This window comes from Vicia villosa, unplaced genomic scaffold (genome assembly GCF_029867415.1).
Source record: "Vicia villosa cultivar HV-30 ecotype Madison, WI unplaced genomic scaffold, Vvil1.0 ctg.000020F_1_1_3, whole genome shotgun sequence".
NCBI classification, from domain to species: Eukaryota; Viridiplantae; Streptophyta; class Magnoliopsida; order Fabales; family Fabaceae; genus Vicia; species Vicia villosa.
In genome coordinates, this window is record NW_026704951.1 from 295,879 (window position 1) to 367,967 (window position 72,089).

General features: G+C 37.4%; 1 long non-coding RNA gene and 1 other non-coding gene across 2 annotated transcripts; both read right to left on the reverse strand.

Moving 5' to 3' along the window:
* Window positions 1–42,585: 42,585 nt before the first annotated feature.
* On the reverse strand, window positions 42,586–42,692 carry LOC131621981 (small nucleolar RNA R71). The gene has a single exon (XR_009289723.1). It is a non-coding gene; the product is annotated as a small nucleolar RNA R71 (small nucleolar RNA).
* Window positions 42,693–47,909: 5,217 nt separating this feature from the next.
* On the reverse strand, window positions 47,910–49,366 carry LOC131621974 (uncharacterized). Its single transcript, XR_009289722.1, has 3 exons — window positions 48,982–49,366; window positions 48,211–48,270; window positions 47,910–47,974 (listed from the first exon to the last, which is right to left on the reverse strand). It is a non-coding gene; the product is annotated as an uncharacterized LOC131621974 (long non-coding RNA).
* Between the last annotated feature and the right edge of the window lie 22,723 nt (window positions 49,367–72,089).

Sequence of the window (72,089 nt, forward strand, 5' to 3'; positions counted from 1 at the left end):
TATATGTTAGATAGTAGATAGTAGATGAAATGTGCAGAATTTTATCTTAACTCCTATTAATCTTATGAATATATATTCTCAAAACTGTAGCCAAAGAACTCTATATCAACCATATACAGATTTGCTTCATATACATCTTTATATTTTTATTAATGTTTGTTTATAAAGCTGTGCATATAAAAAAATTATATGAATATCATTTTAATCAAGAAAGTAGCTTTCTATGTTGCAGCAATCATTTTTTGTCCGTTGAGAAAATGATTTTGACATCCGCACATCGGTTACTCCTGCCAAGCGTATGTCCCCTAGAACTGATGTTGAACTGCATTTGCATATCTGTTTTTCATTCACCTTGCATATGTTAATTTTGACAGTGAAAACACCTCCGAATGACTTAATTTAGCATTCTGAAATCACGTTCTGTTCCGGGGGAGTTATATAGTTTTGTCTATTGACTATTATAAGAATATTTATGGACCATTTCTTGCTATTTCTCATAGGTGGTTGTACACTTTATTTACGGAGTCCATTATTTGAAATCAGGAAGTGCTCCATCGTGGTCGACATTGTCATGCAATCAAATGAATACTCAACATTGAAATTCCAGGCTAGGATGACTAATAACCATAATTTACCATTTCCAATTCATTTCTGTCATGGAATTAATTTAATACCATATTTCATGCCAATCTTGGAAAAACTGTTCAATGAGCTTTAGTGTAAGGGTAATGCTAGGATGAATACTGTTATTATAGCGAAAGTTAGAGTGAAAGTTTGTGATATTGCCAATGATGTATCAGAGATTTGACATATTCCCCTATTACTTTAAAATCAAAATGCTTACAATTCCATCTTGCAACACTTTAACTTACCTAGGTGAGGGTTTGATTTGCCTTTATTTACATAACTTGCAAAAGCTATGCAGTATCACATGTATAAATTCTATAACTGGAAGAAGCTTTGGATGTTAGATGAAATCCCATGCAAACATTCTGTACCCCTCTAGACATATCGACTAAAAAAGGACATGCATAAGAGATCTAGATCACATTCATGGATTGTCTATCTATTGCAGTTTTACAGTGTGATATGATGTTGTAATCTAAGTTTGTTTTTTCAATTTGATTTCTTGTGCACGCTGTTATGCTAGGGTGGCTAAGTCATTTCAGCACCTCTTGATGTTGATCATCCTCTACAAATTTTGTTTTGAAAGCTTTACCTTATTACTCTATCATTATACTCCCACCTCTACATTTATCAAAATATTTCAGTTATAACCTTTTTATTTATTGCTATTTTTTTTTGAAATTGAAGAATCTTGTACCCCTACACTCGCATATCAGAAAACTTTACTTTAAAATTCTGGTAGGTAACTGGTAGGTAACGTATATTCATCAGATAACTTATAATCTAGTATTATAAATTTAGTGGATAATTTAGTTATAGATTATCCGATAATTTTCATATGAGAATTTCTTTCCTGACCCCTACCTTCTTGGTCACCCGTGGCGAAAACCCCAAAATGCTCCTAAACTTCGAAAATACATTTTCGAAGTCACCTTTTTATGAGAAAAAGTATGGTTTCGGAAATGCACTTCCGAAAACATTTTTTTTTGAAAAAAACTGATTTCGGAAATGTACATCCGAAATAAAGTTTTTTTCCAGAAAATAGGTGAATTCGGAAGTGCATCTCCGAATTCACCCCTTGGAAGAATTCGGAAATGTACTTCCGAAATAATGTCTGATACAGAAAAAAACAAACAACAACGATTCGATTTATTTAAAGCATGAAGATTACAAAGATCACATTACATAAAATTAAAGTTACATATTGTTAAACACGGGTAGGTGAGGATGAGTTAACATTTTGATAACGTCGGCTCCCAATCTTTGAAGTTTCGCATCTAACTCGATCGGACCCTTCAAAGAAAATCGGTTGAAAGTTGTCCACAAAACCGCTAAATCTTCGTCATTCTTGACTTCAAATGGGGTGAATTGAACGTCTCCCTCGTCGTTAAGCGATGGGGAGCGGTACTCAAGCTTGACAACCTTCCGATTTTCCGGATATTGCAATAGCGTGTTGAGCGACGTTATCAAATCCGCGAACAACGTATCGCGCGAGAAGCGGAATTGGAACGACATCGGGTAGTCACTTGTAAAGTAGACAAATGCTAGGTGGGGGTAGGTTTGTGTCATTGGTGTTTTGTGGTGTGATGATGATAAAAAAGATTGTGTTGTATTTATAGACTTATTGGAGTAATAATGGTCCAACAAACCTTATCTTGTATTCAATCGATGTTTCGGAAATGAACTTCCGAAATAAGTCCCGAAACAGCTATATTTCGGAAATGAACTTCTGAAATAAGCAGAAACAGAGGTGAAAAATCACATTTTGTGCATTGCATTCTGTTTTGAGATAACAATAACAAATACACATAATAAATCAAGATAGGCACAACATAAACAATGACAACTTTAAACATACTTATATTATATATGTATTGAATCGATTTGATTTTACATGCTAAACGATAATACATACAAAAAATGACACGCACCGGTCATTACAAACAAAAACGGTCCGGTAAAAACTAAAATTCGCCGAACCAATCAGTGGCGCTTAAATCTAAAATCGGTATGTTCTTCGATCGCTCTCTATGACATCCACTTCGAAACTGGGGCGATATCGCTTAGTGATGGAACAAGTGAATCATGAAGTTTATCAAAGGTTTCTTGATTTTCATAGAGTCGGGCGTAGATGTCCCTATGCAAAGTCAACTCCGAAATAAGTGCCCGTCGAATAAGAGTGTGGTTTTCTTCTCCTTTTTCGAGCAAACCCGCAACGACCCGATATCCACAATTGCCGTCGGTGCCAACATCAACTATGTTATCAATATATTTGTGCATAAAAAGCGGCATCTCATCAATGTAGATCATCAAAGATTTTTTGATCGGAGATGTGCGAGGCGGCTTCGAAATACGCGCTCCTTTTTTAGCACTACACTTGGACTTTGGTATTGGTGAATCCGGGATCAATGCATCAACATGTTCAAAGTAGGAAGGAGATCGTTTGGTTGATGTGTCTTCTTGGGTATTTTTCGTCTTTTTTGGCGCACCTTTGGTTTTAACCGGTTGAGATGGCGGTTTCAAATCGGCGGTCTCCGGAAATGCAATTTTTCGCAATTTTTCTTATATGTGCATTTTCATGGTGTCATCCGCTTTAGAAAATTTATCCATTATCACTTCCAACTCGTCGGAGATGGTGATTTTGGAATCATTTTCTTTCGACCACTCGAAATCATCAAAAACAGAGCTTTTTCCAATGGTCAATTACTTCATCCATGCGTATCGGTGAATTCAACTTCATCTTTTTAGAAAGTATACAAGCACATGGAAGCCCGTATGTTTTTCTAATTGTGCACCCGCATTTAGAGCTATCCGGACCCGTTGTCTCCGTCCGCTTCACCTCATGAAACATAAAATTCAATCCCGAATGGGATATGTTGTAAATCAATTGCGAGAATAGATTTTGGCCCTTAAACCGGTGTTCCATAACCGTCTTGCTCCGGCCGAAATATGTTTGAATTTCATTGTATTGATTTTCGAGCATTTGGTTCACGGTGTCCCATCCCCGACACAAATCCCCCTTGCTATCACACAACCATCTCTTCAACGCCGCATGTGCGGATTCAACTCGGTTAGTTGTAGTGCAACCAAGATGTCTTACTCGATCCGCCCAAGCACAAACAACTTTTTCCTTTACTTTGTCATGGATAGTGGATTGGACATAATGACAAAAAGTCTTAATAGAAACACATAAAGACCTAAAGTCTTAATAAAACAACTTTAAATATAAAAACAACACTCTTCTCTTAGGATTATGTTGATTGAATTGTATTCTAAATTATTATACATACAAATTGAATTATAATTGTAATATTCTTTCTATAACTTTCTAATACAAGTGTTCATTGGAAAAGCTTGAAATAAAAGAACAATTGTATGGCATGCATAGTTATTAAGTTCTCAATACGTTAGCTCACATGTTTTCTTTAGAAATAAATGTTGATTTTAAGAAAATGAAGGATTTGATTAGTGTATATATGTGACAAATTTAGGATTTAACTATTAAGAAATTGGTCAATATAAGAATCTATATGATGAAAACAGTGAGAAAGTCAGGTGTTGATATTTTATGCACTACTATTTTATGCATTGTGAAGTTTTATTGATCCGCTATCGCGCGTGGATCAAAACGAGTGAATTTAAAGAGTAGTATAGCGACAATGACTCGAGTATCGTATCACAACGATTCTTATTCTTATTAACTAATTATAGTAACGATTAATGGGGGGGGGCGTTTGATTTAGGATTCAAATAAGCTAAAACGCAATATTAAGTGATTAATAAAATAAGCTAAAACGAATCAACCTACTGTATCGACTTCCGACTCATCATTGATTCTTATAAATTTCCAATTCCCCAAACGAGTCTGATCCTATTTGATTACAAAAACTATCGACAAGCGCAATAGCATTTATACGAAGGAAGTTTCTGAAATCCGAATTAAGCAAACAAAATAAAAACCATTGCGAATCAAGCAAACACAATTTGATCGAACGTGATAACGCAAAAGCTACGGTAACACGAATATGATTCAGAAACAACAACAATCAAATTTAAGAATTATTTCCTATAGCAACAACCAAATTAAGCAAATAATTGAGATTATAAGAATAATTCAAAGGAAACAGATTAACATGGAATTTATAAAAGAACCTCAACGTGGAATTCGATTACGGCGGATTGATTCTTAGGAAATTAGTTCTCCATTGCAAAAACGTACAAATTCCAAAGTATTTTTGTGAATAGTCAAAAAATGCCAGTGAACAATGTACGACCGCCTAGGTATGCATGCACACAAGATAAATCGGGTCAAAACCCAACTGGTCCAAAAATGGGTTAAAAACACAAACAAAATCGGCCCAAAACTAAATTATAACTAATGTTGCAACTTAAACGACATTTTGGGAAAAATGCACTCTGAATTTGCCTTTGAATCCAACATGAAAGTTGTAGCTCTTTCTCTTAGCTTTCCGGAGATTTTAGAATGCGTCGATATGATTCCCAGAGCTCTGGTTATGATCGTTTTAGTGCAGATTGCTAATGCTGAAAATAAGGTGCGAAAATCAAATAAGTGCAAAAATAAACTAAATTAGAAAAACCCTATAAAACATAAAAGTAAACAAAGAAGATCAAAGAAATGTTTAAGAATAAACATAGGAGAATGTGCATTAAAATGCACTGATCACATGCATAGTTATTAAGTTCTCAATACGTTAACTCACATGTTTTCTATAGAAATAGATGTTGATTTTAAGAAAAGGAAGGATTTGATTAGTGTATACATGTGAAAAATTTAGGATTTAACTATTAAGAAATTGGTCAATATAAGAGTCTATATGATGTAAACAGTGAGAAAGCCAGATGTTGATATTTTATGCACTACTATTTTATGCATTGTGAAGTATTATGCAATGTAATTGTTATCACTGTTTGTATTGTGTAAATTCTTAATCGGGTTCTTTTAGTAATCGTTTTTAAATAGGATTAGGATGATATGTATTGTTTGTTTATTTATTTTGATACCTTTTTTATTGTGCTTGAGTTTATTTTGTTTATTTTGTTGTAATTGGTCTTTAAGACATGTTAAAGTTCTATTGTGCGTTGTTAAAAAAAATCTTTTATTGACCTCTTTGGTAATAATTAAGAAATTTATAAATTATGTAGTAAATCAAATTGTAAAATAACAAAAATAAAAATTAGCGGGCCGGCCCGTCAACACGCTAACTCGTTAGTAAACGGGGCAAATTTGACTTTTGAGCTCAGATACCTAAGTTGGCCCGCCCCGCCCGCTTTTGGACGGGCTTAAACGGGGCGGGCCGCCCACTTTGCCACCCCTTTTCCTAATACCTGAGGTTTCGTACCCTAACCATGTCCATCATTTTAGGCTTATTTAATTGTGTAATTCAATTTACAAAATCTTGAGTAAGGTCATGGTCAATAGACTTAACATGTGTATAGATATGACTGTGTCCCCTTATTAAACAAGATTTATCCCTGGAAGAAGAATACATGAAAACATTGTGGTAGTCCAAGAAATGCTTCATAGTATGTCAAGGTTTAAATGAAAGAGAGGAGTTTTTATACCAAAGTATATTTAGCTAAAGCTTATGATAAGGTCAGTTGTAATTTTGTTAGCAATATTTTGACAGAAGTTGGTATCCTTGAGAATATTAAGAATGTGATTATGACATCCATTCATCAAATAAAATGAGTGTCTTGCGGAATGGAGAAAAGGATGACTACTTTGTACCAAGAGACCCAATTTCCACTTACTTGTTTGTTTTGTGTATGAACAAAATTTCTCATATGATCTTGGAGGAAGTTGATAGAGGCACTTGGGAGAGTATAAAAGCAGGCAAAAATGGTTCAGTTATTTCTCATATTATGTTTGTCGCTGATCTACTTCTCTTTGAAAGAGCCATTGAGAATCATATTAATTATGTTATGGAAACTCTATATGGTTTTTGTTTTATGTCAGAGCAAAGCATAAGTATTAAGAAGACTCGTGTTTTGTTTTGAGAGAACACACCAACTCAAATACGAAGGCAGCTTCTTTAGTTTACAAGTTTTAAAGAGACCAAAGAGATGGGAAAGATACTTAGGGAAGCCTCTGACTGGTAGAAGAAGTCTTAAGGTGAATGATTTTCAGTATGTTATTGAATAAGTTAAGAGTAAGCTTACATGATGTAAGAAGAGGCAACTATCTTTTCCAGGGAGAGAAATCCTTGCAAAATCTATTATTGAAGCAACTCTTACATACCCCATAGTGAATTGTATTGTGCCTAAAACTTGCCTAAAGGAAATTCTAAGGATCCAGAGATGTATTGTGCCTAATTCTTGAATAAAGAAAGAAGTATAAGGGGTACTCCAACCCTTACAAGAAAAGGTCATAAACCCAAATCAACAAAATATTTAAGTACAAAGAGAAGGATTTTTTTTTTTTGGAATTTAAGAGAAGGGTTTTTAAACCACTCATAACAATTACACAAAATTATATCCTTGGATCCTATAGCAAGCCACCACCATGAAAACCACAGAATTTGGAAAAAAATTTCATTTGTGTCAAATTCAGCTCTATTAAAGACAATGTCATTTCTATGGTTCCATAAACACCAACACGCTGTCAACCACACCGCTCCAGATTTATTGCTTGGCATCTTACAATTTAGAATTTCAACACTATTAAGTAAATGGCTTCCATAATCACCAGCAGCAGGCAGCACCACATCCAACCACACTTGAATTTTCTGCCATAAGAACTTCAATTTAGTACAGTGCAGCAAACTATGGTCTATGTCTTCCAAAGACTGATGGCAGAAAACATATTTAGCATCTTCCAATTGGGTGATAATTCCTCTTCGAAATGATTGCTTCCTCGAGGGTAATTTATCCAACACAAGTCTCCATCCAAAAATATTAATTTTAACGGGAACCTGAGTTCCCCATATGATTTTGAGCCCCTATTTAATCCCGTCTTCCAAAGCATCCTCATCTTGAGCCTGCATAAATGTACAATAACAGGAATTTACTGTAAAAATTTTGGATTTCTCAAATGGCCAAATGACCACGTCCTCTTGGTCCGGTACAGGTTGTATTCCTAAGAGTAAGACATCCAATTCGTCAAGCTCGATTGATGCCTCCAAACCCAGCACATGTTCCCTTTGGATAATTTTCCAAGTCCACACTTCATGATGCCAAAAACCCATGTTGTTGATAGACTCCTGTTTGTTTGAAATTTCCAGATATAATGTTGGAAAATGCTTACCAAGAGTTCCAAATCCCAACCAGGATGACTTCCAAAACGGAACTGAACTACCAACTCCCAACTTCATAGAAATTTTCTTCAAAATTCCTAAATGACTATGACACAGTAATAACAAATCCCTCCACCACAAGGAATTTTTGGAAATTTATTTACCATCTTCATTCTGCCACAGACATTTTCGTAAAACTCCATACCTTTCGTGCAAAATACCTTCCCAAATAGCCCCCTCATCTCTAAAAAATCTCCAAATCCATTTTGACATGAGAGCTAAATTGAATTTGCCAATATCTTTCACCCCCAAACCTCCCTCAACTTTTGACTTATAGATGGTATCCCAACTTACCCAAGCTATTCCCTTCTTATCCACCACTCCATGCCAAATAAATTTTCTTTGATTGACTTTAATGTCCTGGATAATCTTAACATGAATTTTAAAAAATCAGAGATGATAAATAGGTGAATTTGACAACACCATATTTAATAGAGTAACTCTTCCTCCTATAGACAACAGTCTACCCTTCCAAGAAGAAAGCTTGGATTTCAAGGAGTTGATGACCGGATTCCAGAAACTCAAGTTCCTATGATTGCACTGTAGTAAATTTAATATCTCAGTTTATGTTAAAAAGAATAGGAATGTTCGACACTGATTTCAAACCTCATAATTTGGTGCTTTCTAATTACGAAGGCAAAATTGGCCACACTTTAGGGGTGGTGCAGGTGGATTTGACAGTGGGATCAATCACCAGACCAACTATGTTCATGGAATCCAATTATGTCCATGGTATTGGAGCAGTTACTTCTTCGATGTATCAACGAATATAAATATGGAGGGAAGACGGAATTGTCAAAAATATTGAAGCTGATCAAAGCTATTATATGGCAGAAGTTAACCATAAAGATAAAAGGAATTTCGATAGAAATTTGGCCAACACTGGGCCATGTAACCCTGTTGAGGGGACATATTCACCAAACAAGAATGCCCTCTACTTCCTTACTTTACACCCAAATGGATTCCAATGGGATATGGAGATTACGGGGGAAGAAAATGACATAGAGGGACTTCCAAGAGTACGACCAACTGACTGGTCTGACGAAGACTTAGATTATGTCTGAGTCCCTTTTTTCGAAAAGATTTCAGCTTATTTGGCCGAGAATAAAATGAAGACGACTTTAGAGGCCGAATTGAAATACATGGCTGTCGAAGCCATATATGAAGAATCACATACAAAAGGGCCTGAGGCACATTTCAAACCAAGGCCTCCTGACGAACAGGTGCCTGTCAAAGAAAAAGACGAGAGGCTATATGCTATTTACGATGATGAGCCTCTGGGATTCGAAACGGATCCAGTCATGTCAAATGCAAAGATGTTGGCGCAAGACCCTATCGTAGAAGTAGATCTTAGGGATAGAGGCATAAAGAGAATCACCTACATCAGCGTAAAACTTAGCCATGGAGTAAAAACAAAATTGATCGAATTGTTGAAAGAACACAAGAATTGTATTGCTTGGGATTATGATGAAATGCCTAGTTTGAAAAGGGACCTGGTCGAATTGAAGCTGCCCATTAAGGATGGCATTAAGCCTATCAAGCAGACTCCAAGAAGATTTGCTCTAGAGACCCTTTCCAAGATAAAAAAGGAAGTTGAAAGACTTTTTTGTTGCAAGTTCATGCGGACTACAAGGTATGTCGAATAGATTTCAAACATAGTCCCTGTTAATAAGAAAAATAGTTCTTTAAGAGTTTGTATAGATTTCCGTGACTTAAATGTTGCAACTCCTAAAGATGAATATTCAATGCATGTGGCAAAAATGCTAATTGATTCAGCTACAGGTTTTGAGTATCTAAGCATGCTTGATGGTTACTCTTGATATAACCAAATTTTCATTGCTGAAGAAGATGTGTCTAAAACAACATTTCGATGCTCTAGGGCCATAGGGGTACCTATGAATGGGTAGTCATGCCTTTTGGCCTAAAACAATGCTGAGGCAACTCACTAAAGAGCAATGAATTCTATATTCCATGACTTCATTGAAAATTTTTTGCAGGTTTACATTGATGATATTTTGATAAAATCTGTATAAGATGAGAGTCATTTGGATCACCTTCGCAAATCATTCGAAAGAATGAGGAATCATGGCTTGAAGATGAATCCTCTTAAGTGTGCTTTTTTGTCCAGGCTGGAGATTTCTTGGGCTTTGTGGTCCACAAGAAAGGGATAGAGATAAATCAAAATAAAATGAAGGCTATAATGGAAGCAAAAGCGCCATTAACTAAAAGAGAGTTACAGTCACTGTTGGGAAAGATAAACTTCTTAAGAAGGTTTATTTCTAATCTAAGTGGACGAACTCAAGCTTTCTCTCCCCTCTTGCGCTTAAAGCAAAGGAGATCCGAGTGGAACAAAGAACATCAAGAAGCATTCGATAAAATCAAACAATATCTGATGCATCCCCTATCTTGTCACCTCCTTGTGGGAACAAGCCAATGAGGTTGTACATATCTACGTCTGATGCAACAATAGGAAGCATGCTAGCACAAGAAGATGATAATGGCGTCGAAAGAGTCATCTATTATCTTAGTAGGGTATTAAATGATGCAGAAACTAGATATAGTACTATAGAAAAACTATGTCTTTGCTTGTACTTCTCCTGTACTAAATTAAAATATTATATAAAACCTATCGATGTCTATGTTTCTTCGCATTTTGATGTTATCAAGCACATGTTATCGAAGCCAATCTTGCATAGTAGAATTGGCAAATGGGCTTTATCCCTCACTGAGTATTCCCTATCCTTCTTGCCTTTAAAAGCAATGAAGGGTCAAGTGGTATCCGATTTCATTGTAGACCATGCAGTGGTCGAAAATCCTCAACTTTGTGTTGAATTGAAACCTTGGAGACCGTTCTTTGATGGTTCTACCCATAAAGAGGGAAGTGAGGTTGGGATTTTAATAATTTCTCCTGATGAAATTCCAACAAAACTCAAGTGTAAGATCGAAGGCCCTCTCTGTTCAAATAATGAGGCAGAGTATGAAGCATTAATATCCAGACTTGAAGCCTTGTTGGAATTGGGGGCAACTAGAGTCGAAATAAAATGAGACTCTGAATTAGTGATTAAGCAAATAACAAAAGAGTACAAGTGCATAAAGGAAAATTTTATCATGTACTTTGTTATTGCTAATAGATTACTTAGAATATCTGAATACCTGGATATTAAGCACATCCCCAAACTCAAAAATCAGGAGGCAAATGACTTAGCACAGATAGCCTCAAGATACAAGGTGTCAAAAGATAAATTGGAAGATCTTATTGAAGTTAAGGGAAACGTGATGGCTACTAGATTATCCCCTTTAAATTTAGAAAGTTCAAAGTTAGGATATGATAATGAAGAAGAATTTCAAGTGTTGGTTATTAATACTTTAAATGATATAGATTAGCGAAGCCCAATCATAAGCTACCTTAGAGATCCTTCGACAGATACATAAAGAAAAATCAAGTATCGTGCGTTGTCGTATATACTGATCGGGAATGAATTGTTTAAGAAGACCCCAGAGGGAGTGTTTCTTAAATGCTTAGGAGAAAGTGAGGCATATTTAGCATTATCTAGTGTACACAGCAGAGCATGTGGAGTGCATCAAGCAGGTACTAAAATGAAGTGGCTGCTATTTCGACATGGAATATACTGGCCCACTATGCTCAAAGATTGTATAGATTTTTCCATGGGTTTCCAAGAATGTCAAGTCCATACATGTATTCAACATGCCCTAGCAAGTGAAATCCTCTCAATTATAAAGCCATGACCCTTTAGAGGTTGGGCACTTGACTTGAATGTAGAAATTCGACCTGCTTCATCCAAAGGCCAGAAATACATTTTGGTAGGAATATATTATTTTACAAAGTGGGTCAAAGCTATAACTTTGGTAAATGTAGACCAAGAAACTGTCATTAAATTCATCCAAAGACAAATGATTTATAGGTTTGGAATTCCATAAAGTATCACAAATGACCAAGGATCAGTCTTTACTGGTCGAAGAACACAAGAATTTGCTAAAGAAATGGGTTTCAAACTATTAACCTCCACACCATACTATGCTCAAGAAAATGATCAAGTCGAAGCAGCCAATAAGGTGATTATTAGGTTAATAAAAAAGAATGTGGGAAGAAAGCCAAAGAATTGGCACAAGACCTTAGATTAAGCTCTTTGGGCATGTGAAATGTCCCTTAAAGAAGCAACTAATACCACACCCTTTCAACTCACATTTGGACATGATGCTGTCTTTCCAATTGAAATCCACTTGCAGTCAATAGGAATCAGATGCAAGATGAGATTCCTTCTGAACATTATTGGGAAATGATGATGAATGAGTTAGTGGATTTGGATGAAGAAAGGTTGCGAGCTTTGGAGATCCTAAGAAGGCAGAAAGAAAGAATATCCAGAGCATACAACAAGAGGGTTAAATGCAAGACTTTTGTAATTAATGATTTAGTTTGGAAAGTAATATTGCATATGGATCGAAAGAATAAGTCACTAGGAAAATGGTACCCACATTGGGAAGGACCTTTCCGAATCTTACAAACATTTTCAAAAACTGCTTATGAAATTGAGGAGTTGGCGGAGGATCAAAGGATCCTAAAGTAAATGGAAAATAATTGAAGAAGTATAAACCATGCCTTCAAGAAATTTAAATTATGACATAATAAATACATAGTTGATTCGAAGCCAAAATGGTACTGATAAAGTAAACATGCCAAAATGGCTTTGTCTTAGACTCTTACATCATTAAACAAAAAGAAAAAGACATGAAATAAATTCAATAATTCAACATTATACATAGACTAAAATGGCAAGTTAGCCATCATCCTGTCATATTTTATCTTTGCCAGACTCAACTTGTAGTTAACAACAGCTTGAGTGCCTTCAAGATTGGCAATCTCTTCGTTCATACCGGTGGATTTTTTAACATGTTCCACACTCTTCGTAGCAAGTTCATCAATCTTACCTCGATCCAACCCTTTGATGGAATACCGTTTTTCCTTAGCTTCAGAAATCTTCTCTTGCAACTCTTTAATATGGGCTTCCCAAAGTGAAATAGATTTGACATGCACATTGTAATCTGCTTGCGTTGCCTTGTGCGAAGTCTCCAATTTCTCAGCCTCCTGGGAGGTCTTGAGAGCGTTGTCAAATTCAGTGGCCTGAGCCTATTGTTTTGCTTGGATATTTGACGCAGCATCCCTCTCCCTATTGTACTCAGCGCTAACTTGATCAATCAGATTTTGAATATCAATTAAAGCTTCACCTACGTCAGTGGGGCAAGCAGTGACGTTAATTCGACTTAGGGGTGTACATGGGTTGGATCAACCAATAAAATCCAATTAAACCCACCCAAAAAAATCCACAAAAGTGGGTTGGATCTGGTAATTGGGTGAATATAGGTTTGAAAACTAAAAAACCCATTAAAAAATTTGGGTTTCGGGTAAAACCAGACCCAACCCACAAAAATCCACTGACCCACTAATCAAACATTTATTTCAACAATTTAAATAATTTTGATGAATAATAACTTAGTTGTTGCAATTTTATTCACTTGAATATTTACTATTTTAGTGAACTATAATTTTAACTAATTTTGCATATTTCACTCTTTGATTATTTTGATGTTAATATGATTTTATGTCTTGCAAGTTTAATTTGTTAATAGTATTTTGTGAAAATTTTTACTAGTTGATGTCATCATTTATTATTTTATGATGCTAAGAAATAGTAAAAATATGTTATCTAATTTTTTTAATAAGATAAAAAATGTTGAAATTTTTTTATGAAAAAAATATGATATTCTTCATTTAATCATTTAATATTAATAAAATAAAAAACATATTTGGGCAACCCACTATCCAACCCTACCCAAAAATTAGTGGGTATGCCCAAACCGGCCCATTGATGTAGCGCGTGGTTATTTTACCTCACCCAAACCGGAGTGTCCTATATGGATTAGGTATTGTGTTTAGTCAAACCCAACCCAAACCGGCCCATGTATACCCCTAATTCGACTGATCAATTTCTTCATTCGATAACAGGTTGTGGTGTCCTTCTTCAACTCATCAAACAAGTCAATTTCATAGATAGTTTGTTTCACTTGTGGGAGAAGTTCGTCATAGGAAGCTTCATTTGCACTTGCGCTAGAATTGGTCGAAACCCCATAATGACCTTTCTCAGAGGAAGATCCTCTTTTCGCCATCATCTTCCTGACGTATTCCAGAGGATTGTTCTTCTTCATAGCCTTTTTCTCCTTTTCAGTAAGTGGCGTTAGGACTCGAATTTGGGTTTGTTGATTTTGTGGGCGGATCAAGTCTGATGATTCATTTGCACCTTGAGTTGGCTTGCTTGTGTTCTTTGGTTCTTTTTCTGCCTCCTTCTCCACTTCATCTTCCTCATTGAAATAGTTTTCAATGTCCTATGAAAAATGATCTTCGTCATCAACAAAGTCTTCAGCGAATTTAGCTCTTTTTTGAGAAGAGTCACTAGGGCTATTATCAGGTTGACCTTTATCTTCACTCATCCTCTAGCTATTTTTCTGAAGGTCTATTAGAGCATCTTCATTTGGAGAGGAAGTTTCTTGTTCATTTTGAGCATCACCTACATCAAACTGATTGGCTGCATTTGAAGAGCCTTTTTTAAGAGCTGCACCACTTGATAGGGGTTGGTGCGAAGGAGTACCAGTGTTGGGCGGAATTTCACAGTTAGTAGAGGAATCAAGGGGAGTTGCTTGCTTCTCCTGCAAATAATGAAGACATCAGATCGAATAACAAAATATTTAAAGATAAAAAGAAGGAAAAACGTATAAACTATAATTATACCTTTAGATCATCATTGTTGAAAGCATTGCTTCCAATGTGCTCCAAGACAAAGTTACCAGATGGTTGGGGCTCAGATTTCTTCTTGGGCGGAGGCAGTATTTTGACTTCGACATTCTGGTTGGTTGGCTGATAAGAGGCATCATCATAAGTCTTAGTCTTCTTATTCTTCTTCTTCTTATTCTTAAAAGGAATAGGAGGAACATCCTCATTGTCAGTATCATCATCTTCGATGATCACTGGACTATTGTCAGTGGCTTTCCTTTTCTTAGGAGATTTGGATGGTAAGCCACTAGCCTGAAAGACGTCATAGTCAAAGGATAGTGCAATAAAAATAAATTAATGAGAGTTTTTGAAGTAATAACTTTGCACTCTTCGATTTCTTGTCATCTGGTGCAGGGTCTTTTTCAGAAGGAGTAAACTTGGTAGAAGTAGTAGCTTGTTTAAAGAGGTCGTCGAACTCGCCTTGGATGCAGGTTTTTCCTTTTTTACTACTTTTCTTTCAATAACTAGAAGAAGGTACATCATTGAGGTTAGTTAATGCATTAAAACAATAAAATCTAAAGGATAATCGAAAGGACCAAGGAATACTTTGGTTCCACACCTTCACACGTATGAGATACAATAGAGACAGTTGACAAGTCATAGTGAAGGAAACCTTTGAAACTGTCCAGAGTATGCTTAGTCGAAACCACCCTTTTAACAGGTTTTTGAGAATCATTTTTTAATTCATTGAAAATATTTCCACAAGTAAACCAATTTGGGTAAGGTGGATAAAATGCTAAACCAAAGTCAACATTGGGTAATTTTGGAAATTTTGGTGGTTGCAGTTGAAAAGCTAAACTATATGTATCCTCAAGCTTTATAGAAGAGGGACTTTTCAGTTTTGGGAGTTTTTTTAGTAAACTTCTCTTTTAAGGTTTTCGTTGCATTAGCAACAGTTTGACTAAGGTCATTTGGATCATAGACAGTTTCAAAGTATTTCTTGAACGCCTGGATTTCCTTGATGTGTGTGCTTACCTTTCTGAATATGTTCCTGCAAAGACAAAAAATCCTTTGTTAGATGTTTGCTAATTTGAGTAGTAGTGAACATGTTGTTCGTAGAAAAATCTATCCACTAGGAATGAAAGGCTTTCGTCATATAGAGAACTGGTTGGAAGGGAGTAAGTTTGAATTCAACAAAATTAGCATGATAGCTTTGATACTTTGCAATGTCTTGAAAGGTATAGTCCACTCTTGCAAAGCAAAGTTCACGTTTTTGATTGAAAAGGGGTTCTGGGATGAGTTGGCATAACCCAAACTGTTGAGACACAAATTTTGATTGATAGGCGAATAAGCAGACGTGACTCTTCACTAGCATGATCCTGGAGACTATGAGTCTAGGAAGAAGAAACGCATGCCAAATGTCTTCAACTTCTGTGTTTGCATCCTCTGAAGCACCATCAAGTAGCAAAGTGAACCAATCAGGTCCATGACTTCGATTGGATAAAGGGGCCATAGATGGGATAAAATTGTGACTTTTCGAAAACATCATAACATAGCTAGTGAATCAATTTTGAAGATTATCTACATCATCATTTGGAGTCAATTGAATTAGTCTGACCCCTTCAATGGTTCGATTCAGGACGTCAGGATCTTTCTCATTCACTGTTCCAGAAATGCGAAACAAGGGTTCAAAAGTGGGATTAAGCCATAGTTGTAGAAGCCAATATGGGCCGGCTAGAAGTAAGTTAGTGCCAACTTTATATCTTTTTAGTTTAGATTTGATAGATCCTAAGCTCTCATAAAGTCCAGCCAAAAGCAATTTACTCAAGAAATCTTTTCGACTAGAGTGCAGTTGGTTCGCCAAGGTCAAACATCTCCTAGCTACTTGTAGGGATTTACAGCAGAAGATGTACTTAGATAGCCACAGAGCAAGGAAAGCTATGTGTAACACGGTGGGAGAACTAACTTTTTAAATGTTGCAGATAGCAAGAGTCGCCACCGACTTTTATTTTACCCAATTGGAAAGGCAAAAAGAACAGGAAAGACCTTTAAAAAGACTTTGAGTTCGGGGGATAGGTTATACAAAGGGAAGGTGTAAGCACCCTTTGTATCCATGGTTATCCATGGGCTCTTAATTGCTTGGCTCACTTTTTGAATTGTTTGAAGTGTCGTGTGTGTTTAGAAAAACATTTGTAAAAGAACTTTTAGCCTTGTTAATAAAGCGTAGTTGTAACACCCTTCTAAACCCCCGCGGAAATATAATATAATCAGAGTAAATAAACAGCAAGGATGCTACAATTATTAAATAAATAAAAACATCAAGTCGATTGTCATGCTTTATTAACAAACAGGTGTTTAGCACAGCGGAACTTAATTCAACAGTATTAGGAAACATCTCCACACAAATATTCAATACATAAATCCATAGCCAAAATGGCAACAATGCATAACAAGTAACGCTAAGACTAGTCGATCCCAGTGTTACAATCAGAGCATGACTCGACACGAACTACGGACTAGCCTACAAGCTATCTTCACCCAATCAAAATGCCGCTACATCCTTAATCTGAAATCATCAAAGTAAGGGTGAGTTTCATTCGGATTAATAAGCATTATGCAGTCATAAGCAATAAAATATCATAGCAATCATCATCCACCCAACTATACATGTATTCGGCATTATTACAACAAGCAACATCAATTCAACAATATTGGCCATCGGCCCACAACTCATCGTTCCATCAATAATCAAGTTATATTAACAATAACTCCTCAATACATCAATCATATAAACACACCAAGGCATAACACTGAATTTCATCCAATCATGTTATAACCAATGCATATGATTAAACTGACACTATGCATGTGGTACCATACATGGGATAAACCCATCCACTGATCTTTTTCATCACCAATATACAGCTTAACCAGCACAAATTCCACACAATGGGAATTATGCCCACCATTTTGATCCACTTTCATCACCGGGATCCATCGCCAAAAATGTATGCCAATGAATGCAACTTATAACATGCTTACAACATCACCAATCCGATGTAACACATCGTCTCATTATCATCACCAATAAGCATGTATATATTCTTAGCATTCATACAAACATATCACACATACATTCACCACAGTTCACATGTTAATATTAACAGCATATTAACATTCATAAATCATCAATCATCACCACGTTCATACATCGTTACATCTATCATCATTGCACACAATGTAATAAATTATCAAAACAACCCACAACATAATCACAAAACATGTATCATTTACGACATGTTATAAACCAACATCACACAATGAATATCATAATCCCATCACCAGTACAAACACATGCATCAATAATCATATATATATAAGCACATATACATATACCATGTTTCAATTCATCAACAATTAATTCAAGTTTTTAAAGTAAAGTCGGCTACTGCCCATTTCATTACATTATCAAATAAAGCACCTAATTAGCTTCGCAACGCCCAAAACAGCACATAAATCGAATACTCGGATCAAAAGTTATGGTTTTGTAAAAATAAAACATTTTTAGAAAATATGCTGCAGAACCAGGGTTGTCCCTACGTGGGAACCGGTTCCTGGCTGCTTCCAAAATCACGCCTCTGATTTTTACTATGGGGAACCGGGTTGTCCCTATATGGGAACCGGTTCCCAGCTGCCCAGAATCCATACCTCTCTGTTTTTATAAGGGGGAACCGGTTCGTCCCACATGGGAACCGGTTCCTACGTACCTGCACAGCCAAATTCACCATTTTGACAGCATTTACCCTATCCCATTTCCCCAATTTCAGGTACATACGAACATAGCACACAAATACCATCAATTTTCACATCATCACATATTTCAGACAAATTTTATACAAGTATTAACAGCATATAACATGAGTATTAACAGAATCATGTAATTCATACAAGTTCATCAAAACCTAACAAATTCCCAAACCCGACACGTACGATTGAAATAGACAACAATCCTAATCAATCCTACTACCTACAATCGCATAAGGATTACTAACCCGAAGAATCCCCCCTTACCTCAGAGTCGAATCTTCGAAGGTCTTCTTCCCCTTTGGCTCTTCTCTCTTTCACGTGTTCTTCCCTTCTCAGAGTCTGTCTCCTTTTCTTCCCTTCCTCTTTTCCCAATTCCTTTTATTTTATGAAAAATAAAATAAAATATTATAATGGGCTTGCTTAGCGAACACCCCCTTACTGCTAACCACCACTCTAGGCCCAATGCCAAAATTTCATCATCTTCCAAATAATTCCCAAAAATTATTAATTCTAATAATTTAATTAAAAATAATAATTAAATTAATAAACAAGAATTAACGGGGTGTTACAACTCTCCCCCACTAAAAGAGTTTTCGTCCTCGAAAACATACTTCAAGTGAAAGGTCCCAGATAAGAGTACTTCATTTGACTCTCTCATTCCCCGTTAACACCTTCTTAGTCGAGTCTCAAAATTCATCTGACATAACCAACATAAGCATATCTCATGCATTCAATCTCAGTTCTTACGTTGCATTTGACTATCCCCAGGTGTACCACTCGCTATAACTCCAACGGTTAACAACAATGAAACCTCGAGGTGCGATCCATACAATACGTTCAATAACTGAATAATACAATTACACAATCCATGGTATGATCGCAACTGATTAACACTGTAGTAATGGATTCCATTTACCCACGTACCAACCTTAGGTACACTCTTCCAATTGAGCGATAAAGTAATACTTACACTTATTCAAAGCAAATTCCCGAGTTACTTCATCTATTAAAAACATTCCCACTATCGGAACAAGCACACATCAGTAGTTATAATTACATAGCTCATCATCCTCAATATACCATTGCTTACAAGATAGCTCAACTGAGTCCCGCTCTCCACTAAGAATCAAATTAACTTCGTCATTCGCAGAGTATAATCCCTCATATATTTAGAAATCTACATAACACCTTACGACATCACAAGATTATTATAGCATCGTGTAGTATCAACTCTTCGTCTTAACTTCTCCGAATACATACTCGTTAACTACGTACAACCATAACAACATATTCATCGTCTCGGCAATTATTCAAAAGGGTCCGAATCCTTTGGCACGACATCTTTACGTCCACGAGATTCTAAACCCAACATATAGATAAACACATATTCTCTATGTAGGATTCCGACATATTAATTCCTCACTGCTCACGAGTAGCACTCATAACACCACTCTACATCATACTTTCGTTGTACGACTACGACTACTCGTCTTAAGTCACCATCCAATACTTGCACTCCTTCATATTCACTTCCTCATAAGTTCCCACAATATGGTGAGTGGTTATTCTCACCTCTCAACCTTCATCACATCTTATACCATTAAGGTAACAAGCAATCTCATACTATCTATATGATTCTGCCTACTATCAACAAGAGATTAAGGGTGATCAAGTCCTCAATTTGTCAATAGATAGCCGACAATCATATTTAAGCATAAACCGTCGTTACTACATAATAGTGTCTTTTCCGAGTTTGCACCCAAACTCATTAACATTGTCATAGTCTAATAATTCTCTATGGTGTCCTTCTTCTAGAATATTCCTTCTCAACTCGGTAACATCTGGAACACAACTGCGACTTCTAGACCTCATTACACCATCTTCGTCAATTCTGAATTCACCGTCTTTACCTTGGTAATTCAAGGTCGACTTATCGATCAACCCAACATCAGTTTTCTGACTTTCTCTAATCTCGTCTAGAATACCATTAGTCAGTTTCAGTATACCCAATCTAGCATTATTAAAAGCACCTTCACATACCAAACTTAATTCTCTGAATTGTTCAATTAAATCCAACTCTTTCACCATCAGCATCGACATTTTTAGAGGCAGTCTCGAACCATACCAATAATGTTACTGCAACTTCAAACAAACCATGGCTGCCAATCCTAAATCATGAGTTAGATAATTCCTTTCCTGTGCTTTCAATCGTCCCGACGCACAAGTTACTACTTATTGATTTGACATCCATACACCGTCCAAACCCATCAACGACGCATCACAATATACCACAAATGGTTCGAAAGTCTATTTCACTTTTTCTACTGATTCCCTCATCACTCAAATCCATCGATGCTTAAATCATCATGATCATCTTATTCATCAACGACATATTCTACTCGACTTCGTTCCGAACAATCGCGGTAATAGGCATTCCTATTCAACACTTTTTCGTGCTTCTTTAACCGACATCATAATATCTCCTCATAGGACCACTATATAGTATTTATAACTCTCCCATAAGGTAGAACATCATTTCACCTCTTCGTAGTCTCAAACGACACTCTAATCCGATACTTAGAACTCGAGATATGAATGTTTCCAATCGTTATCCAAAATACAATACCGACACCATGCAACGACACTCTATACGACATCTCCAAAACTCCTCAATTGGCACATTTAATCTCTAAAATTTCTTCTTAACAAGCCTCTTCATTATTCCTTTATTCTGTTCAACTCTGACACTGACGTCCCATCCCGCACCAACGAACAGTCTAGTTCTAAGGACAAGTGTAACCGTAACTTCACCTCTTTCTAACAGCGTCCTGACACAATTAAATATGTTACAGCTGCTGAAACCATTTTTGTAACAAGGTTCATCTCGTTAGCTTTCCTACGCTTCAAACAGAACTCAAATCGGATGTCCAGAACTCCAGTTATGAATTTTCGAAGTCCTGCAGTTATTCAGCAATTTTCCTGCGTTTTGCTTACGAAAATTTCACTTCAAAACTCATTCTCTTCAACTCGATCACATCCCAAACAGCTCCTTATCATATCTCTCCACTTCCAAACTTCTTATAACTTAAATGACACATTTCATAGCCGAAGTTCGATTTCTGCAATATCACAAAACCAAATTCATGTACGCCATCATCAACCTTGTTATCCTTGAGACCATACTCGTCTCTTCACATTACTCGCACTTCAAAACGTTCCCAACAACATCTATAACAATTACCATCATCTCTTTTACTTACCAGTGATCCTACGACAAGGTCTACGACAATACTTCCTTTAATCACTGCTTCAACAGCGACCTTTCACATAGGGCTACTCACATAACAACATCACAGTCTATCAGTAGCACTTGAAGCATCACAACTTCGAAATTCCATTTCTCAGAAATACCCACCATCTACTCCGAGACACTCCGACTGAATAACAACCACAGTCTTCAGCCCATGTCACCTTCACTTCAGAAAACAATAACTCCACACTCTTGTACAGCTGCCCTACGCATCACTCTAACATCTTGCATCTGAGACATATCCGAGAAGCATGACTTCTCCCCCACTAGTTTCAATCCACTTCTGCAGGCAAATAGTTAAAACACACTGAGTACCGACAGTGTTTCACACACATGTCGCATACCGAAAGGAAAAATTAACAACAGACTCTGGTCACAACGACCGACTATGCTCTGATACCACTATTGTAACACCCTTCTAAACCCCCGCGGAAATATAATATAATCAGAGTAAATAAACAGCAAGGATGCTACAATTATTAAATAAATAAAAACATCAAGTCGATTGTCATGCTTTATTAACAAACAGGTGTTTAGCACAGCGGAACTTAATTCAACAGTATTAGGAAACATCTCCACACAAATATTCAATACATAAATCCATAGCCAAAATGGCAACAATGCATAACAAGTAACGCTAAGACTAGTCGATCCCAGTGTTACAATCAGAGCATGACTCGACACGAACTACGGACTAGCCTACAAGCTATCTTCACCCAATCAAAATGCCGCTACATCCTTAATCTGAAATCATCAAAGTAAGGGTGAGTTTCATTCGGATTAATAAGCATTATGCAGTCATAAGCAATAAAATATCATAGCAATCATCATCCACCCAACTATACATGTATTCGGCATTATTACAACAAGCAACATCAATTCAACAATATTGGCCATCGGCCCACAACTCATCGTTCCATCAATAATCAAGTTATATTAACAATAACTCCTCAATACATCAATCATATAAACACACCAAGGCATAACACTGAATTTCATCCAATCATGTTATAACCAATGCATATGATTAAACTGACACTATGCATGTGGTACCATACATGGGATAAACCCATCCACTGATCTTTTTCATCACCAAGATACAGTTTAACCAGCACAAATTCCACACAATGGGAATTATGCCCACCATTTTGATCCACTTTCATCACCGGGATCCATCGCCAAAAATGTATGCCAATGAATGCAACTTATAACATGCTTACAACATCACCAATCCGATGTAACACATCGTCTCATTATCATCACCAATAAGCATGTATATATTCTTAGCATTCATACAAACATATCACACATACATTCACCACAGTTCACATGTTAATATTAACAGCATATTAACATTCATAAATCATCAATCATCACCACGTTCATACATCGTTACATCTATCATCATTGCACACAATGTAATAAATTATCAAAACAACCCACAACATAATCACAAAACATGTATCATTTACGACATGTTATAAACCAACATCACACAATGAATATCATAATCCCATCACCAGTACAAACACATGCATCAATAATCATATATATATATATATATATATATAAGCACATATACATATACCATGTTTCAATTCATCAACAATTAATTCAAGTTTTTAAAGTAAAGTCGGCTACTGCCCATTTCATTACATTATCAAATAAAGCACCTAATTAGCTTCGCAACGCCCAAAACAGCACATAAATCGAATACTCGGATCAAAAGTTATGGTTTTGTAAAAATAAAACATTTTTAGAAAATATGCTGCAGAACCAGGGTTGTCCCTACGTGGGAACCGGTTCCTGGCTGCTTCCAAAATCACGCCTCTGATTTTTACTATGGGGAACCGGGTTGTCCCTATATGGGAACCGGTTCCCAGCTGCCCAGAATCCATACCTCTCTGTTTTTATAAGGGGGAACCGGTTCGTCCCACATGGGAACCGGTTCCTACGTACCTGCACAGCCAAATTCACCATTTTGACAGCATTTACCCTATCCCATTTCCCCAATTTCAGGTACATACGAACATAGCACACAAATACCATCAATTTTCACATCATCACATATTTCAGACAAATTTTATACAAGTATTAACAGCATATAACATGAGTATTAACAGAATCATGTAATTCATACAAGTTCATCAAAACCTAACAAATTCCCAAACCCGACACGTACGATTGAAATAGACAACAATCCTAATCAATCCTACTACCTACAATCGCATAAGGATTACTAACCCGAAGAATCCCCCCTTACCTCAGAGTCGAATCTTCGAAGGTCTTCTTCCCCTTTGGCTCTTCTCTCTTTCACGTGTTCTTCCCTTCTCAGAGTCTGTCTCCTTTTCTTCCCTTCCTCTTTTCCCAATTCCTTTTATTTTATGAAAAATAAAATAAAATATTATAATGGGCTTGCTTAGCGAACACCCCCTTACTGCTAACCACCACTCTAGGCCCAATGCCAAAATTTCATCATCTTCCAAATAATTCCCAAAAATTATTAATTCTAATAATTTAATTAAAAATAATAATTAAATTAATAAACAAGAATTAACGGGGTGTTACAACTCTCCCCCACTAAAAGAGTTTTCGTCCTCGAAAACATACTTCAAGTGAAAGGTCCCAGATAAGAGTACTTCATTTGACTCTCTCATTCCCCGTTAACACCTTCTTAGTCGAGTCTCAAAATTCATCTGACATAACCAACATAAGCATATCTCATGCATTCAATCTCAGTTCTTACGTTGCATTTGACTATCCCCAGGTGTACCACTCGCTATAACTCCAACGGTTAACAACAATGAAACCTCGAGGTGCGATCCATACAATACGTTCAATAACTGAATAATACAATTACACAATCCATGGTATGATCGCAACTGATTAACACTGTAGTAATGGATTCCATTTACCCACGTACCAACCTTAGGTACACTCTTCCAATTGAGCGATAAAGTAATACTTACACTTATTCAAAGCAAATTCCCGAGTTACTTCATCTATTAAAAACATTCCCACTATCGGAACAAGCACACATCAGTAGTTATAATTACATAGCTCATCATCCTCAATATACCATTGCTTACAAGATAGCTCAACTGAGTCCCGCTCTCCACTAAGAATCAAATTAACTTCGTCATTCGCAGAGTATAATCCCTCATATATTTAGAAATCTACATAACACCTTACGACATCACAAGATTATTATAGCATCGTGTAGTATCAACTCTTCGTCTTAACTTCTTCGAATACATACTCGTTAACTACGTACAACCATAACAACATATTCATCGTCTCGGCAATTATTCAAAAGGGTCCGAATCCTTTGGCACGACATCTTTACGTCCACGAGATTCTAAACCCAACATATAGATAAACACATATTCTCTATGTAGGATTCCGACATATTAATTCCTCACTGCTCACGAGTAGCACTCATAACACCACTCTACATCATACTTTCGTTGTACGACTACGACTACTCGTCTTAAGTCACCATCCAATACTTGCACTCCTTCATATTCACTTCCTCATAAGTTCCCACAATATGGTGAGTGGTTATTCTCACCTCTCAACCTTCATCACATCTTATACCATTAAGGTAACAAGCAATCTCATACTATCTATATGATTCTGCCTACTATCAACAAGAGATTAAGGGTGATCAAGTCCTCAATTTGTCAATAGATAGCCGACAATCATATTTAAGCATAAACCGTCATTACTACATAATAGTGTCTTTTCCGAGTTTGCACCCAAACTCATTAACATTGTCATAGTCTAATAATTCTCTATGGTGTCCTTCTTCTAGAATATTCCTTCTCAACTCGGTAACATCTGGAACACAACTGCGACTTCTAGACCTCATTACACCATCTTCGTCAATTCTGAATTCACCGTCTTTACCTTGGTAATTCAAGGTCGACTTATCGATCAACCCAACATCAGTTTTCTGACTTTCTCTAATCTCGTCTAGAATACCATTAGTCAGTTTCAGTATACCCAATCTAGCATTATTAAAAGCACCTTCACATACCAAACTTAATTCTCTGAATTGTTCAATTAAATCCAACTCTTTCACCATCAGCATCGACATTTTTAGAGGCAGTCTCGAACCATACCAATAATGTTACTGCAACTTCAAACAAACCATGGCTGCCAATCCTAAATCATGAGTTAGATAATTCCTTTCCTGTGCTTTCAATCGTCCCGACGCACAAGTTACTACTTATTGATTTGACATCCATACACCGTCCAAACCCATCAACGACGCATCACAATATACCACAAATGGTTCGAAAGTCTATTTCACTTTTTCTACTGATTCCCTCATCACTCAAATCCATCGATGCTTAAATCATCATGATCATCTTATTCATCAACGACATATTCTACTCGACTTCGTTCCGAACAATCGCGGTAATAGGCATTCCTATTCAACACTTTTTCGTGCTTCTTTAACCGACATCATAATATCTCCTCATAGGACCACTATATAGTATTTATAACTCTCCCATAAGGTAGAACATCATTTCACCTCTTCGTAGTCTCAAACGACACTCTAATCCGATACTTAGAACTCGAGATATGAATGTTTCCAATCGTTATCCAAAATACAATACCGACACCATGCAACGACACTCTATACGACATCTCCAAAACTCCTCAATTGGCACATTTAATCTCTAAAATTTCTTCTTAACAAGCCTCTTCATTATTCCTTTATTCTGTTCAACTCTGACACTGACGTCCCATCCCGCACCAACGAACAGTCTAGTTCTAAGGACAAGTGTAACCGTAACTTCACCTCTTTCTAACAGCGTCCTGACACAATTAAATATGTTACAGCTGCTGAAACCATTTTTGTAACAAGGTTCATCTCGTTAGCTTTCCTACGCTTCAAACAGAACTCAAATCGGATGTCCAGAACTCCAGTTATGAATTTTCGAAGTCCTGCAGTTATTCAGCAATTTTCCTGCGTTTTGCTTACGAAAATTTCACTTCAAAACTCATTCTCTTCAACTCGATCACATCCCAAACAGCTCCTTATCATATCTCTCCACTTCCAAACTTCTTATAACTTAAATGACACATTTCATAGCCGAAGTTCGATTTCTGCAATATCACAAAACCAAATTCATGTACGCCATCATCAACCTTGTTATCCTTGAGACCATACTCGTCTCTTCACATTACTCGCACTTCAAAACGTTCCCAACAACATCTATAACAATTACCATCATCTCTTTTACTTACCAGTGATCCTACGACAAGGTCTACGACAATACTTCCTTTAATCACTGCTTCAACAGCGACCTTTCACATAGGGCTACTCACATAACAACATCACAGTCTATCAGTAGCACTTGAAGCATCACAACTTCGAAATTCCATTTCTCAGAAATACCCACCATCTACTCCGAGACACTCCGATTGAATAACAACCACAGTCTTCAGCCCATGTCACCTTCACTTCAGAAAACAATAACTCCACACTCTTGTACAGCTGCCCTACGCATCACTCTAACATCTTGCATCTGAGACATATCCGAGAAGCATGACTTCTCCCCCACTAGTTTCAATCCACTTCTGCAGGCAAATAGTTAAAACACACTGAGTACCGACAGTGTTTCACACACATGTCGCATACCGAAAGGAAAAATTAACAACAGACTCTGGTCACAACGACCGACTATGCTCTGATACCACTATTGTAACACCCTTCTAAACCCCCGCGGAAATATAATATAATCAGAGTAAATAAACAGCAAGGATGCTACAATTATTAAATAAATAAAAACATCAAGTCGATTGTCATGCTTTATTAACAAACAGGTGTTTAGCACAGCGGAACTTAATTCAACAGTATTAGGAAACATCTCCACACAAATATTCAATACATAAATCCATAGCCAAAATGGCAACAATGCATAACAAGTAACGCTAAGACTAGTCGATCCCAGTGTTACAATCAGAGCATGACTCGACACGAACTACGGACTAGCCTACAAGCTATCTTCACCCAATCAAAATGCCGCTACATCCTTAATCTGAAATCATCAAAGTAAGGGTGAGTTTCATTCGGATTAATAAGCATTATGCAGTCATAAGCAATAAAATATCATAGCAATCATCATCCACCCAACTATACATGTATTCGGCATTATTACAACAAGCAACATCAATTCAACAATATTGGCCATCGGCCCACAACTCATCGTTCCATCAATAATCAAGTTATATTAACAATAACTCCTCAATACATCAATCATATAAACACACCAAGGCATAACACTGAATTTCATCCAATCATGTTATAACCAATGCATATGATTAAACTGACACTATGCATGTGGTACCATACATGGGATAAACCCATCCACTGATCTTTTTCATCACCAAGATACAGTTTAACCAGCACAAATTCCACACAATGGGAATTATGCCCACCATTTTGATCCACTTTCATCACCGGGATCCATCACCAAAAATGTATGCCAATGAATGCAACTTATAACATGCTTACAACATCACCAATCCGATGTAACACATCGTCTCATTATCATCACCAATAAGCATGTATATATTCTTAGCATTCATACAAACATATCACACATACATTCACCACAGTTCACATGTTAATATTAACAGCATATTAACATTCATAAATCATCAATCATCACCACGTTCATACATCGTTACATCTATCATCATTGCACACAATGTAATAAATTATCAAAACAACCCACAACATAATCACAAAACATGTATCATTTACGACATGTTATAAACCAACATCACACAATGAATATCATAATCCCATCACCAATACAAACACATGCATCAATAATCATATATATATATATATATATATATATATATATATATATATATATATATATATATATATATATATATATAAGCACATATACATATACCATGTTTCAATTCATCAACAATTAATTCGAGTTTTTAAAGTAAAGTCGGCTACTGCCCATTTCATTACATTATCAAATAAAGCACCTAATTAGCTTCGCAACGCCCAAAACGGCACATAAATCGAATACTCGGATCAAAAGTTATGGTTTTGTAAAAATAAAACATTTTTAGAAAATATGCTGCAGAACCAGGGTTGTCCCTACGTGGGAACCGGTTCCTGGCTGCTTCCAAAATCACGCCTCTGATTTTTACTATGGGGAACCGGGTTGTCCCTATATGGGAACCGGTTCCCAGCTGCCCAGAATCCATACCTCTCTGTTTTTATAAGGGGGAACCGGTTCGTCCCACATGGGAACCGGTTCCTACGTACCTGCACAGCCAAATTCACCATTTTGACAGCATTTACCCTATCCCATTTCCCCAATTTCAGGTACATACGAACATAGCACACAAATACCATCAATTTTCACATCATCACATATTTCAGACAAATTTTATACAAGTATTAACAGCATATAACATGAGTATTAACAGAATCATGTAATTCATACAAGTTCATCAAAACCTAACAAATTCCCAAACCCGACACGTACGATTGAAATAGACAACAATCCTAATCAATCCTACTACCTACAATCGCATAAGGATTACTAACCCGAAGAATCCCCCCTTACCTCAGAGTCGAATCTTCGAAGGTTTTCTTCCCCTTTGGCTCTTCTCTCTTTCACGTGTTCTTCCCTTCTCAGAGTCTGTCTCCTTTTCTTCCCTTCCTCTTTTCCTAATTCCTTTTATTTTATGAAAAATAAAATAAAATATTATAATGGGCTTGCTTAGCTAACACCCCCTTACTGCTAACCACCACTCTAGGCCCAATGCCAAAATTTCATCATCTTCCAAATAATTCCCAAAAATTATTAATTCTAATAATTTAATTAAAAATAATAATTAAATTAATAAACAAGAATTAACGGGGTGTTACAGTAGTCTTTGAAATAGTTTTTGTAAAAGAGGTGTGAAAAGTATTTGATTTGAATTGATTGTGAGCAAGCACTTAAGAGTTACCTACCCTAAGTTCGTAAGGTCTTTCCTATTCTAAAGACTTTCCTTGAGCGATAGTACTATCCATGCCATATAAGGGTAGGTAGTCTTATACATTGGATGTGCGGGTCATCGAAGGGTCATCGAATCATTATAGGGACTATCCATACCATAAAGAGGGTAGGAAGTCCTATGAGATGTGAATAGTCATAAAGGCAACCAGTAGAGATACCTTAGTGATTCGAAGGGACTATCATCATTTATCGAAGGCAACTCGAGGGACGAGATCATTTCATCGTAGGCAACTCGAAGGGACTATGATCTTTATTCCGAAGGGTCAATGATGATTTTGAATCGTAGGCACTAGGCAGCATGTGCTAAGGTATCCCTACACTTCGAGGGACTTGACTATTATTTTCCGAAAGGAAACCAAGAGGGTAAACCCTAAAGGTGAGTGTGTGCATCAATCACGTGTGTTAGATTCAATTATTTTAATCTTTGAAATTAATGAGCTAACGGTTGATTAAATTATCTTGCCATACACGCCCTAATTAGCATACATCTAAGCAGTATAAGTTTTGCAGAAAAATAAAGTGCGCGAATGTAAATCTACGCTATTACAAAAAATACCCTTTAGCAACCTATACATCGATTTCTAGAATTTTAAATAAAAAGATAAGTAAACACGCATGCGACAATCACTAGAAGTATGAGAGGGAGAAGAAGAATCGGAAAAAGAAAAAAAATCAGGTCTAAGGAGATCAGGCGAAAACCTAAATTAATTAATTATTAGACTAATCCTAATTCTAATTTATCCTAATTAATCAAAATTGATTAGAAAATCTAATTAATTTAACTAATTAAATTAATTATTAAAAGATTAAACCTAAAGAGATTAACCCAATTTAACTTAATTAACTAATTAATCCTAAATTAATTAAATTATTTAACCTAAAAATTAAATTTATCAAACTATTTAATTAAAAACCTAATCCTAAGAATTTGGTGGTTAATTAGTGGTTAAAGAAAAAGAAAATATAATACACACAAAAGAAGCTAAAAAAAAGAACATAAAAAAAGAAGAAAAAAAACATGACTGCTGGGGCGCTGGATCTTGTGTGTACGCGCTGTGGAGGTTCATGGTGAGGAAGCGTCTCCAGAACCACTGGATCCATCTTTGTGACAATCCAATGGCTGGGGTAGAAGGATGCACCATACGCGTGCGTAACCTCGTCACGCTGGATCTGCAAGTAACATTAATCAAAGAAATAGGATGCAAAATAAACGCCAAGGGCAGGGATCAAACCCTGGTCCCTTGGGTTACCAACGTACGCTTCACCAAAAGTACTGCACATTGATGCTGATAAAACACTAAACAAAATTAGAAATATATTAAAACATGGGGATAATTATTAGAACTCAAAGAAACATTCAGCCTGGGTCACACTGCTGCACGCGGAACCAATCAATGATGGAGAGAGGAGGAGCTGACTTTTGACTGTCCAATACGTGCCAGCCACGCACGTAGTCCAAGTCCCAACCACTGTTCATCTTCTTCCTTCTTAAAAGCCCAGATTTTGCTACAACTTGCTTCGATTTTGCTACAACTCCAACATGCATTTTCGTAGCGAATCCTGCACACATTGGAACACACATGAATACGATCCAAACAAGATTAAAAAATGCCCAGATTCGCTACATGGATAGCTTCGAGTTCAATGGTGCTATCCTCTAGGTCTGAAACGACTTGTATCGATGAATTCGAAGCTTTGTGAGCTCTATGCCCTAACAATGGCTTATCGTGATTCAGTCACTTTAAGCCTCATGCGATTGATCCATTCTGCTCTATAACATCTCAGAAACTCATTAGTGTAGTTAGTTCATATTAAAACACGATAAAAATAAGAATAAGACGTTCATGGATGACATGCAATAGGAGTTCAAGATGTGTGCAATTCAAGCATGTTCGGACATGGCCATGGACCTGTACCTACCCTTGAATACCTCAGTAACAAGAATGTATGCTTGAAGTTTCTTGAGAGTCACCGCAAATGGGAATTCGATGGTGCCACTTTAGTGTGAAAATTTTGGAATATAAACCCTAGCTTTGTGGCTGTTGGATCCATCCCCTAATGATCTGAACTTGTTAGAATATATATGGTCTTGGATTTAGGTCAAGAATTATGGAAAGAAATCATTTGAATCAAGCCCTTGATGATGATGGAATTTGATTTGAAATTTGTATAAAATCTTTCCAAATTTGCATCAAACCTTGCCTATCAAGTATTGCACGAATTTGGAAGCTTGTATGGACTTCCTTGGTCCTCAAGATAAGTAGAAACAAAGCCCAAATGTTTTTCCTTATATTTTTTGCATTTTATTTAAATTAAATTGAAATTTAATGTTTAAATTCCAAAATAAATCAAATAAATGGCAAATAGACGTGCAACTGGACTTAGAGGTTGTGGATGGGCTTTGGAACAAGTTTAGATCAAAAGAATTTGGGCCCATTTTGGAAAAAAATTGATTTTGACAAATATTTTTCTTCATGCACCTCTTCAAAATGTCCAACTTGTGCAATTTGTATCTTGCTCAATTTTCAACTTTTTTTAGTGTTCTTGGACTTTTTAGAAAGCTCAAAGGGTCATCTAAACACTCCTTTTTGTTTCATCTTCATTGAAGTTTCCTTGTTTATGAACACTTCTTTGCAAAAAGATGACTTTTTGTTGACTTTCAAAAGGACCTGTAATATTTTGGCTCATATCTCCCAAATGGTGCATTTCTTGGTTTCGAGCCCAACATCAAAGTTGTAGAGAATTGAATTTACTTGAGAATGGGCTTTGGTTGGAGAATTTTTGATAAATTATTAGAGAGTTATGGCCAGTCAAAGTTGGGTTGACTTTTAGTTCAAAACCCTAATTAGAAACTTTCGAGTTTTGTCAACTTCGGAGCTCTTCTTGATGAATCATGATCAAACCTTGATCAAATGATGAATATAACTTCAAAATGTTGATGTTGCCCAAAAATCAGGAGTTTTGACTGTAATTTGACCACAATTGACCTTTAGGTCAAACTAGTCGACTGTCGGGCATTTGAGCTTTTGTTTCAGCAATCTTGTGATTCAAGGCTTGAAAATTAGTGTGAGAATCCTTTGAGACATGTGATATGCTATGAAGTCCACTTGGGGTATCAGAAGTTGATTTCACCTTGAGAGAGACAAAACCCTAGTTGGATGCTTGTGGCTTAGGAGAGAGAGAGTAGGCAGGCTTATTCCTCAGTGCTTGAGCCAAATTATTTTGAAATATGATGGGCAAATTTTGGGGTATGACACTATGTGCTCAACGTTAGAGACTTCGTCTCCTTCGACGTGGTAGAAGCTCATGTATGTAGTAAATGTAGTGTTCTTGACTTGAAAGTCAATGGTGTTGTCTGCTTGTAGATAGGGATCAAATGCTTCTCTAGTGGGAGGAAGTCTAGTAATTGCAGCAACATTAAAGATAATGGGAGTGATCATTCCACAAGGAAGGTGGAAAGTATTATAAGTGCTATCCTAAAAGTACAAGGATGCTAGCAACAAGGGTTGGCAATAACTTAAGCCTAACTTTGACGTTTGGATTAAGTCGAAGACACCTAAGTCCTTCCATGCTTGGAATTTCTTCTTTTTGAATTTGGTAAGCCAAGCCATATATGGATTGTCTAGTGTAGGACAGGATCGAAATGGCCTAAAGTTTTCAGTTATGTAATCTAGTTGAAAAACTTACCTCTTAGCTTTAGAGATTGAAGTCTCTTCAGAAATTTTCTCCTTAGAGGTTTTCGTTGGTTTCCTAGAAGAATCTTCATCATCTCCCTTAGGGGGTATGGCTTTATAAGGTATTGGTTTTTTTTCATGGTAAATAGGAAAAAACTCTGCGCATTTCTCTTGATTCCCATTAGTAACAAGCTTGCTCATTAGAAGATCAGTTTGAGAAGCCAAATCATTTGACGTCCCTACTTCCATCTGTGTGTTCTTGGATTTCTATTGTTTCTTAAGAGGCGACATTGATGAGAATGGAAGTGTTTTGAATGAGTTTTGTTAAAAAAGAGAGAAATGGGTTTTGCTCTAAAATCTTCTAACTCAAAGTTCCAGAAGAAAAAATGTTGAAATGAGGAAGATGAAGTATTTATATGGATTTTGTGGCAGTTGAGAAGTTTTCAAATCAAAAAGTTAGTGGGACACATGTTTCTTTCAATAAGGAGAAAAAGATGTTACTCTATATTTTCTTGGAAACTGACTGCTAGATGGTAATGATGGAACTGTTGCAGTAAATAATTATTATTGCTTATGACGTCATAGCAGTAAATAATTATTATAATGAGCATTGGTTTGTCAAAGTTCCATGTGATATTCAAAAATGAATATTTCTTTCCATAACGAAATATGCATTTTTTAGGGGAAATTTGTTGACTGGTAATTTCGACATAAGCTGAGTCAAAGAGAATAAAGTATTTTTGTGTCTTGGGCCTTAATTGAATAAGGTTGGATAAAGCCCAAATTGTTTCAAGGCCAGAAAGATTGAATAAAGTTGTATTCGTTGGTGAATTCGAAATGTGAAATTGTTTTGTTAAGACTCATCGAAGACTTGGCGCCTACGAATAAAGAAGATTTTAAATTTGAATTGAAGTGTTTCACCCGTAGAGATACATGGAAGTCTGTTGTTCGAAAGAATCATGTGAACACCGAACATGGCATGTTCCTGAAGGAAGATCGTTAGGGTCGAATTAGTATAAATAGGAGTCTTAGTGTTAGTATTCAGGGTGTTCATTTTGTACAAATTACTCAATATACTCAATTTTTACAAATTACTCAATATACTTAAAGTACCAGTGTTATAGAAAAGAGTTGCAGAGAATGTACGTATAAAAACACCATTTTTTTCGTTTCAAAGTCATTTACTATATTAACACAAAGCCATTTACATATTCCTTACGTTTCTTTAATTTCTAGTCGAAGTCTTTAACATTTTACACATGTCCTAGGATCAATCTAGTCGATCCTGCAAGTTACCAAAGTATTTGATTTGGAAGACTAGCGGTTGTTTACCAGATTTCAGGGTAAATAGCAGCCGAGGTGGTTGTGTTAAAAGTTTGGAGGAATTCTCTGTTTGGTTCCATATTTGAAGTGTTCAGTAATCACAAGAGTCTGAAATATCTATTTGATCATAAGGAATTGAATATAAGGCAAATTAAGTGGCTTGAATTCCTGAAGGATTATGATTTTGTTTGAGTTACCATCCGGATAAAGCTAATGTGGTGGCTGATGCTTTGAGTAGAAAGTCCTTACATATATCGACGCTTAATATTTAAGAATTAGAGTTAATCAAGCAATTCAGAGATATGAGTTTTGTTTGTGAAAGGACTCCTAACAGTGTGAAGTTGGGTATGTTGAAGGTGACTAGTGGTATCTTGGAAGAAATTATAGAAGGTTTGAAATTGGATTTGGGATTAATTGATCGACTAGCGTTAAACAATCAAGGCAATGAAGGTGATTTCACAATTGACGGGAATGTCGTTATGAGATTCTGTGATATAGTTTGTGTACAAGATGTGCCGCAAATTAAGAAGATTATTCTTGAGGAAGGTCACAGAATTAGTCTGAGTATTCATCTCGGTGCTACTAAAATGTAACAAGGATTGAAGAAAATGTTTTGGTGGTCAGGAATGAAGAAAGATATTCTCGAGTTCGTATATGCGTATTTGACTTTATTAGATCAAGCGCTTACCACTGCGCTAAAAGCAATTGCTGATAGTGAGGGCGCAACTTTATTTCCTTATAGTATGAGCAATTATGATTTAATATGTTATTTGATGTCTTGATGTGATTATATGAGTCATTATGATTTATCGATGAGTTTATGTGATGTTTATGTGATGTGTGATGCTTGTGTTGATATGTGTGTGGGGTAATGGAATTAAGGTGTTATTCATTCATCGTAAAAGTTTGGAGAAACGTAAAAGAGAGAGAGAGAGAGAGAGAGAGAGAGCTAGGAAAACAAGAGGATAAGTAGAATCAATCGTAGAATTTGAAAAGGGAATCGAGCTAGCTAACAATCTAAGGTAAGGGGGGTTATCGTGATTATTATATTTGATTTAAGGGGTTGATAATTGTATGTTAGGGTTTTGTGATGCCTTTGTTGAATTGGATGAATGATGATGACTGTTTGCTTGGATTGCATTGATAATATGATGTATGATGTTGATGATTATTTTATTAATGGATCATAATTTGATCTAGAGTCAAATTTGAAGGTGGAGAAAAACACAAGAAAGGGGGGGGATTGAATTGTGTTCTTTATCAAATAAAATTTCCCTTTCTTTTTCTTTAACATCTTTTCTTTCTTCGGTTTAGTCATCTATTGGATTATGCTTTGATGTTGCGGAAGCATGAAGTGTAGAACTACATAACCAATACGATGTTCATTTTAACTTCTAAGGCATATCAGAACTTCTGACGAGTTCAGTACAGTTCTGCAGATATAAGCTTGGAAGTTCTAAGTTAAAATGATATGTGCAGAAAGTAAAATACACGTTTATTTTTATCCTGGTTCACCTTCTAACCAAGGCTACCTCCAATCCACCTTCTTCAGGTGATTTGCCTCTCAACAGAGGTCTTAATCCACTATAACCAAATCATGATTACAACTGCACGATCCTCCGTCGTGACTAACTATCCTGCACAGCCAACTGCTGTGACTAACCATCTGGACAATGAACCGTTCAGTAATCTCCGCAAGATATAACGTCCATTGACTCAGGCACCCTGCACGGTCTATCCATTGTGACTAACCCTGCACAACCAACCTGTTGTGACTAACCCTGCACAGCAAACCACTGTGACTAACTTCTGATGATGAACCGTTCAGGGATCCCAGCAGGATATAACGTTCAACTATCTTCTGAAGATTTTAGGTAAGCTTCTTAACCAAGCAGATTTTCTCCCATTCTTAAGTACATTTGTTTACGACACTCTGACTTGAAGTCACTTCTGGTGCCTAAACATCCTATCAGAAGTTTCCTAAGATATAACACACTACGAGCAACAACTCTATATGTTTTACAATTTATAACAAGAACAATATATAGTCTTTTGTTATTCTATTCTTGAACTTCTGGATGAGATCTTCTACATTTTCTGATAAGCATATTAAGAGACAACGCTCTTGTGTTGAAGGCTTTTTGTCATGATCTTCATCTTCAAATCTTCTTAAGCTGATTTAGAGCAACAACTCTATTGTTGATTGCTTCTGATTTGATCTGCACTTCTTATTTCTCCCAAGCAGATTTAGAGCAGCAGCTCTATTGTTGATTACTTTTTGTGGTATGGTCTTCTCTTATCTGAGTAAGGAGATTAGAGTTTCAGCTCTTGAAATTAATTCCTTCTTGTAAGACCATCTTCTTCTTATCTAATTATGCATATATGGAGCATCAACTCTCATCTTGATTGCTTCTCGTGAGTAGATCTTCATCTTCTTCTTGACTCCTGATCATAAAGCTTGTTATAGCTAATAACACATTTGATGAACATAAGCAAACATGAAACACTTCTCCGAGAAACAACTCAGTGTATTCAATTTCTCAAGTCATTCAATGTGAACAATGTATGCATTGATCAAGTATTAGTGAACTTCTGATAACTCCAATGGAGAATACTGCTTAACAACAGATTTTCTTCTTCTTCATCTTTTGAGATACTTCTTGTAGGCAGGTGATGTGTATTATTTGATTCATCACACACTTTGTGTAAGTTTCCTCTTGAGTAGCTTCTGATATGTTTACACACATTTTCTCTCTCTGTCTTTATATAAGCATATGATTGGTGTTCAACAACACTATAGCTTATTTCTGCACATAATGAGTACGTGTTGCCTCTTGTATATCTTCTGAAGCATGACAACATATTTCTTTTAAGCTTTCATGCTCAGTTTGTTTCTACAGATTTTCTCTTATAATATTACTTATTCTTCACTCTGCAGATGTATCCTGGATACATCCTTTGATGCTCATTCTATATGCATACTCAGATACATACTTGAATGCATACTTTCAAGTCTGAAGCTTTGATCTATTTATAGAGCTTGGTATGTTACCGTTGGAATCTAGCCGTTGAGATTTGTTTGAATGTCGTTTTGAAAGCTCTGTCTCGTATGATCCTTTAATGACAAGTGTTGTTCCTGGAAGAGTCTTATCCTCAACATGATGACTACAATTGTTGTTCATGATGTTTTGAATGTGTATGAGGAAATTCATGTCATATGTTGTGATAATGTGTGAATTTTGCGCTCCCTAATATGTTGATTTTATACATGATCAGTATGATTAAAATCTGGATTATGTATTGCCATTGTTGTATTCTTGAAGTTTTGGATACATAACCTTAAACCATTGAAAGTGTTAATTGTGATGTGTTAAATAACGATTGGATGCTGTTTAATTACATATAACACGTATGCATAATTTTTATGATCGTTTTGGATTATCGGAAATTGGAATCGAAGTTTTGAAACGAACTCTGATGTAGAAAACACAATTTTTGCAACCTGTTACAGTGTGACGGTCGTCACGTGTATGACAACCTGGTTGTCACGCATCTGCAGCAGCTGACGGTCCCCAGCGTTATGATGGGGGCCGTCATGGTCTCCAAGTGTAATTTTGATGCCAGTCTTCGGGGGATGACGGGAGCATGGGTGGGATGTGACGGGCTAAGTGGTGGTCGTCACTCAGATGATGGGCTTACTGTCACGTTGTCCGTAGAAGCATTATGAGCTTATGTTTTGGATTTTCTATGTTGTTTTGTCGTGCGGTTGATATATGGTTGTTGTTGAGTGAAATTAATTGATTGGATTTTATATATGTGGTTATAATAAATCAATTGTTTTGATTTATGATATTGTGTGATTTTGGTGAATAATTATGTGACGTGTACATAATCACGATTGTTGTGTTGTTGTGGTAGTTTAGAATGGGGAACTCTAATATGCTATTTTTGGCATGTTGTCTACAGTTAGAAGGGGAATTTTTATGTCGTGTTGTGAAAGAGACGAGTCACAAGTTCAGAAGGGGAGATGAGTGTTTTGTCTAGAGCTCAAAAGGGGGTCTTGGGGTTCACAAGGGGGGATATGGTTCGAAGAGAAATCATTGTTGTGTTGGTACCATATGCATAGTATCGAGTTGTGTGTCACGTTGCATACATATAAGTTTTATGATGTTGGTGTGAATTATTCATGGTGCAGAGTGAGAATAATTGATTGTGATTTATTCTGTAACTAAATATTGTTGTTGTTATGTGCTTTATATCGACCATCGCATTCTTTATACCGTTAATATATCAAAGTTTATTCTCACCCTTTTCTTGTTTTTTTAAAGTTGATTGTACTTTATTGTACAAATACTCAGGAGGAGTGACTTGTTGATGTGAGTTGGAAGACGGCTAGATGCTTATCTTCGTTTATTTTGTTTATCGTTGTTTTTAGCTAGTTTAATTCTCTGGTCTATAACATCGGAAACGAGACGACTTGTTTTGTTTTGAGTTATGAATTAAATTATGTTATTTGATTTAAGCACTTCATTGTTGAAGAATTATGTTGAAGTTTTTGTTTAATTAATATCCCGATACGAGTTGTTATTTTAAATGTTTGAAAAGTATGACTTTTTTATCGAGTGACATCCTAAATTATCGTATAACTCTTTTAAATTAAGTTTTGGGGTTTAGGGTGTTACACATATCCTGTTGCACTAGCTCAACATATCTATCACGCAACCAAGATAGGCGAAAGTGAGCACCCCTCATAAACCTAATCTCCTCTGTCACTTTTTCCTTAGCAACCTCAAGTACTATACAACTGTCATACATGCAGTCTCCTGACTAATGATTGGAGCAGTGAAGAAACTACCTGCCAGTGGAATTTAGAAAAGCAAGGAGACATCATCCAGTGTGATCTTCCTCTCCCCAAATGGAAGATGGAAGGAAGATGTCTCCTTGTGCCATTTCTCAACAAAGGCTGTCAATAGCTGGCCGTCGAGCATGGTAAGCGAACAATCCACCAGTGGAAGGAGACCGCACTCCTCAACTATCGCCTTCACCTCTAATGACAACACGACATCAGAGAACTTCTTCAGCTTCATCCCATGGGTGGAAACCTTAAGCGGCATACGTTCTTGTAACAAACAAATAAAAAAAGATCAGTTAATTTCAAAGTATCATTAATAAATAAAGTCACATTAAAGACATATCATATACATACCTCTCCTTTCCATAACTTGAAAACCACATGATACACATATCCTATGAGAACAGAAGTGTCAATGGGCCCATCACCCTCATATGCGTGTATGGACGGGTTTGTCGAAGTGGAAGTAGTGACATGTGTCTCAACACGTGGAGTAACCTCTACATCATCGGTTTGTGGAACCTCATCATCCGTATGCAGAGTATAATAACTGTCTCTGGAGTAACCTCTATAGTCGTTCTTGTCTCTGCCTCATAAGGATAAGGCACATTCTCCAGATGGGGTACATCTGAACGTCATCCTGAACCGATGCATATGTGATAACACGAAAATGTATCATATATTTGGCTTAATTTACATAGATTATTTCCCTATTTTATTTTATTTATGTTGCTTTATGTTGGTATTATGCCTGTATTTTATTATGTTTCAAGTATTTAACATTTCTAGGTTTACGTGAGAAAATGAACAAAAAGGAGGTAAAATGAAGAGAAAAGATACAAAATATAAAGACAAAGAAAAAGGGGGTGAAAGAATGAAGAAGCCAACGCCCAAAAGCCCATTTGGAGAATGACGCCCATCAACAAAGGGGTGACGTCCGTCACACCCTCCCCCTGCCGCATGTCACTTATTGTTAAAGTGTGTGATGTTTGTCACACACTAAGCCACGCTAGTCATTTCCTAAATCTCCTCCTGTTTTCCAGCCTTCCTATTTTCACTCAGTGAACGAAGTCCTGGAGATGGAGGCTACTAAATTTCCTCCTATATTTTATTAACCTAGTTAAACTCGAGTGATATAAATAGACAACATTTATCAGAAAAAGCTCTCTTCCTTCTTCGCAAGCTTTACACGGTTTTATTTTTCCTGATTCAGTTTACTTTTCCCCAGCCACTCTGGCAATAGATTTCTACACCGGAAACCTGTTGCCCCCTTAGTTTGTTTCCCAGCTTCCAGAATTTTGTTTAGGTTTTATTAATCAATTTATTTGCTGCAACCCGTTTTGTATTCTAGATCAAAGCAAAGCCTACCAGTCTGTGGAGGAGTGCTTTTGGTGCTAGAAGATTCCCAATTTCAATTTCATACTTAATTCCAGGTTTTTATTTTCAGTATAATTACTTATTGTTTACTATCGTTTATTGAATAACATGTTTCGATTGCCTTCAATCTGTTATTTCTGTTGTGGTTTGATGTTTAAGATTATGTCCGGCTAAATTTATTATAACGGTATGTAAGGTCACATAACCTAGTGGGTTTAGTAATGTTGTCAGTGTAATCATTATAAAAATATTTTTCTGGTTTCAATTTCTAATATTAATTATCAACTGTTTTGTTACGAGATTAAAAATCGGATAGAAGTTAGAATCAATAAAAACGAGAGTTTGAGATTTTAACTAGACAGTAGGAATTGAACATTAACCTTAAATATAGTGAGAGCGCTTTAAGGGTAATTAGATTTCATTTGTTTTCAAAAATTATTTCTGAACTTTAATTGATACAACGAGAGCACTCAGTTAGGTTTAACAATAAGATCGGAATCAATAAACACGAGAGTCTGAGAAATTTTTTTTTAAATTAATGATCTCTACTGAAAGATGTTTTAAATATACAATTTGCGTTAGCAGTTTACTAAATTCTCAAAGTCAGACCATTGCAAACCGATATTTCTCCTTGATAATTTAAATTAGATTCTATTTTCCTTTATTTTCCCCTTCTGATCCTAATTAATCAGATCACTAGCCTTAGATTTACGTAGTAACAATTATATAACGATAGGATCGATTCTTAGTCCCTTGGGATTCGATAATCTTTAAAGCTACGCGATAATACTGTGCACTTGTAGTCAGATTCATTAAGACATACTAAGTTAAAGTCGCGATCAAGTTTTTGGCGCTGTTTTCGGGGACTAATTCAGTCGATATCGTAACTCAACTGTTATGTTGTAGAGACTAAGGCACCTATTACGTATTTATTTCCCTTTTTGTATGCCAAGTACTCGCTCTCGAGGCATAGACTTAGGGCTACCTATTCCTAAACCAGAGCGTTCTATAACTATAACACGTCGAGTACGACAAAATCATACTCATACTCATATTCCTATTCCTGAACTAGTTGAAGAACCAGTCATGGGTGAACAACCACGTCCTCTTAAATACTATGCTATTCCTTTGCAAGCCGAGTTGCACAATAACATTTCTTCCCCCGCCATCTAGGCAAATAATTTCAAACTGAAACCTTCACTGTTGTCAGCCGTACAACAAAATCAATTTTCCGGTAGTCCCACATAGGACCCTAACCTATATTTTTCAGTGTTCCTGCAATATGCAGACACAGTAAAATCAAATGGTGTAACCTCAGAGGCGATAAGACAACGTCTTTCCCCTTTTTCGCTAAAGGATAGAGCTAGAGCTTGGCTCCAGTCTCTACCTGCCAACTCTGTCACCACCTGGAATGAGTTGAAGAAAGTTTTCTTGGCGCGATACTTTCCACCTTGCAAGACAACTATGCTTAGAGCCCAAATTAATGGGTTTAGACAAAAAGACAACGAGTCTCTTTTCGAGGCTTGGAAAAGATACAAGGACATGCTGAGGCTTTGTCCGCATCATGGCCTTGAAGAATGGATAATTATCCACACTTTTTATAATGGTCTCTTGTACAATACGAGATTGACCATAGACGTTTCCACATGTGGCGCACTAATGGATAAAGCCTATGCCGATGCCTATGCACTTATCGAAAGTATGGCTCAAAACCATTATCAGTGGGGAAGCGAGAGAACCCCAGTTGAAAGAACTTCTGGAGAGAAACCTCAGACTAAAAATGGTATGTACGAGATTAGTAGCCTTGACCGTGTTAACGCTAAAGTCGATGCCCTAACCCAAAAGATCGAAAACCTGACCGTAGCACCCTCAGCCACTGTGGCTGCTATAGCTCCTAACTGCGAAATATGCGGAGTATCTGGACATGCTGCCCCCGAGTGTCAGGTTTTGACAGGAGCTTCCCCCGAGCCAGTGATTTATGCTCAAGGAAACCCCTACTCAAACACATATAACCCAGGATGGAAAAATCACCCAAACTTCTCATATAAGAATAACAATACGTTCTATCCGCCTGGCCAAGCACCTGCTATACCACATGGATGAAGGTTGAGAAAACACTTAGAAGGGGGGGGGTTGAATAAGTGGGTTTTAAAAACTTTATGAAGGAAAGATAATCAGAACAGAGTTATTTTTATCCTGGTTCACCTTCTCAATAAAGCTACCTCCAGTCCACCCCCAACAAGGTGATTTGCCTCTCTCAACCGAGGTCTTAATCCACTATAATCAGATCCTGATTACACTTGCACGACCATTTTCCGTGACTCACAATATAATGCACGAGTCAAACTGTTGTGACTAACGATCCCGCACAAGCCAACTGCTTGTGACTAACCAATCCTCTAAGAATCAACTAGTCCTAGACTTCTTGAGACTTTTGACCCAACTAGTCTCTCAAGGACTTAGTTACCACGTAACTTCAGTTGATAGTGTATAGTTTTGCTTCTAGAAAGTTGTAATCACCACTGTGATATTTCACTAAGATTAAGTACAAATCAATAAACTCAGAATATGAATAAGAGAATTTAGCTTCCGAGATTTTTTCTTCACACTTGATGATTTATCAGAGTTGCAGCGTTCTTGTGTGTTCTTTCTTGTTTCTTTCTATTTTCTCGTTATGTTCTATAATTTTCTTCAAACGATCATGAGTATATATAGCTTCAAAATTTTTGACCGTTATCTCCAAAGCTTGCATTCAGCATTAAATGGTTTGTGTGTTATCTTTGCTTTTGCTTTCTCCAAGAATTTGCATGTGGATAGCTTCTTCATTCAACCTTGGAAATTGTGCTTTTGGAGTGTTGCATCCGTTTTGCTAATGATTATGTCTTCAACGGTTTAATTTGAATCAATCTGCGTAAACTTCTGTTCAATCTTTGTTCTTCAACTTCTGTTGTGGATATGTCTTTGTCGTGCGGTATCAGAAGTTACTTTTCAGCGGTGTTAACTTGAATCATTCCTTATAATCTTCTGTTCAACCTTGTTCTTCAACTTCTGTTGTATGTTTGCATCATACGATATCAAAAGTTTCTCCAGCTTTAAGTTCTGATTCTTCAAGTTCTGATTGCTGGTACTGGTACATCTTCTGAAATTAGAACCATATGATTAGAGTACCATATTTGTTTTATACAAAATTTGTTTGTATGTTATCATCAAAACACTAAAAATATAATTAGAACCAAACTATGTTCTAACACTGGATATCAAAAGGCACCAGTAGCTGCTCCTAACATCCCTAGGAAATCTAACCTTGAGTTTATGATGGAAAACTTCATAGCCACCCAAGCCCAGACTATTAAGGACTTCCTGAATCAAAACTTACACACTAGCAAGCATATTAAACAATTAGCAAGCAAAGTAGACGCTTTAGCCACCCACAACAAAACGCTTGAAACACAAATTTCTCAAGTGGGACAACAACACGCATCTACTGCTGCACCTGCAGGTACACTTTTTATGGCCAACCACAACTGAAACCGAAAAGACATGCTCATGCTATTATACTACGAAGTGGTACAGAGTTAGACGAACCATCTAACCTTAGGCTTAAAAACCCAACTATGTCTCAAACCTAGGTGAAACAACTGAGAAGGAAAGTAAAACAAAAGAGAAGGAAAAGGAAGCTAATGATAGTGAGGTCGTAGAAGAAGAAGTATCATATGTGCCTCCGCCACCTTATAAACCACCTATTCCATATCCTCAAAGATTCGAAAAATCTAAGAGCGTAGGGAAGTTTAAGAAATTTGTTGAACACCCAAAACAATTAAACATTACAATACCTTTTACGGAAGCTATCACTCAAATGCCCTTGTACGCTAAGTTTCTTAAGGAAATTTTTTCGAACAAGAAAAAGATAGAAGATAACGAAACCTTCACACTTACCTTCAAGTGTAGCGCGATAATTCAAAATAACATGCCTCCTAAGCTGAAAGACCCAGGAAGTTTTTCCATACCCTGTAAAATAGGAAAGTTTGTCATAGACAAAGCTCTATGCGACTTAGGAGCTAGCATTAGCTTAATGCCCCTATCCATATGAGAAAGGCTCGCAATGGGAGAGTTAAGACCAACTAAGACGTCAGTACAACTGATAGATCGTTTAGTTAAGTATCCAATAGGCGTTCTTGAAAACGTTCCCGTTCGCATAGGCCAGTTTTACATCCCTACAGACTTCATAATCATGGACATAAAAGAGGATGTCAACACCCCTATAATATTAGGAAGACCATTTCTAGCCACTGCCGGAGCCATTATAGATGTAACGAAGGGAAAACTGACTTTTGAAGTAGGCGAAGAGAAACTCGAGTTTATTCTGACGCAATTCCTTCAAGCCTCAGCTATGAAGGACACATGTTATCTGGTAGACGTCATCGACGAATGTGTAAGAGAGATGAAATCAGAAGAAGAATCTTACTCTGATGTTATAAAAATTCCAATACCCCTAATATTTGAAGATGATAATTGGCGTGCCGAATACCGAGACGATAACTTAAGTGAATGTTTAGCTCTAACACCTAACCATATGCCATGCCCAAAACAACTAGCCTTGGACCTTAAGCCACTGCCAAAGACCATTAGATATGGATTCTTATACACTAAGCTCAAACGACCCATAATAGTCAACGCAGACTTAGGACGAACAGAGACCGAAAATCTATTGCAAGTTTAAGAAAATACCCTTCTGCTTTGGGGTATAACATTGCTGATTTGAAAGGAATAAGTCCTTCTATATGTATGCACCGTATTATGTTTGAAGAAGACTATAAATCTTCTAGAGAACATCAAAGAAGGATTAACCCGATCATGAGTACTATAGTTAAGGACAAAGTAACCAACCTTTTGACATGCGGGTATCTTTACATAGTTCAAACCAAGTTTTGTGATTGATTTCTTGGCTTCATAAAACGAACTTGGAATGTTTGCATATTCAAATGCATCTTTTATTAACTCTAAAATCATTGTCATTGCCTTCTCACTCAATCCACATAAACACTTGATATGGTACAACTTAACCAAAAAAGATAGTCTTGAGTATCGTCTACACCCTTCATATATAGGTTGTTCTCCTTCTCTAGCCAATTCATAGTACTCCTTGGATTCTTTCGTTTCCTGAGCTGCACTTGGCATCACATAATCTTCTTGGTCAATCTCCAAATTTGACGCAGATGGTATTTCATTAGCATGATTCCTATCAACTCCAAATGCATCGTTAATCATGTTCTGAATAGAATCTTCGACAGTGACAGTATCGTCAACCATATTTTGAGTAATACTGGGGGAGATAGTACTAGGTAGTACAAAGGACTCTCCATGATGAATCCACATGGTGTATCCTTGCGGAAATGGTGACCATATTAAGTGGTCGAACATGTCATTCCTACTCTTTGATTTTCGGAAACCGCAGCGTTTGCAAGGACATATTACTACGTCATTTTCTTTTAGACCTTTAAATGCAAAATCAATAAATTCTTGTATCCCTTGCTGATACGCAATTGAAGATTGTGGCTTAGTAATCCACGACTTATCCATTTCTTCAAAAAATAAAAAAATAGATATTATATCATATGTTGAGGAGCTCTAATACTATTTAAAATAAAATAACTCATCACAAGTTTGCATAAATGGAAAAACATGAATTGGAACAAAATTTGGTATTTATAAGTTATATAAATATAAACATTTATACATATTTATATGTTATCTAACTATAACTAATTATCTTCTTAATTGTTGACTTTCTCTATACATATAAAATAGCAAGCAATTCATGTTTCATTCAAAAAAAAATAATTAACGTAGCACATGCAGCTAGCCTCTCTTAATCAATGTGACCATGTGGTATAAATATGAGTTATTATTCATTTTCCACTGATGTGCTTGATGTGCTTGGTAAGAGATATCAATTCTAACAACTATCCAACCAACCTATTAAATAAACCTTAGCACACTAAAATAAGCAATTATTATAATTTAAGCAATTGTGAAGACTTCTCAAACTTCAAAGAAAGTCATCAGTATCCAAATCCTTTAGCATTTGAAATTTAAGATGGTTAGAGTCTTTGAATCCTTTAGACCATTTTAAATTATTCACTTCTTAGAGAGTCAATCAAAATGACTACACTTATAAATAGGGTGATTAGTTTTCTTTTTTATAAATGTCAATACTCATAAAGGATTTAACATTATCGTCTGGTTATAATCTAACTGTGTTTTATTAGAAGAATGCCTTTTCTCTTATAATTCAATTAAAATTTCAACTGCACATATTGCCCTGCTACTTCCACATTTGTCCACATCTTTACTTTTGAATCAAGTTATTATACTACAAGAAAATTATATGGAATGGATGAAATGAACATTTTCACTAATATGTCTTCTAACTAAAACAACCATGCAATATAATTTCTTGGTATGCAGAATATTCTGCCGGGGAATGACATTGGCAACCAGTGGCATGTTTTCTCAAACAAAATCTCAAAACATGTTATTGAATGGACATTACAAAGTAGTCATGGCAGTGGATGCAACCATTTTAAACCTATGATTTTGAAGAAACATGACATTAAGAATTATCAATTAAGAACCTAATTAACTTAGCATTCATTAGTTAAGGTTACAATTACATTAAGCATTATCAATTAAGAACCTTAACTTAGCATTCATTAGTTACAATTACAATAATAATAATAATAATAATAAATTCCAAATTGATCAAAAAGATAATAGTTATGAGTTACTTACCTCAGGAGCGTTTGCAAGGATGGTGGTGGAATCCAAAACCGGGCTTTTGCCTTTGCGTAATCTGTTCAACATACATCTACGAATCAGGACAAGACACATGCACTTTACCATATCCACCCACTGTGTTTCAGTTTTATGAAAGTATGCAATGAAGAAAAAGCACAACACACCAGACCACAAGACATTGCCGCAAAAAGCACAAGACAAAAGCACAACACACCAACTCTAAAACAGCCTCTGTACCAGCAAAATAAAAACTGAATGACACTCACTAGTTTAATGGCCAGAATTACACACCTTAATGTAGAAAACCGGAGAATCAAATACTCGTCGCACTTGAGAAGTTTCTTAATAAAACTACAATAGAGAAGAGTTATTGTCAATTCAACATGACTAAAATGGAATCAAAACAAGTCCTACCTAGTTAATTCAACAAGAATAAAAGATGGACATATCAGACACCATGGACAAATATACATGAATGGCAAAAAAACAAGACAAAATTGAGAGATTTGAAAGAAACCAAATGGTAGGGCACGTCTGTTTCATCATCTATAACAGAACCATAGGATAAATATCATCTATAACAGAACTATAGATATTTGATTGCTTCCACACTCATACTATTTAAACACCCAACAAAAAAATCTGATTTTTTTTTATAATCTTTACTTAATCCTCCTCTTAATAACCCTTTCAATGTGCTCAGTATCTATTTGTTCAAATGTCTGAGTTGAGTATCATCCCAAATCAAGGAAAGATTCAAACTTTATTCAAACCCACTTCATAATCAACCCACTCTCTCTAATTTGAAATTTGAAATCTCAATTTCTCAAAAACTCATTTTTCACTCTCAAATCCATAACAACAATGGTGTTATCGTGAATCTTCCCATTCTTTCCCCAAGTATCAAATTCTAAACCCTAAAATACTATCATTCATAGTAGAAATTCAAGAATTTAGCACAAACAGAGTTCAAAACCCTAAAATACTAACAAAAAACAAACTAATAACAATCAGAATTGTTACATAGTAGAAAGGGAAATGAAAACAAAATCGAACACTTACAAGTTAGTCGTTTAAGGTAGCAGAATGAGTAAACTCATTGATAGGATATATTCATGTTTGATGGTCGGTTGAAGATGATAGAGGAAGAAGAAGAGAAAAATTAATAAAAAAAACCCTTTGATGTTCGCGCTTTAGAATTTAGGGGGAAGGGAGCCAACTTTATATTTGGGTGGCGGCGGGTGGAGCAACAGTCGTAAAATTTTGTTTACATTGTTATTGCATTTAAGGATGGATTTAGGGGTAGGAACGTGAAGTGATTGTTATGAATTTAAATATGGGAGGTGCGGCAGGTGAGATAACCGTCGCAATATAGAGTTTAGGGCGGTTGAGAGACTAACTGTCGCGACTTTTATTAATTTTTTTTAAAATTAAATGACAGTTGTCCAAAACCGACGTGGGTACTGTCGCGATTGGAGAAAGAGGGCGGTTATCATCTAACTGTCGCGACTTATGTGTCGTAAATCTCTAATTTTCTTGTAGTGAATGCAGGAATCATATATCCAATATCTGATAGTTAGTGGGTTATCCCAGTCCATTGCGTACCCAAAAAGGGAGGCATAACAGTCACAATAAATAAAGCTGGCGAATCTATAGCAGAAAGAGTAGCGAGTGGTGCAAGGATGTGCATTGACTATAGAAAGTTAAATAAAGCTACTCGAAAGGACCATTTTCCTTTACCTTTTATCGATCAAATGCTTGAACGATTAGCTAAGCATTCTCATTACTGCTAACTTGATGGTTATTCAGGGTTCTTCCAAATCCCTATTCACCCTGATGACCCAGAGAAAACTACTATCACATGCCCTTATGGCACATTTGCCTATCGAAGAATGCCGTTTGGATTATGTAACGCTCCCGCAACATTTCAGAGATGCATGATGTCAATTTTTGCCGACTTCATAGACAACATCATGGAAGTCTTTATGGACAACTTCTCTGTATGTGGGGAAAGTTTTGAAGGATGCCTGTCAAACCTAGAGAGGGTACTGGAAAGATGTGTACAAGTGAACCTCGTCTTAAACTGGGCGAAATGCCATTTTACGGTTAAACAAGGAATCGTACTTGGACACATAGTGTTCGAAAAGGGGATTGAAGTCGATAGAGAAAAAATTGAAGTTATAGAGAACCTCCAACCCTCGAAAACTGTAAGAGAAATACAAAGTTTCTTAGGACACGCCGGTTTCTACCGACGATTCATAAAATATTTCTCAAAGATTTCTAAACCTCTAACCAATCTTCTGATGAAAGACGTTGAATTAAATTTTGATGATAAATGTTTAAAAGCATTTGAACAATTAAAAACGGCTATTATATCTGCACCAATCATACAACCACCTGATTGGAGATTACCATTCGAAATAATGTGCGACACAAGCGATTACGCCGTAGGTGCAGTCCTAGGACAAAGGAAAGACAAAAAGCTCCATGCAATATACTATGTAAGTAGAACCTTAGACCCTGCACAAATGAACTACGCCACCACCGAAAAAGAACTCTTAGCCGTGGTTTTTGCGTTAGATAAATTCTGCTCCTATTTGGTAGGTGCAAAAATAATTATCTATACCGATCATGCGGCCAATAGATACTTATTAGCTAAACAAGATGCCAAACCAAGACTATTAAGGTGGATCCTACTCTTGCAAGAGTTTGATTTGGAAATTAAGGATAAGAAAGGCGCTGAGAACATGGTAGCTGACCATTTATCAAGGATTGGAGGGTCTTAAACCTGAAGAAGTACCAATTAATGATGATTTTCCTTACGAACGCCTAATAGCTCATTTAGAATCCGAAAGAAATACATTGGAATACCCTGAAACCCGTTATGAAACTGAAACCATTGAAGTCATAAAAACATTTAACACTAAAACCACACTGTAATGGTATGCTGATTTGGTCAACTACTTAGTGTTGCACCCCAAAATTTGCCCTCTTTATTCGAGCTATAAGTTAATAATGACGTTTATTTTGTCGTTCAAAAATTGAAGAAAAATAATAAAGAGTTCTTATGGTTTTGAAGAAGTGCGACGTGAAAATGGTTTAAACTGTGTCATCACGAGAAAATTCACAAGTCTTATTCTGAAAGTGATATGAGCTAAATTCCCGTGTTGGCCAGACCGTTTCGACGATATCTACAATTTCCGTGTTTGGCTCGGAAGCCAATTCTTTGAGGAAGGTTGTCAGATTTGCAAATTACTCGAGAATTCATGGTGGAAAATAGTGCTGAATGTAGGGTTTCGTGCCTCAGAAAATTCATATCTCCTAATATGCTGGTCGGATTCGCTTGAAAATTTAACTGGAGCTCCGTGCCATCATTACCAAGATTTCATATGTTCGGACCGTTGACCAATTATACACCGGAAATTCCCAGCATTTTAAGGATCGTCACATTCTTTCGGTAAAAAGTGTGTTTTCGAGTGTGTCGCACCGAGTTTGAAAATTCATAACTTCTTCGATTTTTATCGTATGAAGCCCATTCCAGTGGCATTCTCTTGGAAATTTTGTTAGCTTCGATTCCTCGTCACACATGCTTGTTCAGATCTTGAGCCGAAGATAGAGTTTTATCGAGTTCTTTGAGCAGTACGCACAAAATTCTGCACAGTCGCGCCTGTTGAACCGACGTTTCTCGTCATTCAAACGCGCGTAATTTTTTCATCACTTATCCGATTGAGACGATTCTCGCGGCGACGAGTCACGTATTTGGTCATCTTCGCAGTAGCATTGGTTTCGTTCCGAAATTCATAGCCGAACCGAGTTTCCTTAAAAACGAGCCAAATTAAGACGCACCGAGGGCAATTTAGACATTTCGCGTTGACAATATATAAACTTTTTGCTCTTCTCAAATCAAGGGGAGGACTCTCATAACTTCAATTTCACCCAAAAGATCAAAAACACTTTCTCCCAATTCTCTCTCAATTTTCTTGGATCAAAACCACAAAAACTCACAAAACTTCATCAATCTTCATCAATTCAAGATCAAATCTCAAGAACAAATGAAGATCAAAGCAAGAGTGAAGAATCTCCTCTCTCATTGATCATCAAATTCAAATCTCTCTCTCTCCCAAGGCTAGGGCGCGTCACTCTACCTCTCTCATAATTTGGATTTCGTTCGTGTTCGCGTCGTGTTCATCCGATCTCATTCTCGTCGCTTGATCCGGTAAATTCACTACAAACCTTGCTAGATCATTGATTTTGTTTCTTAATTCAACATTGATCATGATGATTTTTGATTGCGGATGAAGGATCTATGATAATTGATGATGATAATTGTTTGTTGATTGAATGATTCGTGTTGATCTTGATTATTTGATTGAATTCGAGATTTACCGGTGAATAGTTGTTGATGATATATTGATAATGCTCTATGAATTAAATATATGCACACAAAGTGTTTGATGATTTGATTATGAGAGTTGTGATGATTTGATAATATTGAGTTGTTGTGAATTAAGGTGCATGTGGATGAATTTTAGAAGTAGGACTTGTTTGGTTCAATTTTAGAATGTGAATTTCAACTTAAGCATGATAATTGGTGTTGACATGAGAGGTTATAACCATGAGCATGATGCTGAATTTTTGAGGTTGATTCTTGTTGTTGTTGTGCTTGATGATAATGATTGAAGTTGAATATACTTGATGCACAAATGTGAGTTTAATGTGGAGAATTGTAGTGATTATACTCTTGAAAATCATGATTCTATGTTATCTTTGCTCTTGCCAATAATATAATTTGATGTGTCAATTTCCATGAGCCATTTCTTGGTGTTTATATGTGATTTCTATGAGTTGTTAGGGCTGTTTTAAAGGTAACATAATGCGGAATTTTCTTGGCTTTGAATTCGTGTTGCATTTCATTATTTTCAACTCATGAAAACATAGTTTTTTGAAGGATTTTTGGCTAAACTTTGTTGCGTTGTTTGTTTGTTAATTTTAAGTGATAGTAGAGCTTTCTTGTATGTTAATAAATGCCTCTAAGTGCTGGAACTTGCTGCTATACCATGCTATTTGCTTTCTTTCCGAATTTTTCAATAACGCGCGCGGTATGTCGGCTTTACTTCAAAACAACATAACTCTTGAACCGTATGGACTTTTCGCAAATATGAATAATGTTTCTTGAGTGGAATAATATTTCCGGAGCTGATGGTGAGGTTTATTTTCGGTTTCGGCCGACTTTTTTTTTCGTTTTTGCTACTGCCCCGTTTCGGAAATCGTGCTTCCGAGCCGATTTAATAAATTCCGACCGCATATTTGAGTTCTTTGGCATGTTTCTAGCTTACCATAAAATTTTGGTTTAATTCCGACAAGTTTAGTTTTTATCGTTTTTATCCGATTTTTACCGTTTCGGTGTACCTTTTGACTTGTAAATACTTGATTTGGTTTTTATAATACTTGTGTACATATTTGACTAACATTTGAGTGCTATTTCTGGTTGTTATCTTACTTTCGCTCGATTTATGTTTAAAAAGTGTGTTAATGTCGAATTTCTCATTTCGTTATCCTTTTTCGGTGTAAAGCACCAACGCAATTTCGATTGCGATTTTTTGTTATCTCTAACTTGTGTGCTAGTGTGCGAGGCATTTGGATAGTCACCGATCGACGCTCATTGCTCGAGTGTTCCGCTTCATTTGTGAGACACAGTTTTATTCACTCGTGTCGTGTTCTCATCCTGGAGACACGTTCCTATTTGCTTTATATCTGCTTGTTTGGTTTGCTTGTTCTTCTTGCAGGTGTATTGTGATTATGCTCGACGCGCATGTCGACCTTTGTGTGCTTTCATGGCTAATCGGTGTGCTGACCATTCGCTATTGCTTTGCTAGCTCGCTCGCGGGATTCTCTCTCTTCGCTATAGTTTACGGATCATCATCCGTTTGGTATTGATCCCGTTTCATTTTATTTTTCTCGCACTTTATCGCTTTCTCGCATCATCCTTTAACATGAGAAGTAGGACTTAGACATGCATCTGGCCAAGCCCTCGAAAGAGGATCTGTTTTTGTTGGTGTGTTTATATTTATGCTTTGCGGCAGGGAGTTACGGTGTAATAAGTCCTATATGGCACTCCGTTAAGTCCTCATGGAAGGCGCGCGGAAAGGGTTAGTAATCAATGTAACACCCCAAATTCTACCCGAAAAATATAATAAAATAAGAGTATAAATTTCAAACAAGTTCATTTGAGGTATCACATATTCGTCATTTCAAAAACAGTTACGGCTTATTTGCCTTCCCTCATAGATACATAGCACAAAAATTTAAAACGATAATCAAATCATTACTAAAAATCACTTTATTTAAATTCAATAATTAACTTGCAGCGGAATCAACAAACTTCATGAATATTCAATTCAAGTCGTAGCATCATTGCACGGTAACTTTAAGTTACAATTTAAAACATAGTTCACTTAAAAATTCAGCAAACAAAATAATAAATAAAACAATCTCTTTATCCCCCCGAGTGCTACGTATCAGAGCAAGACACCAACTCGAATAACAACAACTAAAGACTTCATAAAATCACTTCAAACTTCCACCGATATCTTGAGTACCTGTCAATTTCCCACGGTAGGGAAACATCATTCAGAAAGGGTGAGATATCTACCAATATAAACAAACGCATGATAAATAATATATTAGAATTTAATCATACGAAATTATCACGTTACAGCTTTCAGACTACATTTATAATAACAATTAACCTGAACAGTTATAATTAACAAAAATCAATAACGACAACATATTAATAGTTATAACAACTATTTCTCATCTTCCAGACAATACTTGTCACAACACGTCATTAGTATAACAATTTATAATTACAACTCCACATTATCACAATTTAACAACAACTCAAGTCACATCACAATTAAATCACACTCATGCCACATACAATGAGACTCTACAACTGCACATGCATGTGGTACCCAGGGCTTCAGCCCCCATCGCCAATTGCCAGTTAAACAGAGGCATCAAGGCATAAGCCTTCGTCACTAATTTGCCAATCTAGGCCGTCGCCAAAAATGCATATGTATATGAATGCAACAAACACACACAACAAACAAAATCATCGTCACAAGGCATAAGCCTATATCGTCGCTATACTAATAAATAAAGGTATACATCGTCACTGAAACATCCTTCAACTTCGCATAAAACAACAACAATTATCACCACAACAACAACTAATTTCATCGAATCAACACAACAGAATCACAACAACTAATCAGGAATAATTTCCTACGAATTTAACCCCCACATATCATTCATCATGAGTCCGGTTATAGAGTTAGAACCCCACCCCTTACCTTGTATTCGGAGTCCATTCTACAATTCTACCGATCGAAGCCATCTAGCCTTAGCTCCCAAACATTGCCTCTTTTCATCCGAATAAAAAGCTGAAAATTTTCCTTAATTTGCAGCTACAGTGCGATGATGATATCTCACAACTCAGACCTTATTTTGAAGATCCCAACGGTCAAAAGTTAGATATAGGTGTTGCGAACCTACCCACAAAATTTGGTGACGATCCAACGGTTAACGAATCGGGGATCTTCGATTTAGTGAGACTGCTGCAAGAAAAACGGGAATGAATTTCTCTCCTATTTTCTCTCTTCTCTACAACTTCCCATAACAAATTCCCCAAGACTTTTTCTCTTCTAATTAGCCTAATCCTTATCTTAACCTAATTTCATTAAATCTATTGGGCCTAACATTCACACCCCACCTTTTACTACCACCATCACTTAATTAGGTCCATATAATAAATCTAGTATTTCTTCAATACTATTTCTACAACTTAATCAATTAATTAATCAACTAATTAATCATAAAAACCCATGTCAACAATTCTCAACACTCCACAAATTCAATAATTAAATTCGAAATAATTAACTAAATAACGGGTGTTACAATCAACCCCCGCCTAGTCTCATCGAGTCCGTTCGGTATGCGCACGCTACGCGTCGCTCGCTTCCGAACATGCACAAGATCTTGTTATCGAGTATGTCAGGAAAAGGGTTCATGCAGCCGGACCCCCGCATTTCCTATAGCTCGCGTCGCTCGACGTTGATGCTCGGTGTACGCACGCACCGTTTTCCTTTACGATCCGTGACGGCTTGGTTGCTGAGAGGGACCCGCTCCTCTTGTCTATGGCCCGATCATTTTCGCGAGGTCTGATGCTTGGTTGAATTGGGTTGAGTTACTCCCCTTGGCTATGGCGGGACCGCTTTTCTACCACTCGGTCAGTACCGTTGGTTTGTTTGCTTTACGAGCGGAGCTCGTTTGTGTGATATTATTGTTTGCTTTCCCTTTTCCCCGTAGGTTGTTAGTTTAGTTTAGACTTGTACCCTTTGTATGATAACATTAGGTAGCAAGCTTTCCCCCTTAGCTTAGGTCTTCCTTATGCATTCTTTAAAACACAAACCACACTATTTGATTTTCTTTTCTTAAGAGCTTGTTATTTCCGCTCCATTCCCAAGCATAAGTCTCCAAAGGTCGAGCAGCGGAGTGTGAATGTAACTCGTTCACCTAAAAAACATAAAAACAAACAGAAATTAGTTAGCCGAGCTACGGTAGCTCTGATTCTGCAAAACAGATACGTAGGCAGCGGGGTAGGGCCCGTGCGAGCACAATCCTTTCTTTTCCCTACATTCTGCATTCATTTTAGTCCAGATTAGCATAGACTTGTTACACACCCATAGTTTTAGACACAAGCGTGGATACCATCGAGTACGATGGGCGCGAGGGGTGCTAATAACTTCCCTTCGTGTAACCGACTCCCTTACCCTTTTTTCTCTGGTCGTGAGACCGTTGTTTTGTTTTGTGGTTTGCTGGCATTCCCTTCCTTTTCAGGATAAATATGCCTGTGGCGACTCTGTTAATTTTTGCGGTAGCGACAGCTGGCGACTCTGCTGGGGACGTCTTGACCTATTGCGGGTCCGGACTTAGCGAGTCGATCCTAGCGCTTGTGTGTTTATCTTTGGGTGCTTTACTGCTTTGCATATTTTATCTGTTTGCATTGCATTCTATGTGCGCTTTTTCTTTTCTGCATCTTATTCTGGACTGTCTGGATTTCTATCTGTGGGTGGGTGTTTCAAGAGGTAAAAGACCCAATACCCAGGTCATGAGTGATACCTTAGGAACTAGGACTAGAGTGGCCGTGAAGGACAGAAGGCGTATGCCTGTTTGATCTGATCACGTATCCACGGGCAGAGCTTGGTGGAATGAGGCAATATCGTATGATAACGCCTACATTCGATCCTCTGTTGGCTTTTCGGCCTACCCTGTCCTAGATTTACCCGTGAGTGGGGCGGGAATCAATCATTGCTTAACAGGTACATTGTGTTAGAACAAGATTTGTTCTGATCAATTATCTTAGTTTTGATGATAACAATAATATGAATTTTGCTTAAGATAATATGGTACTCTAATCCAATGCAATTTCCTTTTCAGGAAATATATAAAGAGTATGCATAATTCAGCGCTCAGAAGCTTTGTCTCAAAGGGTTCAGCATGCAACATCAGAACATGGTCTGGCAAGACATCAGAAGATGGTCGAAGCAGAATCAGAACATGGGTCTATGGAAGCATCAGAAGAACATGAGATCAGAAGCACTGAAGTTCTGATGGTATCACGCACAGAAGCACTTCAAGGTCAGAAGATCAGAAGATGCTTTGCACCAAGCTGTTTGACTCTGATGATATTCAAACGTTGTATTCACAAACATCAGATCAGAAGGAAGTACAAGTGGCAAGCTACGCTGACTGACAAAAGGAACGTTAAAAGCTATTAAAGGCAACGTCAGTAGACACAGCGTGAACAAGGCTCGAGGTAGTTGACAAAAGCGTATAACATTAAATGCGATGCTGTACGGAATACGCAAAGCATTAAATGCACTCAACGGTCATCTTCTCCAATGCCTATAAATATGAAGTTCTGATGAGAAGCAAGGTTAACGATTCTGAACAAAACAACTCATATTAACTTGCTGAAACTCTGTTCTATTCAAAGCTCAGAATCTTCATCTTCATCAAAGCTCACTACATTGCTGTTGTAATATATTAGTGAGATTAAGCTTAAACGTTAAGAGAAATATCACAGTTTGTGATTATAGCTTTTAAGAAGCAATTGTAATACTCTTAGAATTGATTACATTAAGTTGTAAGGAACTAGAGTGATCGTGTGGATCAGAATACTCTAGGAAGTCTTAGACGGTATCTAAGCAGGTTGTAACTAGAGTGATCGTGTGGATCAGAATACTCTAGAAAGTCTTAGAGGGTATCTAAGCAGTTGTTCCTGGAGTGATCAGTGTGTGATCAGAAGACTCTGGAAGACTTAGTTGCTGACTAAGTGGAGAACCATTGTAATCCGTGCGATTAGTGGATTAAATCCTCAGTTGAGGTAAATCATCTCTGCGGGGGTGGACTGGAGTAGTTTAGTTAACAACGAACCAGGATAACAATAACTGTGCAATTTATTTTTATCTGTCAAGTTTTTAAAGCTACACTTATTCAAACCCCCCCTTTCTAAGTGTTTTTCTATCCTTCAATTGGCATCAGAGCGCCGGTTCTAAGGTGCAAGCACTTAACCGTGTTTAGAAAAGATTCAGGAAGAGAAAAACGCTTCAGTAAAAGATGGCTGATGAAACTGCAAAGTCTACACCTAAATCTGGCTCTGCTGAGCAACACAACGGTAACAATGGTTATACTAGATCGCCGGTATTTGATGGTGAAAACTTTGAATACTGGAAAGATAAACTGGAAAGTTACTTTCTTGGTCTAGATGGTGATCTATGGGATCTTCTGATGGATGGTTACAAACATCCAGTAAATGCCAGTGGCGTAAAGCTGACAAGGCAAGAAATGAGTGATGATCAGAAGAAGCTTTTCAGGAATCATCATAAATGCAGAACTGTTTTGCTGAATGCTATCTCTCATGCTGAGTATGAGAAGATATCTAACAGGGAAACGGCCTATGACATATATGAGTCCTTGAAAATGACTCATGAAGGAAATGCTCAAGTCAAGGAGACTAAAGCTCTCGCTTTAATCCAGAAGTATGAAGCCTTCAAGATGGAGGATGATGAAGACATTGAAAAGATGTTTTCAAGATTTCAAACTCTTACTGCTGGATTGAGAGTTCTTGACAAGGGATACACAAAGGCTGATCACGTAAAGAAGATCATCAGAAGCTTACCCAGAAGATGGGGTCCTATGGTGACTGCATTTAAGATTGCGAAGAATCTAAATGAAGTCTCTTTGGAAGAGCTGATCAGTGCCCTGAGGAGTCATGAAATTGAACTGGATGCAAACGAGCCTCAAAAGAAAGGTAAGTCTATTGCATTAAAATCCAATATCATGAAATGCACTAACGCTTTTCAGGCTAGAGAAGAAGATCCTGGAGAATCAGAATCTGAAGAAGAAGATGAACTGTCCTTGATCTCCAGAAGGCTAAATCAACTCTGGAAGAACAAGCAAAGGAAGTTCAGAGGCGTCAGAAGTTCAAAGAAATTTGAACGTGGAGAATCTTCTGATAACAGAAGATTTGACAAGAAGAAGGTCATGTGCTATGAATGCAATGAGCCTGGACACTTCAAGAATGAATGTCCAAAACTTCAGAAGGAAAATCCCAAGAAGAAGTTTCATAAGAAGAAAGGTCTTATGGCAACCTGGGATGAGTCAGAAGATGATTCAGACTCTGAAGATGAGCAGGCTAACTGTGCGCTGATGGCGACAGAAGATGACGGATCAGAATCTACATCAGAATCAGATTCTGAAGAGGTATTCTCTGAACTTACTAGAGATGAGTTAGTTTCCGGTCTAACAGAACTTCTGGAATTCAAGTCTCAGATTAGTCTCAAATACAAAAAGCTGAAAAAGCTATTTGAATTTGAAACAAAGAAGCTTGAGTTGGAGAATTCTGAATTAAAAGAAAAACTTTTAAAATTATCCAATAACGTTGGATCTCCTTCTGATTCAGAAAAATCCACTCCTAGTCTAAACCATATTCTGAAAGAATATGATTTAAGTTTCAGGAAGTTCTTATCTAGAAGTATTGGCAGAAGTCAGCTAGCTTCTATGATATATGCTGTGTCTGGAAACAAAAGAGTCGGCATTGGTTTTGAGGGTGAAACCCCATACAAACTTGAACCTGTTGATGAAATGAAATTCACATACAAGCCATTGTATGATCAGTTCAAGTATGGCCACTCCCATGATATTAGGCACACTTCACATGCTCAAAGTTTTCACATAACACACACCAAAAAGCATGTGACACAACCTAGGAAATATCATGAAACTCACATTAAAAATTATCATGCTGTTCCTCCTATTGCTTACAATGTTAAACCCAAGTTCAATCAGAACTTGAGAAAATCTAACAAGAAAGGACCCAAGAAAATGTGGGTACCTAAGGATAAGATTATTCCTATTGCAGATATCCTTGGCTGCAAAAAGGACAAAGCACAACATGTCGTGGTACCTGGACTCTGGATGCTCACGACACATGACAGGAAGAAGGTCTATGTTCCAAGACCTGGTGCTTAAGTCTGGAGGAGAAGTCAAGTTTGGAGGAGATCAGAAGGGCAAGATAATTGGCTCTGGAACTATAAAGTCTGGTAACTCTCCTTCCATTTCTAATGTACTTCTTGTAGAAGGATTAACACATAACCTCTTATCTATCAGTCAATTGAGTGACAATGGTTATGATATAATCTTTAATCAAAAGTCTTGCAAGGCTGTAAATCAGAAGGATGGCTCAATCCTATTTACAGGCAAGAGGAAGAACAACATTTATAAGACAGATCTGCAAGATCTTATGAGTCAGAAGGTGACTTGTCTTATGTCTGTTTCTGAAGAGCAGTGGGTCTGGCACAAAAGATTAGGTCATGCTAGTTTGAGAAAGATTTCTCAGATTAACAAACTGGATCTTGTCAGAGGACTCCCTAATCTGAAATTCAAATCAGATGCTCTTTGTGAAGCATGTCAGAAGGGCAAGTTCTCCAAACCTGCATTCAAGTCCAAGAATGTTGTTTCTACCTCAAGGCCATTAGAACTCTTGCACATTGATCTGTTTGGCCCAGTCAAAACAGCATCTGTCAGAGGGAAGAAATATGGATTAGTCATCGTAGATGATTATAGCCGCTGGACGTGGGTAAAATTCTTGAAACACAAGGATGAGTCTCATTCAGTGTTCTTTGATTTCTGCATTCAGATTCAATCTGAAAAAGAGTGTAAAATCATAAAGGTCAGAAGTGATCATGGTGGTGAATTTGAGAACAGATCCTTTGAAGAATTCTTCAAAGAAAATGGTATTGCCCATGATTTCTCTTGTCCTAGAACTCCACAGCAAAATGGAGTTGTAGAACGAAAGAATAGGACTCTGCAAGAAATGGCCAGAACCATGATCAATGAAACCAATATGGCTAAGCATTTCTGGGCAGAAGCAATAAACACTGCATGCTATATTCAGAATAGAATCTCTATCAGACCTATTCTAAATAAGACTCCTTATGAATTGTGGAAGAATAAAAAGCCCAACATTTCATATTTCCATCCTTTTGGATGTGTATGCTTTATTCTGAACACTAAAGATCATCTTGGTAAGTTTGATTCCAAAGCACAAAAATGTTTCCTTCTTGGATATTCTGAACGCTCAAAAGGCTACAGAGTATACAATACTGAAACATTGATTGTGGAAGAATCAATCAATATCAGGTTTGATGATAAGCTTGGTTCTGAAAAACCAAAGCAGTTTGATAATTTTGCAGATTGTGATATTGATATATCAGAAGTTGTTGAGCCAAGAAGCAACGCATCAGAAGCAGAGCTTCTCAGAAGCAAAGAATCTGAAGATCAAGTATCAGCTTCTCTGGAGAATCTAAGCATTTCTGAAGAACCATCTGTCAGAAGATCATCCAGACTCATCTCTGGTCATTCAGAAGATGTCATTCTTGGAAAGAAGGATGATCCAATCAGAACAAGAGCATTCCTTAAGAACAATGCAGACTGTCAATTAGGCCTTGTATCTTTGATCGAGCCAACTTCTGTTGATCATGCTCTAGAAGATCCAGACTGGATAATTGCTATGCAAGAAGAACTGAATCAGTTTACAAGAAATGATGTTTGGGATCTTGTTCCTAGACCAGATGGATTCAATATAATAGGTACAAAATGGGTCTTCAGAAACAAGCCCAGAATGAGAAGATGAGAAGTTCTTATGTATGGGTATCTTCTGAAATGAATTTTTTTTAAGAAGTTCTGATTGAAATCAATTAGAAATTGTGATTCAGTTATTACTAACGTTTCATTGTCTAAGTTGATTCAGAATCTCTTTAAAAGCAAAACAGCTGTAACTGGCTATCCAGATGGTAAACACGTGTTCACTATTCCTGGACAAGCGTGCGTGCAGTTGAGGGGACGTCTACTTAGGTAACTGTGCAAATCACGTCTTTTGTCATTATTATCTCTCCTCACGTCACGTAACATTAAATGTTTTTCATCATTTACTCTCTTTCAGTTTTCTTTTTATATTCTTCAAACGTTTCTTTTCCCTCTTATATTTCTCTCACTTTGCATTCAGTTTCTTTTTCGTTCTCTCTCTTTGCATTCATATCATAAACCCTAGCAGTTTCCAATATCTGCAACTTCATCATGAATCCATCGTCAAGCTCTGGGAATCAAGATAATGATCGGAAACAAAAGAGAAAGGCAACTGCTGAACCAGAAACCAAACCAAAAAGAGTAAGGATCACCTATGACCCTCTCAAAGTGAACCCGTTTGAAGCTATGATGTCTGGAAATTACTCTAGACGTGTGTATCAACCCCTTGACGGTACCCCTCAATCACCTCCCTCTTCACAGACCTCCACCACCTCTTCCTCCTCATTCATCCTCTCGGAACCACTTTCTTCACCATCTGATATCTCCTCTCCTTCAACCCATCCATCAGATATTTCTTCATCTCTCTCACACCCTTTTCCCACCAGAACACCTAATCCCTATAGTGTTGTTTTTCCCGACTCCAGGTTCACTGTCAACCCTCCAACCCCTACCACTCAATCATTTCTGGAGCTTTTACATTCTGATGTAAATGGCTGGTTGGAGATTCTGGGTGCTGCTCACCTTAACCATCTGGATGAGTATGCTACAAGCAACCTTTGGGATACCTTTCGTCAGGATTTTCTGGTTAGGGCTACAGACACTCAGAGAAGGATCATGTCTGAAGCTCCTGGTATTCGTGGTCTTCGGTTGGAAGTTGGTGAAAGCAGCTATCACCATTTCATCAGGAACAGAAGTGTTCTTGAGAAGAAGATACCTGCAGATGAGTTGGAAGAAGAAAATCTCTGCAGAGACATCGTGGTGTGGAAACCATGGTTTCCTGTGCTGACTGGAGATTTTCAGTGGCTGTTTAACTGGTTCAGAATGAACCCTTCTGAAAAAGCACCTCACATGGTCTTTCCAGTAGTGGTTTATCCTGCTGAAGTTGCTGGTCCTACTCCTCCAACAAACCTAGCAGCTATTCTTCAAGCGTTGGAAGTTGGAACTTCTGAGCTGCCTGAACCAGAATATGCTAAGGCTACTTCTGAGTCAGACTCAGATGAGGAAATGGAAGATGCACAAGCTGAAGATCTCCCAGAAGATCACCCTGCTGAGATTGCTGTCCCTTTTGGCAGAAATTCAGGTGCCTCTTCTTCTGGTGAAACCTCAGCTCTGATGGAGACCTTGGAAGCTCTTCATCAGAATCAAGCTATGCTGGCTTCTCGTTTGGACGCGCAAGAAGTAGCCAATGCTGAGTTTCGCTCCTTCATGGCAAGGCAAGCTACAAGCACTGACGGGATTCATGATGTTCTGGCGCGGATTTTGCGTAGGCTAGGATCTTAGTCCCTTGGTTTGTGTAGTTTTCTTTCCTTGTTGCATCTGTTTTCCTGCATTCCTCTTTTGTAATCTTTCTTGTTGAAATCAATGAAAAGTTATTTGTGTTTCTTTCCTTTTGTCTCTTGCTTTGCATCTGAATCTCTTATGCTTTTTGATGTTATGACAAAAAGGGGGAGAAGATAAATGATAAATGATTTTATTAATCTATCAGTTGCTGGGTAAAGCTCCCACACATTTACTAACAAGAACTGCAAGTTCTATATGGTTTAAGTGTTTTGCAGGTATAAAGAAGTGAAGAGAATTTTCAAAGCAAACACAAGAAGCAAAACCATAAGAAGTGTTATTCTGTAAAAAGAATAAGCTCATGGAAACTGAAGCAAGCTAAGTGCTGTCAAGCTTCAGAAATCAGAAGCAAGAAAGAAGAATGAATCAGAAGCACTGATAATAGAATTTGATCCATATTTGTCTATTTGCTCTGACAAAATTCTATTTGCTCTGATACATTATTTTAGCCTATATGGCTCTGATACATATCATGTGTTCGAATATACATTTTATGTTCTGACTCGTTCATGCTGACTTTTGTCGTTTAGTTTTTGTTCTGTAACATTTCAGGATGTAGAGATGCTCTGATGATGCTCTGGTACATTCAACAATGTTCTGATACAAATCTAGCATGAAGTGATGTTGGTAGAAATTCAAAGCTCTGAAGCTATCCGAGGGAAGCAGAAATCAGAAGCTGTGAATGTTCTAAAGATCCAGAAAACTCAAGTTCTGAAGCTGTCCTAAATGGAAGCAGAAATCAGAAGCTGTGAATGTTCTGAAGATCAAAGAAATTCAAGTTCTGAAGCTGTCCTAAATGGAAGCAGAAATCAGAAGCTGTGAATGTTCTGAAGATCAAAGAAATTCAAGTTCTGAAGCTGTCCTAAATGGAAGCAGGAATCAGAAGCTGTGAGTGTTCTAGGGATCTAAAGAAATTCTAGTTCTGAAGCTGTCCAATGGAAGCAGAAGTCAGAAGCTATGAATTCTCTGAAGACAGAAGCTTATGTGATCGTCTCTACCGAAATAATCAGGGAAGTCTTTTATTAAAGTTCTTCGAGTATTTATTTCAGGGGGAGATTATTTATCTCAGGGGGAGATTGTTAATCTCAGGGGGAGACATATTCATATGCTTATGCTATAGCTGTGTAATTTGTCTTTTGCCGTCTGCTCTTTCTGATCGCAAATTCATATCATTTATATATGTTTTTGTCATCATCAAAAAGGGGGAGATTATTAGAACAAGATTTGTTCTGATCAATTATCTTAGTTTTGATGATAACAATAATATGAATTTTGCTTAAGATAATATGGTACTCTAATCCAATGCAATTTCCTTTTCAGGAAATATATAAAGAGTATGCATAATTCAGCGCTCAGAAGCTTTGTCTCAAAGGGTTCAGCATGCAACATCAGAACATGGTCTGGCAAGACATCAGAAGATGGTCGAAGCAGAATCAGAACATGGGTCTATGGAAGCATCAGAAGAACATGAGATCAGAAGCACTGAAGTTCTGATGGTATCACGCACAGAAGCACTTCAAGGTCAGAAGATCAGAAGATGCTTTGCACCAAGCTGTTTGACTCTGATGATATTCAAACGTTGTATTCACAAACATCAGATCAGAAGGAAGTACAAGTGGCAAGCTACGCTGACTGACAAAAGGAACGTTAAAAGCTATTAAAGGCAACGTCAGTAGACACAGCGTGAACAAGGCTCGAGGTAGTTGACAAAAGCGTATAACATTAAATGCGATGCTGTACGGAACACGCAAAGCATTAAATGCACTCAACGGTCATCTTCTCCAACGCCTATAAATATGAAGTTCTGATGAGAAGCAAGGTTAACGATTCTGAACAAAACAACTCATATTAACTTGCTGAAACTCTGTTCTATTCAAAGCTCAGAATCTTCATCTTCATCAAAGCTCACTACATTGCTGTTGTAATATATTAGTGAGATTAAGCTTAAACGTTAAGAGAAATATCACAGTTTGTGATTATAGCTTTTAAGAAGCAATTGTAATACTCTTAGAATTGATTACATTAAGTTGTAAGGAACTAGAGTGATCGTGTGGATCAGAATACTCTAGGAAGTCTTAGAGGGTATCTAAGCAGGTTGTAACTAGAGTGATCGTGTGGATCAGAATACTCTAGAAAGTCTTAGAGGGTATCTAAGCAGTTGTTCCTGGAGTGATCAGTGTGTGATCAGAAGACTCTGGAAGACTTAGTTGCTGACTAAGTGGAGAACCATTGTAATCCGTGCGATTAGTGGATTAAATCCTCAGTTGAGGTAAATCATCTCTGCGGGGGTGGACTGGAGTAGTTTAGTTAACAACGAACCAGGATAAAAATAACTGTGCAATTTATTTTTATCTGTCAAGTTTTTAAAGCTACACTTATTCAAACCCCCCCTTTCTAAGTGTTTTTCTATCCTTCACATTGACGGTGACTTTGGTTCTTGTTCATGGGTTACCGCTGTTCTCGTTCGTGGGTTACCGCTATCCTCGTTCGTGGGTTACCATGGTCCTTGTTCGTGGGTTACCGTTGATCTTGTTCGAGTGTACAATTGGTTCCTATTCGTGGGGTAATATGGTTCTAATTCGAGTGGTAATCTATGTTCTATTACAGTGTGTTGGTGACTATATGTTCTGGTTCCAATGGTAACTTGTTCCGTTGGTGACTTGTGATTGGCGTGGTGGTTCGAAACTATGCCGAACCTTTGAACTTATGCCGTGGGATTTCTCGGCATCTCAGATATATCTAGTATTGTGGTTCCCACCATGTTGCATCATTGCATATTTACTTTCGAAAAAATGATGTACAAAAAATAACTAGCATACATATTCCTTCCATTTCCAAGGAATCATATCTTTAAGCCTCGTGCCGAGCTTTTTCATCTCTTGTTTACTAAAAAATTCAAAACACGAGGATTCCTTGGAAATCGAATGAACATGGCATTGCATGCTTATCACGCATCTCATACATTTTATGCATAACAGGTGTTCAGGATCGAGGGTCTCTTATTCAGACTTGGTACTCTCACCAGATTCAGAGACTTGACTTGTTCTTACTGTGTGTTCAAAGATTAGTCATGGAACAACTTTGTGGGGAGTTTGCCAAGATGAAAGCTCAGTTGGGGTTGTTTATGAAGACATGCAAGTTATGACCAGTGTTCAAGGACTCTTGGAAAGGAAAAACAGTCAATTGAAAACTCTGATAAGCCTGATCAAGGAATTTCTAAGGATGGTGTTGAAAAGGGGAATCAATCTCTCACTCACCTATGCAATGAGACATTTTCTTATCCTCACCTCTTGGGTACAAGTTCAAACCACGGAGCACTTCGTGGGTCTCTTCCACAACCTTGCGGTTTCAGAATCTCCTCGTTATCGGCTAGTCTCCTTTCTCTCATGGATTCAAGGGGTATGTTCTCGACAAAAGAGGCCTGAAAGACAATTCTATCTGATTCTCATGTCTTATGCTCATGTGCTTCCATGTTTGCTTTATTTGCATCTGGTAAGCTCTGTACGGTGTGGATATCTACAGATTCTCTGCTTGATGACGATGACACTAGGTGTGAGTCCTATTATGGGGCACCTGGTCATGATGTTATGATCTGCAAGTATTTGAAGTTGCTTGGGGCTCCCGATCGAGGGATAAGCAAGACATTGTCTATCTTGAGCATTGCACCATTTGCATTGCTCGAATCCCTAAAGCATTACAAATTCCGTGTGACTTCACCAGAATCTTCTGCCAAGCAGTAATCAAAAGTGGTTTACATAGATACCTCTCATGCTCAAGGTTCTGCTTCACATCCCGAGTCTCCTCTTCCTGGAGTTTCCTTGTTTGTAGCCTTCGCTTGTCAACCAAGACGGAAAGAGTAAGAGAAACAAGACGATGAGAATCGTAATGCCTTTTATCTGAGTTACTTCCTTGCTTGTGGGAATTTCAGCTGGTTAAGATTCTTGCTTTGGATCTTTCTCACTACAGATAGCTCTCCTGATTTTGATGACAATACTCGGTGTTTTCCATTCTCGGGGCACCTGATCATAATGTCAAGCCTTACAAGGCGTTGAGGTACAAAGAGTCCAAGACTTGCTCGATACAGAGATGTTTGAGTTTATTCATAATGGTTTGTACTGGTCAATCCCATTTCATCTGCTGCAAGTAGAATGTTTGTTCTTCCTCGAGGAAGTAGCTCATGAGAATCACTTGCAATCTGTACTTTCAGAAATTTCCTTCCCAACAACCGTTGTGTGTTCCAAGTGAGGACTTTGATAGCCAAGCGCAGATGTTATTGTTGTTCGCCGATAGCAATACAAAGTTCCTCCACTCTTGATGGTGATTACTGTTCCAGCAGCTATATTTAGGGCTCCCGACCGAGGGATAAGCAAGACTCTGTGTTCTTGAGTTCGCATCATTGGCAGCTCAAATCCCTAAAGTATTCACAAATTCTAGTTGCTGTATTTGGGGCTCCCGACCGAGGGATAAGCAAGACGCCTTGTATCTTGAGTTTGTGCACCACTAGCACGACTCAAATCCCTAAAGCTGGACACTTACAAATATTGTATGGCGTCGCCGAAATCTTCATTCATGAAGTAATTTGAAGGGTTCTGCAGGAACAAATGCTAAGGCTTGGCGTGTTGCCCACCCTGGGATACTTGCTATCTGATTGAAGGTTGTTAGTCATTCATAGACAAGGTTCAAGACCTGATTGATGCAAAGGCTATCACATTCGCACCGGAAGGCCAGAATGGAAGTTCTCCTTTGACTCAATGGATATGCTGAAGCAATAAGTCCATACGGAGAGGATCTCCTCAACATTGGCAATTCTTAAATCATCATGCATGTTCATGTGTAATCTTTCTTATTTTGTTCAATACGGTTTGTATGCAAAACTTGTTTGTTTTTGAACTATAGTTATAATGCATTGGATATGTTTGTCTAAAAAAAAAATCCATTCGCTTTTGCTTTTATATGTTTTTCTATGCTTTTCGTGATACTCAACTCTTGTTAATAAAGCATGATAACTCCGAAGGGAGGATGATGAACATAATACCAATAATCTCAAATGGTATGCTTTTGAGTAGAACCCTGTTGATGATGTACAGGCATTGTTTCAAATTCCCAAACACTGTAGATATAAGGGAGTGAAACCCTCGTTAACCCCTTTGAGCCTTGAAGTAGGAGTTTCTTTTCTTAACGAAAAAACTCTTATTTTTAACCCAGGGGCAGGGTAGTGTTCAGTTAACCTGATCGAGCATTCGGAACTCATCAGGAGTACGCATCCAAGGACATAACAATGGTTGTCTTTCAAAAGGTTGAGGAAAGTCAAATTCACAACAATTATCCCTCACCTCCAGAGGTTGAGACCAACATCAAAGTCGCGGTGGTTATCCCTCATATCATGAGGTCAAAATATGACGATACCACAATGGTAATTCTTCATCAATCAAAGACTCAGGCAGTCACAGTCACTTCCAACAAATTCGAGATTCAGGATCACACGACTTGTTCAAAAGAAAAGAATGAATCAAAAATAAAAAGAAAAAGAAAGAGAGCCCGCTAAGTCAACAACTCGAAAACATGTGACTTAGGCAAAAGTTAGGGCATCCCGCTGGACTTCCAACTCAAAATTCAAAGGAATTTGTCCAGGCAAAAGTTAGGGAAACAAAAAAAAAAGAAAAGGAAAAGCGAAAAATAAGGATTACAAAATAAAAATCCTCATCAAAAGAATAAAGTCGTGTGATCAGACACCAAAATGAAAGGAAAAGTGACTGCCATGTCCAAAACTTCATTGATTTCTCAATCACCTCAAACTCCTCTTGAAAGATGGATGCTCATGTCAAGTTAATTGAACTTAGGATTGGAGAACATCACGAAGGGGGTGGGCACCAAATAATTTGAGCCTAAAAATCCTTTTTTCTAAAAAAAACTGTGAACCTGACTACGTTACAACCCTTAAAAGTCCTAATTGAAGCAGGGCTAATTCGACAGCAGACTATACATGAGAATACGGTAAGCTGACTCCTAGGAGATCCGCTAAACGCTTGGGTTGGTATCACACCATCTTTCTTTCACAAAAAAATCGATGTTACGACATCCTTTCATAAAAAGTTTCTTTAAACTTCAAGACAAACATAATCTTTGCATTAGAATTATATTTCTCATAATAAACATTCTTTGCATATGAACGAGTGCTTAACATCAAGAAAGTCCCCATCATGAACTTCAAATGAAAAGTTTATTCCTCCCAAAGGACAAGTTGTCTTCAGAGCTCCGTTGAGTTGAAGCAAGAATACCTCAAAGTCTGATCACCTTCAGGGGCACATAAGCATTTGAATACTCTATCGAGTAAGTTTTCAATTAAACTGAGGCAATCAGGTCAAGATTCGAAGAATCTCTCAATGTGCTAAGCAATCAGGGGCACTCACCCAAGCACAATCGAAACTACTTCCAACACTGATCAATCAGGGCATGGTTCTGAAGTTCATGATATTGGGGCAAGTTGGCTATGATAGCACGAATATCAAAAAGTCCTTACGAGACTAATCTCTTCAAAGTCCTTACAGGCTGGGGCAAGACACTATGCATTGGCATTCTATCCTCATCAGGAGGTGTTCAGTTTAAAGTTCAGGTGTGAGCTAAACAACTTGTGAACTTGAGAACCATCAGGGTCGTCATCCTCAACGGTCTGAAGCTGAAAGTCCAATCTTTAGTGGCATCTCTTTGCATTTCAGTGCGATTTTCAAATCTCTTTCAGAGGTTGCAACCGTTGGTTATTGGTGTCCCTTAACTAGGGTCCTGATATGTGGACATCGGAGTCCTTTTCTTTCCGACCCTCGAGTCATGAGTTTCCAACCCTCGTGTTGTGAGTCCTTTGCCTTCCGACCCTTGAGTCGTGAGTTTCCAACCTTTGTGTTGTGTTTGATTCCTTTCCGACCCTCGAGTCGTGAGTTTCCGACCCTCGAGTCGTGAGTTTGATTCCTTTCTTACCCTCAAGTCGTAAGTTTGATTCCTTTCCGACCCTCGAGTCGTGAGTTTGATTCCTTTCCGACCCTCGAGTCGTGAGTCCTTTGCTTTCCGACCCTCGAGTCGTGAGTTTCCAACCCTCGTGTTGTGAGTCCTTTGCTTTCCGACCCTCGAGTCGTGAGTTTCTAACCCTCGTGTTGTGAGTCCTTTGCTTTCCGACCCTCGAGTCGTGAGTTTGATTCCTTTCCGACCCTCGAGTCGTGAGTTTATCTCCTTTCCAACCCTCGTGTCGTGAGTTTGATTCCTTTCCGACCCTCGAGTCGTGAGTTTATCTCATTTCCGACCCTCGAGTCGTGAGTTTATCTCCTTTCCGACCCTTAGGTCGTGAGTTTATCTCATTTCCGACCCTCGAGTCGTGAGTTTATCTCCTTTCCGACCCTTGTGTCGTGAGTTTGATTCCTTTCCAACCCTCGTGTCGTGAGTTTGATTCCTTTCCGACCCCTGTGTCGTGAGTTTATCTCCTTTCCGACCCTCGAGTCGTGAGTTTATGACCCTCGTGTCGTGGATTTCCAACAATTGCGGATAGTTGTCATGTACACCCTAATGTGTCTGTAAGTCCGTTACTTGTTGGCATCTTTACAATCAATACAAATATGCAGAACACTATGATAGCCAATGCCTATTTGGTCCATTTGAAGTCAACATTTGCTTGACCCTTTGAGCCCACTTCCTGGTGGCATTCTCTTGGAGAACCAATGTCTGTTTGATGCTCCGGCGGATGCTCGTTTGGTATTTAATCACTGCTTGCCTGTCAACTCATTGAATCCATTGCTTGTTTGGAAAGTTTCAAAGCTCAGATGTTTGATAATCTGTTTGCTCTTGCATTTTGCCCATTGTGGGTGAGTAATTACCATCCTCTGCCATGTGAAGAAATCTCGTGGACGTCATGCTATATTCTGGGGCATTTTCATCTGTATATCTCGCAGGTACATTCTTTTGAGCACACCGTGTCAGCGCGTTGGCGGATCTAGCCAAGTGAGAGATCCTCATTCCCCAACTAAGTGCATCCAAATGAGGTTTTCTTTGTTCCAAGACTCTCATCTCCTCAACAAAGCGCATCTCAATGCAATTTCCGTGCTTCAAAAGTCTTATTCCCCGGTGGAATGCCTTCTCCCCAGTAGAATCATGATTGGATGGTATCTGATTCCCCAGCGAGCTCTTAATGAGGTTCC